The sequence below is a fragment of the Pistacia vera genome, unplaced genomic scaffold, assembly GCF_008641045.1.
Source record: "Pistacia vera cultivar Batoury unplaced genomic scaffold, PisVer_v2 Contig223, whole genome shotgun sequence".
Lineage (NCBI taxonomy): Eukaryota > Viridiplantae > Streptophyta > Magnoliopsida > Sapindales > Anacardiaceae > Pistacia > Pistacia vera.
Genome location: NW_022196028.1, coordinates 1071035 through 1143123, shown reverse-complemented (window position 1 = coordinate 1143123; position 72089 = coordinate 1071035). Strand labels below are relative to the sequence as shown.

General features: G+C 34.9%; 1 protein-coding gene, 2 long non-coding RNA genes and 1 pseudogene across 5 annotated transcripts; 3 read left to right on the top strand and 1 right to left on the bottom strand.

Moving 5' to 3' along the window:
• Positions 1 to 10857: 10857 nt before the first annotated feature.
• LOC116130550 lies at positions 10858 to 15904 on the bottom strand. Of its 2 annotated transcripts, none has more exons than XR_004128073.1 (5): positions 15740 to 15904; positions 14344 to 14675; positions 13858 to 13993; positions 11237 to 11418; positions 10858 to 11160 (listed from the first exon to the last, which is right to left on the bottom strand). It is a non-coding gene; the product is annotated as an uncharacterized LOC116130550 (long non-coding RNA). The 2 variants fall into 2 exon arrangements; XR_004128072.1 differs by having other exon boundaries at positions 10858 to 11151.
• Positions 15905 to 32702: 16798 nt separating this feature from the next.
• On the top strand, positions 32703 to 49176 carry LOC116130547 (annotated as a pseudogene).
• A 1992-nt stretch (positions 49177 to 51168) lies between these two features.
• On the top strand, positions 51169 to 69349 carry LOC116130537 (vacuolar protein sorting-associated protein 52 A-like). Of its 2 annotated transcripts, XM_031416267.1 has the most exons (15): positions 51169 to 51376; positions 51495 to 51537; positions 51639 to 51724; positions 52049 to 52120; positions 52672 to 52766; positions 53423 to 54119; positions 54221 to 54272; positions 54374 to 54468; positions 54985 to 55037; positions 55771 to 55866; positions 56190 to 56288; positions 57414 to 57497; positions 59075 to 59155; positions 66349 to 66440; positions 68958 to 69349. In XM_031416267.1, the coding sequence occupies exons 10-15, from the start codon at positions 55816 to 55818 to the stop codon at positions 68962 to 68964; spliced, it is 414 nt and encodes a 137-aa protein (XP_031272127.1). In that variant the 5' UTR covers positions 51169 to 51376; positions 51495 to 51537; positions 51639 to 51724; positions 52049 to 52120; positions 52672 to 52766; positions 53423 to 54119; positions 54221 to 54272; positions 54374 to 54468; positions 54985 to 55037; positions 55771 to 55815; the 3' UTR covers positions 68965 to 69349. The 2 variants fall into 2 exon arrangements, with proteins under 2 accessions (XP_031272127.1, XP_031272126.1); XM_031416266.1 differs by lacking the exons at positions 51169 to 51376; positions 51495 to 51537; positions 51639 to 51724; ... (2 more) ...; positions 66349 to 66440; positions 68958 to 69349 and adding an exon at positions 66024 to 66160.
• A 598-nt stretch (positions 69350 to 69947) lies between these two features.
• Positions 69948 to 71784, top strand: LOC116130538. The gene is made up of 4 exons (XR_004128067.1): positions 69948 to 70271; positions 71019 to 71119; positions 71455 to 71634; positions 71729 to 71784. It is a non-coding gene; the product is annotated as an uncharacterized LOC116130538 (long non-coding RNA).
• The last annotated feature ends 305 nt before the right edge of the window (positions 71785 to 72089 follow it).

Genomic DNA, 72089 nt, shown 5'->3' with positions numbered 1-72089 from the left:
GAAAGTTGGAGTTTCTTCTAGTAGGAAAAACATGTTTCATGGTTTATAATCTATTTGGATTAAACTTAACAGTTTGGATTGAATGATGTAGATATTATTATTTTCTGAATATATAATCTAAATGTCGTATCGTTGAACTTGGATGAATGAGATTAGATTTTTTTTTCCTATATTTTTTTTTTGTGTGTGTGTGAAGTCTTCCTCCATGGAATTGAGATTCAGCTTGATTGAAACCACCTAAATTAGAATGATTTAAAATTGTGCACATCATCTTGTGAAATGAATTTTGTTATTTTCGAAATATTTAGCTTCATGATTGCTGAAGATCATGTATGGGAAATGTGAAATGCCAACTACCTCTTAATGGTCAATATAAAGGCCTGATTGAGAAAACAACATAGTTGTAACCATGCAACCAATTTCAGCAATCACAATGACAAAATTAGAGCAAAAATAAATTAAATAAGGTTGAGAGTAGACTGGTTTTATCTAATAAATCATTTGGGTGGAATTTTGAATTTTCTAGACTTGAAAGATGATAAAGATAGTTAACATCCCTCCTGCCTCAAATAGAGAACATCATCTGGATGATATGAAAGAGGAACATAAAGCATGAAATCTAGAACCATCAGGGTATTTTACTTTGAACATACTTTATTTGGTTAATCAATGATGCTTCTTGGTATAATTTCCACTTTTAGAGCTTAGAAGGAAGGCAAAAGTTTCATCTAAAATTCAACTTCTGTCTTGGCTGTTAACTCATGAGGAAGCTCAATACAATAGATGTAATTCAATCAAGATGGCTTCTGATTTATCTTTGTCCAAACTGAAGTGTTTAAGTGTAGGAAGGAAGTAGGAAACTATAATCTTTTGTTTTTTCAATATTCTGTAGCTTTAAAGTTATGGTTTAGTTTGGGTCATTCCAAAGTCTTGTCTCTTAATCCTCATTAAATTTCAATGCATTTGGAGGACGCAAGAAAGCTATTTGGAGTATCTGGAATTAAAGAAAAGAAAGAATCTTTGAAAAAGCTATTTGGGTCTGATTCTATCAGGGTCATTCTGTCCTTCAAGTTATTGCTTCCCCCAAACAGTTGTTACAAGCAAAAATACAAAAGCCTAAACAGAATCCCAAAATTTGACTTTGCCTCATCAAAGTGAAACTCCTATCCTATGTGGTTATCAAAATCATTTCTTGGCATCTTTATGTGCATATGTACAAATTTATAAATATGTACAGATTTATACACTTGATGAGTAGTACAAATTTAAAACACTTTGAAATTGGGAAATGCATATGTACAGATTTATACATATGGCTTTGTTTTGCCTCTTGCAGAATTAAAACACAGATTTATAAATATGCCTCTTGCAGAATTATGATATTTAGAAAATGCAACAGCCCTTATCTTTCCAATTACTTAGCATGTTTATGCATGGATATGTGAATGTAAATCTGTTGCTTATATGTGTATAAGAAAAACTTTATGTCAGAATTTGCCTTTTAGTATTAGATTGATAATGTTTGAGATATTTACTTCTCTACTCCATCAAATTTATATTGTTTGGTGCTGTAGTATTCTTTTATGTTGTTATTTAGTTTGTTGGTTGACTTATTGATTATGCATTCAATTGATGGTAGGAAAAAATGATAGAGCTACAAGAGGAAACACAAGCAGAGGAAAGTGAAAAAACAGAAGCTGAGATATGTGAGGAAGTTCTAGGTAAAGCTTCCGGATTTAACCAGAATTTTGCATTTTCACAGATTAAGCATCAATCCACTGCAACAGAAGCAGAGTTAAGGTGCATTGTGCAACAACAAGAAAATAAGATTAAACAGTTGGAGGACCAACTCATCTTATTTGATCAATAAAAAGAGAAAATAAAAAGCCTTGAACACCAATAATTTGTCCTGTTGGAGATGATGAAGCAGCTAACTATAGCCCTTGAACTATAGCAATCTGATAAAGCTCCAACTCGATAGCGATTGCCATCTCCAACTGATGAAGACTCGTCCTCATCAGCTACAACTATTTCAAATACCGCAACTAGTGACACTTAACATGCTAACGGTATTGATGGTTATTTTTTTGTTGTATGGACAGTAGATATTTTGACATGGGGGTAGAACCATCTTTTTAGGATTGTTTGCATGTATGTGTTAGATGGTGTACATGGTGTGGGCATTTTTTTGTTAGTTATGCGCAAATAGATAGGTACAAAAAGGAAAATGTGGGTGCATACTGTTCTTTTGGGTTATGCACATGTGATAGTGCATTTTGGATTTTTATTGCTCATCATGCATAAAATTCCATGTATGCACTATATATATATATATATATATATATATGTATGTATGAAAATATAATATTTGATTTAGTGATCAGGTTTTTATATTGTGTCCATTTTTTTGTTCATGTTGAATGTATAATGTAGGTCAATACGAAATGCTCTAAACAAAAACACATTCTGCAACTAATTTTTTAGTAGCAAAAAGTCATTTAGCATAATTGCATTCCGCTGAAGGTCAATATGAAATGCTCTAAAAAAACACATTTTGCAACTAATGTTTTAGTAGCAAAAAGTAATTTAGTATAATTGCTTCCATATTCAGTGCCTAAAAAATAGTCGCGAAAACCTTTTGGATTTCACATTCAGCATCTAAAATGATTACAATTAACCACTAAATTTTAGTCGCCAAACGATACATTCGTCCACTAATAAAATAGTCGCAAAAACTTATTGGATTCCACATTCAGCGTCTAAAATGACTATAATTAATCACTAAATTTTGGTCTCCAAAAGATACATTTGGCCACTAATAAAATAGTTACAAAAACCTATTGAATTCCACATTCAGCGTCTAAAATGACTATAATTAATCACTAAATTTTGGTCTCCAAAAGATACATTTGGCCACTAATAAAATAGTTACAAAAACCTATTGAATTCCACATTCAGCGTCTAAAATGACTATAATTAACTACTAAATTTTGGCCACCAAAAGATACATTTGGCCACTAATAAAATAGTCGTGAAAACCTATTGGATTCCACATTCAGCGTCTAAAATAACTATAATTAACTACTAAATTTTGGTCACCAAAAGATACATTCGGCCACTAATAAAATAGTCGCGAAAACCGTTTGGATTCTACATTCAGCGTCTAAAAGTATTATAATTAACCACTAAATTTTGATCACCAAAAGATACATTCGTCGACTAATAAAATAGCTGCGAAAATCTTTTACAAAATTGCCCGTTACACCTTTGGCGTCTAATTTTTGTGGGATTCGCGACAAATTATTAGACACTAAAACTTACATTTTGCAACTAATTGATTAGTCGCTATACAATTTTATCAAATTACCCTTGAACTTTTAGCGTCTAAGTTGGGGGACCAATTTGACCAGCATTTAGTGACTATTTTGCTAGTCGCAAAAAAAAAAAACTATTCGCGTCTAAACCAAAATTTAGACGCGCTATGAATCTGCGACAACGCTACTGCAACTAAGGGGTGACTACCAAATTTAGACGCAAAAAATGGCTTAGCGTCTAAATGTGACTTTCTGCGTCTAATTTTGCTAGATGCAGAATGTCAGTTTTCTTGTAGTGATAGTAAGATTTTTTTTTTTTTTAATATATATATATATAACTTGAAAAAAACAATATTGTTGTGAGAAGCTTCAATTGACACCCCTAAGATTTATTGAAAGATGGAGGAGTCCCTGATGTTTTGAAATGAGAGTAACATAAAATAGTAATACTCTATGAGAGGTTTTAATTGACACCCCTGAGATTTATTGAAAGATCAAGGAGACTCGCATGTTTCAAAATGAAATGCTAACATGTTTGCAGTTTAATAATGTAATACTTCCATGCTTGTAATAGAATGACAACACAAGCAAAAAAAATATTTATTTCCCAAATGTCTTATAACTATCAAAGTTTAGTATCTTTTAAATCATTTAACATATTTAATTTTTTGATCTTGTAACAAATGTTAGATATTAAACTCTTCTTATTGCAAGTATATTAGTCATTGTATTGTTTGAATTAATTTTTCACAAAGAGTCTATCAATTTGAAGGGTGTAAGTATTTCATTTCGAAACATGTAGGGCTCTTTATTGTGAAAGCGTCTACTGCATGCGTGAGAAATGTGGGCTGATAGTCAAGCGATTAAAATGGAATGTGGTTTTGAATCAGGCTATCAATGACACTTCTTTAATTATTACATACAAAATGAAAATAAATGCAAGCTTTAATTAGTCGGCAAATACCGATACTACAAAGACAAGAATAATAGTTAAAAAAAATCTCATAATAACATAAATTAGTAATACTACATGAGAGGTTTTTATTGACACCCTTGAGATTTATTGAAAGATCAAGGAGACCCGTATATTTAAGAATGAAACGCTTACGCGTTTGCAGTTATAATTTGTAATACTTCCACACTTGTGATAGAATGGCAACACAAGAAAAAAAAATTATTTCCCAAATGTCCTATAACTATCAAAGTTTAGTATCTTTTAAATAATTTAACATATTTAATTTTTTGATCTTGTAACCAATGTTAGATATTAAACTCTTCTTATTGCGGGAGAAGAGACTAAATAAGAGTATCTTAGTCATTGTGGTGTTTGAATTAATTTTTCACAAAGTATCTCTCATTTTCAAGGGTGTAAGTGTTTTATTTCGAAGCATCTGGGGCCTTTTTTTTTTTTCCTTAAACCTCAAGGATGTCAAGGAAAAACCTCTACTGCGTGAGAAACGTGGGTTGATTGTCAAGCAAATAAAACAAAATGTGGTTTTGAGTCAGGCTATCAAGGACATTTTTTTTTCAATATTACATACAAAATGAAAATAAATGCAAGCTTTAATTATTTGGCAACTATTGATACTACAAAGACAAGAATGATAGTTAAAAAATCTCATAATAACATAAAATAGTAATATAGTTAGAGGTTTTAATTGACACCCCTGAGATTTATTGAAGGACTAAGGATACTTGCATGTTTAAGAATGAAACATTTACACGTTTGTAGTTTAATAATGTATTACTTCCACGCTTTTAATAGAATGAAAACACAAGAAAAAAAATTATTTCCCAAATGTCTTATAACTGTCAAAGTTTAGTACTTTTTAAATCATTTAATATATTTAATTTTTTCATCTTGTAACAAATGTTAGATATTAAATTCTTCTTACTGCAGGGGAAGAGACAAAATAAGGGTTATTAGTCATTTTAGTGTCTGAATTAATTTTTCACAAAGTGTCTACCAATTTTAAAGTGTTAGTGTCTCATTTCGAAACATGTGGGGCTCTTTCTTTTTTCTTAAACCTCAGGGTTGTCAAGGAAAAACCTCTATTGCATGAGAAATGTGGGTCAATAGTCAAACAAACAAAACAGAATGTGGTTTTTTAAGTCAGACTATCTATGATGTTTCTTTCAATATTACGGACAAAATGAAAATAAATACAAGCTTTAATTAGTCTAAAATACTAATACTACAAAGACAAGAATGATAGTTAACAAATCTCATAATAACATAAAATAGTAATATTGTGTGAGAGGTTTTAATTGACACCTTTGAGATTTATTGAAGGATCAAGGAGACTCACATGTTTCAAAATGAAAGGCTCACATGTTAGTAGTTTAATAATGAAATACTTCCATGCATGTAATAGAGTGACAATACAAGAGAAAAAAAAAATTATTTCCCAAATGCCTTATAACTGTCAAAGTTTAGTAGCTTTTAAATCATTTAATATACTTAATTTTTTGGTCTTGTAACAAATGTTAGATATTAAATTCTTCTTATAGCGGGAGAAGAGACAAAATAAGGGTATATTAGTCATTGTAGTGTCCGACTTAATTTTTTGAAAAGTGTTGGTCAATTTTAAGGGTGTAAGTGTTTCATTTTGAAACATATGGGGTTTTAGTTTTTCCTTAAACCTCAGGGGTATCAAGGAAAAACCTTTATTGCATGAGAAACGTGGGACTATAGTCAAGCAAATAAATCAAAATGTGGTTTTGAGTCAGGCTTTCAATGACATTTCTTTCAGTATTACGTACAAAATGAAAATAAGTGCAAGCTTTAGTTATTTGGCAACTACTAATTCTACAAAGACAAGAATGACAGTAAAAAATCCTCTTAATAACTTATAATAGTAATACTATGTGAGAAGTTTTAATTGACACTCCTAAGATTTAATGAAGGATCAAGGAGAACTGCATGTTTCAGAATGAAATGCTTACACTTTTGTAGTTTAATAATGAAACACTTACACACTTGTAATGGAATGACAACACAAAATAATAATAATAATAATAATAACATATTTTATTTCCCAAATGTCTTATAACTTTCAATGTTTAGTATCTTTTAAATCATTTAATATATTTAATATTACAAGGTGTTTGCTAAACATTATTCTAAAGTACATTAAACATTATTCTAATGTGTATTTCAATTTTAAAGGTGTAAGATTTTCATTTTGAAACATGTGGGGCTCTTTGTCTTTTCCTTAAACCTCAGGGGTGTCAAGTAAACACCTCTATTGCGTGAGAAACGTGGATCGATAGCTGAGCAAATTAAAAAAATGCAGTTTTAAGTCACGCTATCAATGACATTTCTTTAAATATTACATACAAAATGAAAATTAATACAAGCATTAATTATTCGATAAGTACTGATACTACAAAGACGAGAATGACAATAAAAAAAAATCTAAAAATCACTTAAAATAGTAATACTATGTGTGAGGTTTTAATTGACACCCCTGAGATTTATTGAAAGATCAACAAGACTCGCATGTTTCAGAATGAAATGCTTATACGTTTGTAATTTAATAATGAAACAATTACACCTTTGTAATAGAATGACAACACAAGAAAAAAAAACAAGTTTTTTATTTCCTAAAAGTCTCATAATTGTCAAAGTTTAGCATCTTCTAAATCATTTAATATATTTAATACTTTGGACTTGTAACAAATGTTAGATATTAAATTCATTTGATTTCAAGAGTAGAGACAAAATAAGGGTATATTGTCGTTGTAGTGTCCAAATTAATTTCTCACAAAGTGTTTGTCAATTTTAAGGGTGCAACTGTTTCATTTCGAAACATGTTGAGCTATTTTCTTTTCCTTAAACCTCAAGGATGCCTAGTAAAAACCTCTACCGCGTGAGAAACGTGGGTCGATAGTCAACTTAATAAAGCATAATGTGGTTTTGAGTCAGGCTATCAATGCCATTTCTTTCAATGTTACATACAAAATGAAAATAAATACAAGCTTTAATTATTCAGCAAGTATTGATATTGCAAAGACAAGAATGACAGTAAAAAAATCGCATAATAACCTAAAATATTAATACTATGTGAGAGGTTTTTTTGACACCCCTAAGATTTATCGAAAGATCAAGTAGACCCGCATGTTTCAGAATGAAACACTTACACATTCCTGGTTTAATAATGAAATACTTCTACACTTGTAATAGAGTGACAACACAAGAAAAAAAAAAAAAAAAAAAAAAAAAAAACAAAATTTTGTATTTCCCAAATGCCTTATAACTATCAAAGTTTAGTAGCTTTTAAATCATTTAATATATTTACTTTTTTGATCTTGTAACAAATGTTAGGTATTAAATTCTTCTTATTGCGGGGGAAGAGACAAAATAAGGGTATATTAGTCATTGTAGTGTCCGAATTAATTTTTCAAAAAGTGTCTGTTAATTTTAACGGTGTAAGTGTTCCATTTTGAAACATGTGGGGCTCTTTGGATTTTTTCTTAAACCTCAAGGGTGTCAAGAAAAAACCTCTACTGCGTGAGAAACATGGGTCGCTAGTCATGTAAATAAACAGAATATTGTTTTATGTTAGACTATCAATGACATATCTTTCAATATTACGTACAAAATGAAAATAAATACAAGCTTTAATTAGTCGGCAAACACTGATACTACACAGACAAGAATGATAGTTAAAAAATCTCATAATAACATAAAATAGTAATAGTGTGTGAGGTTTTAATTGACACCCTTGAGATTTATTGAAAGATCATGAAGACTTGCGTGTTTCATAATCAAACGCTTACATGTTTGTTGTTTAATAATGAAATACTTCCACGCTTCTAACAAAATGACAACACAAGAAAAAAAAATTATTTCCTAAATGTCTTTTAACTTTCAATGTTTATTATCTTTTAAATCATTTAATATATTTAATATTTCTGAGATGTTGACGGAGCCCTCCTTCTAGCGCCAAAATATTGATACAAAAATCTGCATCAACTAGAGTGATTCGATCAACCCTGGTGGGATTGGAACTGGTGTGTGCGTGATTATGAATAACTAGCAATTAATGAATATTGAATGCAGTAGAGTAAATGGCAAAGAGGTTTTTAAAGTGGTTCGACAAGATGAACCCTTGAGCCTACGTCCACTGTTTTTGTATTTGCTATGAGAGCTTACAATAATAATTCTAGAGATATTTTTCAACCCTTTCTTCATCGTTTGAGGGAGTTTATATACAGAGTTTGTACAAAAGAAAGAGCCAAAATAAAGAGATTACAATTAAATTGAAATGCAACTCCGATATTCTCATGATTGGACATTGTGATTGCGCAAAGATTGATGTCAACCTGATCCCTCCCAAGATATCTGGGATCTAAAGCTATCTAGGAATTGGTTGAACAACCGCAAGGATTGTTCGTGACTAGCTTGTGCTAGTCGAGCTTATGCTAGGTCGGACAATCAGTAGAGTTGAGCTAGTTTTGGATCAATTTATAACCTCATGATACTCTGAGCTTGATGGAAAAATCACACACAACAGGAGCGTTTGGATGAAATATCATCTACACCGAAATCATCCAGCCATGGAAAAAGTGAACCATCAACAAACAAACCAAGTTCCCCAACCAAAGACAAATTCAGTCATTAGCAATTGAATATGGCTTGTTATGCTAATGAAATAAATGTTATAACTACTATGAATACTATGTTGATGATTGGGAGTTGGGACCTTTCTATATTATAACTTCGTCAAATTTCAATAAAAAAGTGCATGATGTTTTAATTTGATGTGTGTGATTTACAAAATAAATCTTAGTGTCAAACACATAATCAGCTAGAATTAATACTGATGTTTTATTTGATTAAATTACTTAAAATCCCTATGGTTTTTTCCTTATTAGAAATGATATTGTTATATATACTTAAATAGATGATATGAATTGCATGATAAATGAGTCTACCTAAGTATCAATACAAGTATTATCTATTTTTTTCGGCTAATTAACCACTTGGGTTAAGTGATATAAGAAGATTGTCTTTTGACAAGTATTACTATAAATTTACTTCATTATTTTCATTAATTGTCTTTTAATAGTCTTGTATTAGTTATTAATTAATGGGCAACTTTTTTCCGAAACGAATCAAAAAAGGGCAAAAAACAGTTAGTTATTGTTAATATAGAACTATTTTCAAATGAAATTAAAAAAAAAAAAAAAAGAAGAAAATATAAACCAAAAAGATTTATTAAAATTATCATAAAAATGGGAAAGAAACAAAATTAAGGAAAATAAAATAGAAATAAAAGTTTAAGGAGCAAATAAAATAAAACTAAAAATGGAAAATCTAAATTAAAAAATAAAAAAAGTTATAAGAAACTAAGGAGCATCCCTACTTTACTGGGGAGGTTTATAACTGACCTTGTGAGACCTTTTTCGATGATAAAAAATGAATACTAAGTTTAATCTTGTTTGAGGTTGTAAACATCGTGTCATAATATTAAATGGAAACCTCAAACATTGGGCTACGAGGTTATCATTTGGAGTTAGACTTGGAGTTGTAGCTTATGCGCAACCCATTACCCAAGTATCTGGCGTCGTGTTCCATATTTGGGCTGGTCTAAACAACTTTAACTGATTTTTTTATTCCTTAAATTTTAAGAATAATTTTATATTTATAATTGAGTCATACAACTAAGCAAAAAATCTATGACATAATAGTTATTTTACAAAAATTTTATAAAATTTTTGTCTGATTGTATGACTTAGTTATAAGCATAATATTATTCAACTTTTAAATGTTCATCTGAAGTTCAAAAATCTTTCAATAAAGATTGGCTCAGAACTTAATTTTACAGACTTTTTCTTACAACTTCGATGTAGTTGCTCATAATTGGACAAGTAGGACCTATAGCGAGTAGGCAAGACCCATTTACGAGCTGTTATATCGGAATTGTGAGAGAAAGTTTATGAAATTAGATTATAAATGTAGTATTACCCAAAATCTTTTCTTAACCACTATTGTTTATACATCTCCATTGCATGCATGGACTGACCTACATTGAGCCGAGTTGGGACCAGGCATTTATTTGTGTTTATTTTTGTATTTTTACAATTAATGGTCTTATTTGTCTTCACATTTAAATATTTTAAAATTTATTATAGTTGTTTTTTTATACATAACCGATAAGTCTGTATTTTGATTCATTATTAATAAATATGTTTATGAACATTTTAAACTGTCTATGAAATTAAATGAGATTAATAGATAAATGATATATAACTTCGTTGAACAAACAAACAAACAAACATAATAATAATTAAGAACAATTATTTTATATTCAATTTAATTGTGATACTTAAAAACTTTATTTAGTTTATGAAATAATTATAAATTTATGTGACGAAATTACTGTGAATAGATCTTTTAATTTTGTATATATATTATTTTCGTAATTTTTTTTTTCTTAAATTTATCATGTTATGAGGTTAACCCCCTTGAAGAAAATTTATGGAGGTCCATCCCTCTGCTTGCACGTACCAAGAACATTATGGAACCATGTTACTCTGCATAAGGCCATAAGTATACAACAGTATCTTATAGTTATATGTCAACACCATTCATATATAAAGTTGCTCCTTGACAAGTTATAGCTATCCAAAAAGAGAAAAAATAATTCTTCATTTCGGATACTGCCTACACATCATGGTAATTGACTGCATCAATCCCTCCTCAATAATTACATGATCACAATCCATTACTTTATTTGCAAAGAATTACCTCCAATTTTGAGATTTTAGCCCCATGAAAATCGGCTTTGTCATCAATCAAGGACTTTCCAGCATCCCATTTCCTTTTTTCCTGCAAAAGCTAAACAACTATATCCATAGCAAAAAAACTGATGGTCTTTTTCATCATTCTAACGGAAAGCTGGCGAGCTGCTTACCTTCATTATGGATATGTCTGATAAACAAGAATGATATGCATTCAAGCACATGATTATATCCTGATACAGGAATTTTACAGATTTTGTGACCATTCCTTTGACGATTTGTATATTCGAAACGCAGCATAACACATTGTAGCATTACCTATCACTGTAAGCGCAGCTTGAAGAGCCACCAATGCCTAAAGATCATAGATTAACACACGTCATTCAAGATACTTTATCTCAGAATAATCACTCGAAACACAAATGCAATGTTCAACAAAACAGTGCATTGGTTAATGAAAATAACTGTGGTCTTCAGATATTCATATATAGAACTATGGAACTATCCATAGTATGTATAATCACTGTGACCTGAATGTAGTGGATAGAGAAATGCCTCGGCCAAAAGTAAAATATTATTTTGTGTTCCCGTTTTATAACATAGATGTAATGTGAGTACATATTGATTGTTGATTTCTAGTCCAGTAAGCAGATACACTGAACACTAAGTTTATGTATATAAACAGTTAGATGGTCAAAACAGAATTGCAAGGGGGTGATTAAATTACTGATCTGGTTTTTTCAGTTGAACAATACCCGAGATGGAAGCGGTTTGTTTAACACAAAACTAATCCAAACCCCCGATTTCACGTGAAAATGTGTAAAAGTCTGAAACCATATCAATTTAGAATTTATCCTACATAGAAGAGCTTCTGTATGTCCAAGCTTTATGAAACCATTGAACATACAATTTAATTTAAGGTGATGCACATTTTTATTTACCAACAAAAAACTACTTTTTCTGTGTCAAAAGAACAAAATGAGATATACCTTGAGTTAGTCAACCAAGCCTCAGAACCGTTTCGAAGCACCAGCTCAACACAAGACATCATTACTTAATAAACCAGAAACACTTCTAATGTAATCTAAAATGACATTAACTAAATCCTCAAATCAACACCTATCTGACACAGATACCAATATGCAAGTGAAACTCCCTACGTAACACCAACAAAGGTCATTAGAAAGTCAAGTACTTGTGAATACAATATACAATGGAACAAAACCACACACGACACTATACTCAAGAAGCACAACTGTAACTTTATAACAAAATTCAGAGAGCACATAATTTTTTACTCTACAGTTGTAACATCTGCTAAACTCCTTATTCAGGGATAAATACATAGTAATAATTGTGTTAAATCAGTAATTTCCTACAATTATACAATTTGCTTAATTAATTTCAATTGTTCTTTTTATACTCAGTCAAGCCTATCAGAGAGTAACCTAACGAATTCCTGACAGTGCCAGATTTCTTATAACTCCATGTTGCACATATACTTGTAGAATAATTGTCCTTCATTTTCTAATCACAACCTCCCTCAGGGGTTCTCTCCTAATCCTTACAAGTTTTCCATAATTGTGATTAAGCTTTTCATTTATCGGAAAATGGCACACATCTGATTATTGGGTTGTTAACATATAAAGATGGCAAAAAAGGTAATAGTGTTTCCACCTCTAAGTCTTTAGTTACTTCAATATAATAAACTTGGTAATGGGTGAAGAATGAAACATCACAGCAATGACAGGCATTGCACTTCCATAGGAACTAAAATATGAAGAAAATTACAAATACTTGACTAACAATGTACAAAACATGTCCAATTTAACTTAGTACCATAACTAAGAGTTGAATAGAGTGTAAAGCATCAAAGTAAAGTAAATGAACCGTTTGATTAAAACCAGTTAACAATAGCTTCTCCATTTCAATAAATTCATACTATTACTCAAAACAAATGTATAGTAAATAAAGCTTGCCTCAAGAGACTCAGAATTATAAAAGAAATGCCATGTGCATGCACAAAATGCTCCACCAAGCAGGGGTACCTAAACAATAATGGAGAGGAAGAGAGTTTATGAAGAAACAATGCCATTAGATGATTGCGAAACAACAAAGTATGCTCTATAGAAAGTTGTAAATTTAAGTGAGTCATCACTTACTGTATAAATATATTAGAACCTACAAGCCAATCTGAAAGGCTAATACCTAAAAGATATAAGACATTCAAAGACAAGTACGATGCCCATTAAAGTAAGAAGGAAACTAGAATTAGTATCATTCCAACTATTTCCAAGAAGACTGCAACATAAAGGGGCAACGGGATTTTATGCAGTCATACTCATCCTCTTACGGTTTGTGTATTAGTTGCTTTGATCCATTTATTTTCTCGTTTAAGTTGGAATGAGTTTTACAATCCTTATAACTAGGTCAAGTCTATTTAGACTTGTGTTCTGTGGAGTTTAGTATTTAGATTTTGTAAGTTTAGGCTATAAACCAAATTTTGAGGGGGGACTACATTTCACAATGTATTGACTTAATTATAAATAGTAAACCTATCCCTTAAAATCGTATTAAAGCAAAATAGAACAGTCCTAGTTTGATTACTAATGCTTATAATTTAGTGAAGTAATTGAAGAAAATATTTCATAGGTCTTTAGAATTTTGAATAAGCACAAAATTCATCTACGAAACATGTTTACAGCATACACCACTTAATAATGCATTCCAAAATTTTAGGTTAGTCATACAAGGAATGTAATGTAACTAGCAAAGATTGAGAAGAGGAACTCACCATTCCCCATGAAAGACCTTTCCATGCTTCACACTCAGATTTCTCTCCATATTGCCACACTAAAGCCATTGTGACCTTTCCATGCTTCATACTCAGATTTCTCTCCATATTGCCACACTAAAGCCATTGCAGTACCCTTTTGAACAGAAAATTTAGAGTCAATCATACTTCTTCATTTTCCAACTGAATGTTAATCATCGTTATAAAGAGATATTCAAACCCCACAATATACTGAATGTTAATCATCAGTATAAAGAGAAAATTCATACAACTGTACAACACAACAAAATTACAATAATGAATCTATATTGCTAAGTTGTGGTTAGCATTTCATTATCCAAGCAAAACCTAGAGAAAACACACACAAACATGCATAGGAGATACGTGCTTTCTATCAATTTTTCACTCATCAAACTTAGCATTAATGAGTATAAATAAAACACAATTATTATAATAGCCACAATTGTAAGAGAAGAAAACCCTCACCATTCAACAACACTAGAGACATGCACGGCCCACAGGCGGGCAAGGACAAGGCATTGGATGGTTCACTCAGTTGCAAAGATGAGGCCAACAATGGCAATTCAGCAGCTGAGGCATGTCCCACTCTCACCGTCGTGAGGGCCAAAGCAGCTCCAACTAGACCAACAACAACCTTTTCATTGTCAAGAATTACAACATTTTTTATGGGTCTTGGGGCTTGAGTTTTAGACAAGTCAGATATAGCCATTGGTCTCTTGAAGGATTCAAGAAGATCCTTTTCGCTGGAATAAACTCCAACTGCAAACATCAGAAATCCTAATTCCAGAGCATAGTACCTAGAAATAGATTAAATAATAGAATCATAAGCATAATATTTGTAGAACTTACTTCATCAGGTAGCAAATTACTATCATATAAAATTTGTCATCTAAACCATTTAATTTCAATGTCGATCATTCAGAAGTTGCAAAAAAGCTTCTCAAGTAGCAAATATTCTATATCATAATGGAAGCACCTAAACTAATCACAAGACTGCTTTGAATAAACAATGCTACTACATCAATTTGTTGCATTTTTGAAACCATTTTCTAACAACCCTCATTGCAACTCAGGACCAGCTTTCTCCTTATTTGGATATTAAAATAAAACAATAGGCAATATCTCATCAAGACAAAACAGGTCAGACACCAGCGGCTAAAAACTAGAACCCAATTAAAGTTAAGAACTGGAACAGTTTCACTCTCCCCATAAAATTTATTATCACTTAAAACAGATATAAAAGGCTTTTGTTTCAAATCGGTCCCAAGTTTCGCCACAATCTTCTTTAATCCCCTTGTCTGAAAATCAATTTTTTCAGCAGAACTACCATTGATGTCACCTCACACAGCTCCATTCCCATAATTTCTTTAAAATGGATGTTTAATGGGCCAGTAGAAAACAGGTCACACCTGTTTTTCCTTCTTGCCACCATTGATCTCTTACAATTGCACTGAAACCAAATTGCACCCTAAAAGTAGTAAAATTTTAACAAAAAACTGATGATGTAAGTTGATTAAAATTTATCTACATACTATTACACCAAATTATACAAACACGACACAAGAAATTTAACATCAGTATGCATACATAAATATTGTAAAATCATAAATCAAAAGTCTCTTATCAAAAGAACCCGAAAACTTCTCCGACACAGATTTGTTCACCAAATGTCTTGAGCTCCTAATTTTTACTTCCAATAATAAAAAAGAAAAAAAAATATACCCAAATCAATATCAAAGCTAATATAAATACAAATGATACTGAATTGAAGTTTAAAGCTTATACCCATAAATCATAAGAGCAATATCAGTAAAATTACAATTGAGATATGAATTAAAAAAAAAAAAAAAAAACAGAAGACCTGAAGAAGATGAGTGTGAGAGGTTTCGGGGGAAGAGTGGAATGTTATGGTTTGGAATTGTAAAGGAGAAAATTTTCGCATTCAAATGCAAGCGTTGAAGTTGAAACATGTTTAAGTTAGGTTCATCTTCACAAAACAATAGACAAGGTTTTGGTTTTGAATGGATTGAAGAAAAAATGGGGTAATTTTAGAATAAAATTATAAAATATTTTAATTTAAATTCTGTGGGGTTTCCATAAATTGGGCTCTTGCCTTTGGATTCCTTCGGCCTGGTCCTGTCCTGTGATGTCCTCTACAGAATTATTTTCAATGTTATCCGGTGTTTTTAACCTCTTTTAAGCTATGTTAATATTTAATTCATCCACTTCATTATATAAAAAACACTAGTCATATATCAAGCTTTAAACCAATTTTAAAATAGTAATGTTAAGTACATAACCTAATCTCACAGTCTTCTTTCACAATCTCTAACGTGACAACTCGTAATTAGACAAGCGAGACCCATAGCAAGCAGATATGATCCATTTATGAACAGACCAATTGCGAGTTACAACGTTGACAATTGTGAGATTAGGTTGTGAACCTAGCATTACTTATTTTAAAATTTAAAATCTATTTTACCCTTCACATTACTTACCAACTTAACAATTTTTTTAAATCATTCACTCAATAAATATCCAAATCTACAAATTCAATTTTGAACTTACAATTATATTATCTCAACCAAGGTTACACATTTAGTTGATTTTTAGATTTTAAAAAAAATATGATAATTGTATCTTTAAAGGGATAAAGTAGCTAAAAATTTAATGATAATTATAAAAAATGAGATTAGTATGAATGAAATAATTTAAACATGATTAAATAAATAATAAATGTTGAAATATTGTTTTATCAACCCTAAAAATAATTATATTTTAGTTAAGATATTAAAAATGTTATTAAAGCTAAAAGGATATAACTAGATAGTCTGCAATAATTATTTAAAACAAATTTTATTTTAATCAAACATTTTGAAATTTCTATCATAAGACAAACAAAGGCTAGATCTTTTATAAAACCTTTAAGTAATTTTAATTGAGACAAAATTAAAATACTCGTATTTTAGTTAAATTAAGTTTTTTCTTTTTTTTTTTGTTAATGATCAATAAAAATGAGAAATGTAAAAAAATATTGTTTAAGTTGGTAAGTCATGCGAAGGGGTAAAGTATTTAAAACAATTAAATCATCCACCCATGGATATTTCAATAATTTAAAAAGTGTCGGTTAAAAGCTAACGGTTTTGAAATGTTTTCTCATCATCTCTTCTTATTTTGTGTCATGTTTATGATAAAAGTGTTATCTAGTTGATACAAATCATCATTTGTGACTCTTAGATGTATTACTCAAAAGGTCATGAGTTTAAATCCACATGACTATTAATAAAGGATAACCATTGAAGACTTACTTAGCTGTTAACTTTAGGGTTCCATGGGACTAGTCGAAGTACATGCAAGCTCATCCGAACACTCACGAATACAAAAAAATAATAATAATAAATTAAACTTTCGTATAATTAACCATATCCAAACACATAAAAAACACAACTTCACATCATCAACCATCTTCACACACATTAAAAACAAAACTTCAAAATCAAATCTAGAAAGAATGAAATAACAAAAATAGCCATGACATACCATCAAGTCCACTAGCGACGACCATGGCCTTATCCAGCAGCCCCTGTTACAGCCATGGCCTTCAAATTTTTTTTTTTTTTTATATAAACTTCTGTTTTTGGATTATTTTTCTAATTTAAAAAAATAATGAGAGAGATTATAGTTTATTTAAGTTTATTTTTTTATTCAAGTTTATATATATTGCATAGAAAGACGAAAATACCCTTTGATGGTTAAGTATAAATTTGAAATTTAAAAAGTAGGTGGAATATGATGGTTTCAAAATGATTAGACCTAGAAAAACGGGTTTGGATTCGTGGGTCGACCTGCATCCAGGTAAATAATATAAGGCATGGGTATGTATAATTAGACATGTTTTTTTGGCCCCTGTCCTACCCTACCCATTTTGTAAACGGGTAAACCGAGTTCATCCACGGGTACCCGTTTTTAATTAAAAAAAACCCAAATTGTCGTTCTTTGTCTTTCTCTTCCACAGCGTGTGAGCTAAAGCCTAAAACACTTATTTTTTTCCTTCTCTCTCTCTCTCCAAACTTAACTTCTCTTGTTTACTTCACATTCCGCCTTTTTCCTGTCAAAATCATTCACAATCTCCATTCATTCCCCTTCTCTAACCCACTAATTTTTCTTCCCAAAGAGTTTTTCAACAACCCACTCTTCTTCTTTGCAACTAAGGGCCTACTGGGTATAATAGATCCAATTGATGGCCTAAAAAGAACTTGAATTCACCCAACCCTTCTCACTTTTGGTTCATCAAGATAGGCTATAGAGCGACACATTCCATTTCTTCAAATTGTTTTCTCTTCACGTTTCTCAAGATTTCGAAGCTTTTAAGAATTTTTCTGTTTTGGGTTTGTTTTGTGTTGTGGAGTTAGAATGAAAAACATTGTGTAATTTTGGAAAAAGATTTCTTTTCTTTTTGGTTTTTTTAAGGATTTGAGGATTTTGAGGTTGTTCTTTTTTGGGTATTTGCTTTTGGGTTTGGGTTTGGGTTTGGGTTTGGTCTGAAGAATGGAGGTAAAGATGATGAGGTGGCGACCATGGCCGCCTCTTGTGAGTTGTGATGAAGAAGTATGAGGTGAAATTGGTGGTACAGAGGATGGAGGGGTGGGATCTGGTGCATGAGGTTGCAAAGAAGAAGGAAGAAGAAAGATAAACGGTTGAGATTCGTTGGAAGGGTCCTAAAGTCACCTTGAGTACTTTTGAGTAGAAGGCAATGTTTTAAAACACGGCCCGGCCTGGTCGGTTGAGCCAGTTCAACCAGGACCCAGAAGCTTCAACGAGCTGGGTTTAAATTTTTCCTATTCACCCAAAACCCTAGGATTTTCGGTGATGATCGATGAACAATTGACTGCCGGAATGTTGGGGCTTTTGAAGAGCAATTGCTACTGAATGCAATGGTAGTGACGGAGTTGATTTCCGGTGAGTAAATCGACCGAAAATCGAACAAAACTGGCAGTGGCAACAATGGGATTTTTCCAGTGATTGACGAGGCTAACAGGGGTAGGGTGAGGTGGGTTTTGGTCGGGAGGAAAAGGGGAGTAATTCTGGGGCAATGGGGAGGGTTGTCGATGCTGAAATCGATGGGATCTGGCCTGGAATGCCGACGTCGACGTCAGTGAGATCTGGCCGAAATCGAACCTATTTCGGCCATATCTTGGGTATATTTTGGTAGAAATGGGCTCAAGAGATGATTAGGGTTGCATTTAGGGTGTCGCCGCTGCTAATCAGTTGTCGGTCGATTTGCATTTGGGGTGTGTTTGATAAATTTCAAACTTATAGGGACTTAACTGTAATTTTTAGGGGTATATTTGCTGAATTTTAAAAGTTTTTGTCAACCGGTTTCACCAGCTGTCAAACCGGTTAAACCAATCAACCCGGGACCCAGAAGCTTTGTCGGGTTTCACCCCGGGTTGGGTTTTAAAACATTGGTAGAAGGTCAAGAGGAATTTCACCAGAGTAGCAGGTACCCACGGGTCCACCCTACTCGTATAGGGTAGGGTACGGGTCCAACATTTTGGACCTATACCCGTGGAACCTGTTCCGGTTTAGACTCGGATTGTACCCGGCCTACCTGCCCATTTTGCTAGGTCAAATTAGGGGTGGGAAAATGTAATTTGATCTAACTTTAAAATGTAATTACTAAATAGTGTGACCGGACTTAGAAAAGAATAACTTAACCCGACCATTGAAATCCCGTCACTATGGAAGCCTATAAATAAAATATGTACCCGACAAGATCAGTATGAAGCTTATTTAAATGGCGAAATCTCATTTGCCTGCGTATGCTTCCTCTTCCGCAATAATCCACCCTCAAACGACCCCGAGATAGACCCCAATTCCTGCTTCCTTGAGAAGTTCAAGCTTTACGAGACCAGAGCGGCGAGGGTTTCTTGTTTTTTGTTTTAACTATAATTTTCAAATAATTGATAAACTAAGGGCTATTCAACTAAATTGAGTTTGGGTGTTTTTGAGCAGAGGTTCTATTTAATTGGGAGTGACAGGAACAAGAGGTTTTTTCGAGTGTTGAAAATTGATCGATCAGAGCCGTCTGATCTAAATATCAGCGAGAATCCGGTGGTATATTCCCCTCAGGAAATCAAAAACTTGCTTCAACAGATTGATGAAGGAAATCGTGCTACCAGCGGCCTCAACCCTTTGGCTAAGGTTTTCGGTATTGCAGGTCTGGTTAGACTTATTATTTCTTTTTTTGGTGGGAGGGGTGAGAGGATAAAGACCTTATTATTTCTATTATTATTTTTGTGCATTTTCAGTATATAATTGAGTTTTTTTAATTTTTTTTTTTTTTATATAAAGGCTGCATTAAGTTTTTGGAGTCATATTATTTGATTTTGGTTACCAAGCGAAGACAAATTGGATGTATATGCGGTCATGCAATATACAGTATAGAAGAGAGCCAATTGATTTCGATTCCTCATGTCTCTATTCAATCAGATGTGGCGCATTCCAAAACCAAACTCAGGTATTTTCCACTTGTTATATTTTTCATTTATTTGGCCATAATTCATTGGGTTAAAATGAATTTTAATTGAATTTTTATGGATCTAGTCAATTTAAAGTCGTGGATATATTCTTAAAAGATTTTTTTTAATACTTATTTCTCCTTTCTCGACTACTGTGATCTTTACTAGTTGAATTCATCATTTTAATTTAGAGCCAGAATTGGTTCTCATGCCTGGTTATCTATTTGTTGCATGAGAAAATGAATGCCTTAATTGTTTATTTTCCAGAATTTTTACCTTTTTCAGGATGTTTATGTGTGAAATGAAATAATTGCTTGAGTTTATTTATTTATTTATTTTTAAGTTTTTATTTTATAGTGATGCACTCCTCTTGCCATTTCCTTTTTTTTTTTTCTTTTTCAGATCATGGTGTGAAAAACAGTAAAGTTAAGAGAATGGCCATGTATGGTCAGGTTTTCCAATCCATTACCACCAATAAAATGGCCAAAACCTAAAGAAATCATCTGACAACAGTTTTCCAGTTCTGTTATTTATAAAGTAGAGGAACTTTTATTGCCTTCTGACTTGCTATTGTAGGTTACTTGTGTGCGAATTGCTTCTTTTCTGTTTTATAAACGAACTTTTATTATATGCTACGAAACAAAGCATAGTTGAACTATGTAAAGGAGATTTTACAAGAGAATGAACAAATTTTCCTAATATTAAGGACAAACTGTCCACATAACCCTCTAGTGTTACAATAGGGAACCTTATGAAGATCGTGAAAGAGAAAAAGAAAGGGAAGGCATAGAAGTCAGGAGAGAAAATTTGAGGAAGAAAATAAGAAACTTATGAAGATCATGGAATAGAAAAAGCAAGGGGAGTAGGGGAGGAATTAGAGAAGTGAGGAGAAAATTTGAATGGGGAAGTTTTCTTTATTCTCAATAATCAGTCAGAGCTAAGGCTAGATGACAAAACAACTAAGACCCTTATATATGGTAGCTAATATCATTGTTAATCAGCTTGTCTCTTTCCCTTTAAACCAGTTATCTTCAATGTCATAGATTGCTGGTATAAATCTAGATTCTCTTACTTAATTCTTGCTTTAAATAGAACAAAATGGTTCGTTTTGACTATTTGCCATAACCAATCCTCCACAATATTTGCCATTTTCTCAAATACCTCATTTTCGTATGGATGAACTAGAACTTGGAAGCCCCTAAATACCAACCCAACCTTCTCAGCTAGGAAGCTGATGTAGAACATATAGGATGCAAAGGGATATTTAGTTCTTATCATTCTATATTTTAGAATTGAGTGTCTTGGTTATTTCAGTCTTTATTTCATTGTTTCTTTGTTTAATTAGGATTAGAATATTCCATATTTCATTGTCGTATTAGGATTAGAATCATTAGAATTGGATTTGGTTTCTTTAGCCTATAAATAGGTCTTATTTTTGTTGGAATATAAGAGAGTTGATGATTAATAATAAGATTGTGATAGGAACCCACTCCAATAATTCAGCAATTTAGGCTAGTCCATGGGTCTTTCATGGGCTTAGGTAGAACTCCCTTTAGAAAATCGGCTTGTCAAGGAAGGGTGCCCAAACCTTTATAACCCATATGCCCACCATTTTCCCTTTCAATGTGGGATCCCAACATTCCCCCATGCTTCGAGACCCAACACCCTCATTGATCTTCTTGCCAGAGAGCGCCCGCCCTCATCGACCTTTACTGTCGTCCCTTTGGGTCTAACTTCGCCTAGAAGCATGTCAGCAACTCTCCTTCTTGACCCCTCGGAGCCCACTGGGCCCTGCTGCATGGGCTCCACGTTGGTTTCTTTACCCCTTAGGTGACTTCGCAGATCCCCTTTCCTTGAGGTAGCAACCCCGGCCCAAGGTCAACCTGCCACGTGTGCATATGATCATGCTCTGATACCAATTGATAGGAACCCACTCCAATAATTCAACAATTTGGGCTGAGCCATGGGTCTTTCATGGACTTGGGTAGAACTCTCTTTGGAAAACCGACTTGTCAAGGGAGGGTGCCCAAGCCTTTATAAACCACATGCCCACCCTTTTCCCTTTCAATGTGGGATCCTAATAGATTGATAATTGAGTATTGTTTCCTGGAATCTCTTGCTAGTTCTTCTTCTAAATATTTAATTCCTCTCTATCTCATTAATTATTATATATCTATCTTGTTATTTTTTTCTTCTTCTCTTATCAGAAGCTTAATTCCTTTTGCTGGGTTGCATGAATGATTCAATCTCTGTAGTAGTACTTCAATCTACCCTTGTGATAAGCTCCTGCCTATTTTCTTTATTCTTTTTTTGGAAGCATTGATTGATTTGCTTCAGGATTTACGTGCATCCCTTGTTCCCACCTGCATTTGTTGTTTTTAGTTAAACTTTCAAAGCACTTTAATGGGGTTATTAACTGTATATTTGCAAATTTGCAGGTACAAAAAGCTACTATCCAGTGTAGATTTGACCAAAGATTTTTTCTTTAGCTATACATATCCCATCATGCAAAGTTTGCAAAAGAATGTGTTGTCAATGGGTGAGGAAGGTATGCCTTATGATAACATATTTGTGTGGAATGCATATCTAACGCAAGCCATTAGATCGAGGTGCAATAACACTATTTGGACGATAGCATTATTTCATGGCCATTTTAAGCAGGTATGTGGTTCTTTCAAATGGTTAGATGTCTATTGATATAATTTTAATTTTCTACTTTAGATGATAAAGAAGAAAGTAGATTTATTAGAATTAAAATGAAATTACAAATATAGTGAACCAACAGTCCACTAGATATCTAGGTGTTTAGAAACTGAATAAAGGACTTCAAATTATTTTCACGACTGGGTCTCAATCTCTAAGAATAAATAAAAAAAATATATCCTTAAATTATTTAGACACCAAAGCCCATAAATATCTAAGAATATAATTTTCTCACAAGAAAGGGTTAATGACAATCACACCCATTGTAAATTGAAAAACTGACACTTTCCATGCCATACTCATAACTACGAAAACTACCAAGAACACCCGCTGTCGTTAGATCTTTCTGTTAAATATGAGAGTTGACTGATTTTGACCTACGCAATTTTTTTTTCCTTATTTGTCCATTTTATCCTTAATGAAATTTCTTTTAATTTCTATAAATTTAAAAATTAAAATAAATAATGCAAAAAATTCAGGAAAAATCCTATAAAATTTATGGATAATCTTTGAAAAAAATGATTAGTTTTACAAAGAATATATATTAACTAATATATTTAAAATTAGAAGAAGAATCCAAAAAAAATTTAAAATATTGCAAGAAATTTAAAAACCTTTCAAAAACTATTTATCTATTCCAAAAAATATTTAAGTACACTGAAGTTATACAGAAAAATTAATGGCATATGAACTGTTAGTGTATATTAGTGTATGCCCTAGAAATCATTCGTGTTGTCAGTTTCAGAGCATTTTGTCTTGTATCTATATATCATAAATAATAGAAGAAAAAGTTCTTCAATTCATATATATAATTTGCTTCCTTTATTCAGTCATGCATTTAAAATAAAGTATGTATATGAATTGTCCAGATGATTCATTTAATTGGTAAATGAATTATCGAAAAGGGTTCCCTATGGAAGCAATATAATTTGGGCAACTATATTGCACAGTAGGCATATCGGATGCTTCCGAAAGATATCATAAGTTGATATAAGTACGGATGACGATGATAGTCATGTCACTAGGGCATTGGTATGGATTAACAGTTGGTGAACTGTTTTTCGAACGTGACCGAATAACGACAAATCACTTGGAAAAACATGTAGTCAATGATTTATCGTTTGGTCATATCAGTGCATGATGTAGTCCTTTGACCTAAGACATTGTAGTCGGATTCGATACGGATGCATATGGTTCATATGGTGTATAAGTATGAGACTAATCATGTTTCGTATAATAAAGCCTATTTGGTCATGCGTTGTTCATATGCGGAAACGAACGATGGTCAAGAGGTGATCCATTGACTAGGAAATATAGGATTGGGAGTACCGCTGACTCCATCCGGATTCGAGTTCCTAGATGAACGTCGATAAATGTCAGAAATCAGAATCTCTGGCCAGAGTCTATTATTAGTCATACAAAAGCAAGTTTGTGATGACGAGTTCCGAACATACTGATCGACGATTCGATAGAAGATCGAGTTTAGGATTTTGACATTCCATGAATCCATGCTCGATCAGGATATCTCAATGGAGGAAGTTTACCTGCATGGTACGTATGATCTGAAATGGGTTCGATGAAGTATTTCTTCATTGTGGTTTAGGGACTATGACACATTGCTAGATGTTTACCATAGTCGTTGGGCCTCCGAACAGGTTTCCGGATTCATCCAGAACCGGCTCACAGCTAATCCACGGTGGACTTACATGGTCACTCCAATAGCCTTGAGAAGTTAGAGAAGGATGAGAGAGAGAAATGATTATCCGAAGAGGGCTAGCACCTTCCAAGGGTAATAACGGGATTTCTATGGTAATAGTTACATAGAAAACAATTTGTGACATTTTAAGGGTTAAAATGGTCAAGCAATAATTAATTATATTTAATTATTATATCTTAAAGTGTTAAGATTAATGAGATGAACAAAAATAACCTTTTAATAGTTAAAGGGTAAAAAGGGTAAATTTATGGGTTGTTAATGTAAACTAGTTTAGTTTACATGGGCCCTTGAATAATATTGATTATTCAAAGGGTAGCATATTAAATTCGTGGGGTCCCTTTATAAAATAAGATTTTATTGGGCTTGGAAGTGAAAAATAAATAATTGCAAAATTGCCCAAGTATATATAAGTGCAAAATGTTGCATTTTTGTTCAATCTTCACTTGTTCACCCAAACACAAACTAAAAGCTCTCTCTCCCTAGCCACGACCACTCTCTAATCCTCTCAAGGTGGTGTTAAAGTGTGGAGGTCTCATCTTTTTGGGGCTAATCTTCATCAATCCAAAGCAAAGGAGAAGATATAATCTCATTTCCAAGCTTTGCATGTAAACCGTTTTTTTAATCCATGCTTTCTTCTCCATTTCCACCACTCTTCATGCATGCATGCTGGTCTTTCATGAACTTAGCCTCTTCTTCATTGTTTTAGAGGCAAACATCATTAATCATCCTAGAAGTTTTGGAATGGTCAAGCCAATGGTAAATTTGCAGTTTTTAATCAATCTGTCTCCCAAAAGTTTCAAAAAATTATTCAGAAACACTCCTTACGAATAGATTAAGTTAATTTAGCATTTGTTGACCTTTAAAAAAACTTAAAATTTCTATTTTACCCTTACTCTTACCTTAGCAAAATAACCAAAAAATAGTAATGTATGACTAAAATACCATATCAACAAGTGATAAATTATAAGAAAGATATTTATGGCACTTAATCTAAAATCATATAATATAGTGGTAAACCAAGCATCGTTAAGAGGAAAACCAACCAACCTAGTCAAACTGGAAGGTATTAACTTGTGCTCTAGTTGTTAGATACTTTTGATAAATAGTTTGAACATATGTAGTCTTCTTTAAGAGTTTTGGTACATAAATCTTTCCCCATTACCTATTATTTGCGGCAAAACCTTTTGTCCTCAAGCAATTTTCCCAAAAAATCCTTTCCATGCATATAAGCGGAATATATGATTTCAATGGTAGAATAAATATAGTCCTGACTTCTTGGATAGTGAAGGCAACTGTTTTCTTTATTTGGCACCAAATGATAGAAAAAACCCACATTCATGGCACCTGTACAAATACCCAAATCAAAATCTGGCCCACAAAAATATTTCCCAAAAAAAAGAAAAAAATTGAAAGGAGGAGGTGGTAATTGTCTGAAATGTGGGCAATGGTGGTGGTTGGGGCGTGCATGAAGTATTGTGGTAGTTGTATAAGGTGGTTGTCTTGTTGGAAAGAAGCACCACCTTGTGTTGCTTCTTAAGGTCACGATGCAGCCCAAGTTTGTTGCAGCTTATAATAAGTACTAAGGATGAATCTTCTACTTGTCTTATTCATAGAAGTAGAAGCCAATTTTTGTATCACACACATCAACATGTATGCATCAAACACCACAATAAACTTCAACGCATTACATCAAAACAGAAAATCAAACTTTTAGAAAAGTAATTTTGGAATCATAAAACTACTGGGAAGGGACAAATGAAAGCTTGAACAAATTTCAAAAAATGGATCAAAAGATCAACTTGTCAATAGAAGTCGCCAAAAACCTCGTCGTTTGCCCAAAAAAGTCCCTGTCAACATCCCTTAACCCCTATCGTTAACACTGTACACAAACCCAAAACCCTAAACTCGCAAACCGCCACTCTACTGCCAGTCTACCTCACTGTTAACACTCACCAGTCATCGTAAATAGTCACCAGAAGGCAGTCGAAGATGTCAACCCAAAACCCAAGAGTCTCTACTTCAAGAACACATAAAAGTCGAATGAGTTGTGCGTTTCTTTTGCCATTTCTTTCAAATGTCAACTCTGATGGACACGTGTCAATGCCCAAGCCCTACACTTCAATTTCAAATTTTAATTTTAGATTTAAATTATTAATCGGCAATAATAACCTTACTTTTAAGTGTCTTTTGACTATTATGCCCTTATACATCACGAAAACTACTAACAGAGCTGACGATTGGGTGGAAAAATGATATTTTGAAACTTTTTGAGTGGGAAAGTGTCATTAAGGCAAATCTTGGGTGGGAAAAAGTCGTTCACTTTATGGCCCAACCATCCGCCCTCATCGCTTCCCCAAGCCCTACCATCGGCCCTTATCGCTTCCCCAAGCCTTTCACCCTTGTTCGTAGTCTGTTGAATTGCCTCTACCTTGTAGCATTCCCATCACATCGAGAACTAAACCTTCTACCATAGCAAACCCAATTTCTGATTAACTCTGAAATAGAAATCCTAACCTCCATTCCACACACACAAGCTGCCAAGAACAGTAGCAAAGCTATCTAGATCAACTAAAAAACAGTCACTCCACAAAAAACATGTAGAACAAGACAATTGAAAAATCCAACTCTTACCACATCACTGTCGAATCACAACCACACAAGCATCGCAAGTCTTCTATCGGATCTACTTACCTATATTTTCTTTTTTACTAGGCATAGTCTACTTACATTATATGTTTTCTTGTGAAACTTAAATTCATCGTTATTATATACGTGATTACAAGTTGAAATGCGAATGTGCCAAATAGATATGCAATGCGTAAAGCATTCATCACTTGTTTATGCTATTATTCAATTTATCAACACATGATGCATCCAGATGGCTTTATGTGTCAAATGGAAATTTGTTCCCTTGTTTTCGTAAATTGATATTCTTACGCATCAAACTATCATACACTATTATTTAAAAAGGTTTCTTACAGTTTTTATAGTCTTTCAAAATTTATTTGTCAAATATCCACAAAGAAATCCACTCTATATGTCTCAAGAGTTCTCATAAAAGGCTTTTGTAAAGTTTTCAAGATGCCAATTGGGACGGAACTCAATTTTGTGCAAGAAAGTTGTGTCTTGCACTCAACATGAAAGTGTAAGTGTCCTCGTGTTTGTGGGATTCACTATACATATGTCTCAAAAAGTGTTGCAAAAGGTTTGCATAGCTTTTTTAAATCGCTAGTTATAACACAACTAGATTTTAATCAAGCAAATTATACCATACACTCAATAAGAAAGTGCAAGCGTTTTCGTATTTGCAAAATTTATCGTATATATGTTACAAAACTTTTTGTTAAAAACGTTCATAGTGTGTTAAAGTTGTTGATTGTGACGCAACTTGATTTTGGGCAAGCAAACCGTGCCTTACACTTAGTGCAAAATTGCGAGGGTCACTGTATTAGCATTCACTACTTATATGTCATTAAAGTTATCATAAAAACTTTTGTAGTGTTTTCAAGTTGACAAAAGTGACACAACTCAATTTTATGAAAGTAATCAGTGACTTATACTCAATACGAAAGTGAAAGTGTCATCATATTTGCGAAATTCACTATATATACGTCACAAAAGTTCTTGTAATGAGTTTTGATAGTGTTTTCAAGTTGTCGATTGTGACACAACTTGATATTATGCAATTAAATTGTGTCTTACACTAAATACGAAAGTGTAAGGGTCATCTCATTTGCAATATTCACTATATATTTGTCGGGAAAGTTCTCATAAGAAGTTTACATAACGTTTTTGAACTGTCGATTGTGACAATTAGATTTAAGGCAAGTAAATAATGTCTTACACTCAATATGAAATCGCAAGTGTCATCATATTTGCAAAATTCAGCATGGATATTCGGAAAAGTTCTTGTAAAAGATTTTTGTAGCGTTTTTGAGTTGTCGATTGTGACACAACTCGATATTATGCAATTAAACCATGTCTTGCATTCAATACAAAAGTGCAAGTGTCATCGTATTTGCAAATTTCATTGTATATATGTTACAAAAATTCTCATAAAAAGTTTTTAGAGTTTCCAAGTTGTCGATTGTGACGCAACTCGATTTTATGCAAGCAAATAATGTCTTACACTCAATAGGAAAGTGCAAGCTATTATGTAGGTGCCCTAGAGCCAATCCACCTATTGTATTTTGACTCTTTGTATCATGTATAGATTAATAAAAATGCATTTTTCTTCTGTATCATGTAATTCATAATTGTATGTCTTGATTTATGTCCTTAAGATGATAGAATCGTGATGAGGCATTCTGGGTATGTACATGTGGTACTGGCTGCTCAACATCAATTCCCATTGCTGTACAATAGTCATCAAATGTCTTTAAGGTAAATTCATCAACATTGTCCAAACGTATTGCTTTAATTGGGTAATTTGGAAAGTGTGCCTATAATTTGATAATTTTGCCAGTAATCTAGCAAAGACAACATTATGGGTAGATAGTAGACAAACATGTGACCATCGTGCTGATGCGTCAATCAGTATCATAAAGTAGTGAAAATGTCCACTTGGTGGATGAATAGGTACACATATGTCCTCATGAATTATTTGTAAAAATGATGGGAGACCAACTTTAGTGATGGATGGCTTAACTGCCAATTTGCCTTATGAGCAAGCAATACAAGCACTCTCATTAGGTGATAGAATCTTCAGATTCTTTAATAGGTGCCCATGTGAGTTTTCTATGATCTTATGCATCATAGTATATCTTAGGTGACCGAGACGATCATCCCAAATTTTAAAAAGTTCAGAATCAGTGAACTTCTGGTTTATAACTCCATAGACTTCAATATTATTTAAGAATGTGTAATATAACCCCAATGAGAAAGTAGAGATTTTCTCCAGTATATGCTTCTGGCATGAAATATTACCATCGTTGCTATTTATGCTGTTAGTGCAACTGAAGAAGAAGAAGCACTTACTTTAGTTTTCAAGAAGCTAGGGAGTCTTTGGTACTTCCAACCAATGAGAGTCATTTCACCGATAACCCATGTGAGGAAGAAGACCCCAACAGCTCTCTCGATTGACTATCTTGCTAAGGAGGGGCCGCTTCTTCATGAACCAAAAGTTACAGTTTTCCTAAACCAACAGATCCTCTTTCTCGCAGCATTTTTGGAGTAGGCTCAATTCATCGGTTCCACTGAATGCTCCTATCTCTCGGCAAAGATCGTCTAAGTGTGCAGTTACGCTTTGCCATAGAATAGATCAACCTAGTTCCCGTTCTTTTCCAGTGCACGCGCTTTATATCTAAGTGTTTCAAATCTCGATAATGAGGATCCTATGATTACATATGGTGACTGGTCTAGAAACGTCTTAAGCCCCAATATTATTCTGATTAAGGGCACATATAATACGATAATACTATCATAGTGTTGAACGACATGTCAAAAGACAGTGATTGATCTTACTTGTTTAGGTTGTTTGATGACAACCTATTGCAACACATGGATGTTTGTTGAATGCAATTTGATTGGACCCCTCAATTATTAGAAACTACCATGAAGATCCCCTACCGTTTATGTTAGGTGTTAAATTGGATGTTAACCAGGTTTGACTAATAAAATGTCTCAATTGCCCCTAAAAAAATTCAATTTTATACCTTTTCATTACTGATTATGTTTGACTTGTGGAATATCTAAAGTGCCTCTTGAAGCATTTTAGTTTTACATAATATTTTTCTAAAATGTTCTAAATATTTTTAAACTTTCCATTAATTTTTTTTAGTTTATTTAAAATAAATAGAAAAAAGAACTTATAAAATGTGAAAAAAAATTATATTTAGAATTTCTTAAAATTGAATTTAATTTGAAAAAAATTAAGAAAATAAAAAATGAACCTCGAAAATTTAAAAAATGAAAAAATAAATTATAAGAAAAAAAAACTGAAATGAATCCAGCCACCAATCCATAACCGCAAGCCTTGGTGCCAATTGGTTTGGATTTGGCCAATGCAGCTAGATGTTGGCTGCTTCAGCCAATAGAAGTGGCTGGTTTCCTAGGAAAATAGTTGGTCAAGCCAGGCCAATGGCTAAGAATGGCCACGCCTTGCGTAGCCAATAACTGGCTAGGATCTAGCAGTGTAGGCCAGATCCGACGCTGCAAGGCCATAGGTGTTGGTCGATCTTGCTGGCCACTTTTTTTTTTTAATTTTTTAACACTTTCTATATATTTTTCAGATTTTTTTTTTCAATTTTCATATTCTTTAACTTTTATTTTTTTTAGATTTTAAAATATTTTAATATTTTCAGATCTGTTTTATTGATTTGTTTGTGTTTCAAAATATTTTAGTTTTTTTTTTAAAGTTTTTATGTTCTTCTTTTTCAGATTTTTTTTAAATTTTTTTTCATTTTTTTAGATTATTATATTATTAATCTTTCAGATAGTTAATTCTTTATAAAAAAAATTATTTACAAAATATAATATCTTTTCTTTTAACTTAAAAAGTCCGTTTTATCCTTCATTTGTTAGAACTAATGGTTAAAAATTAAAATAGACAGCATGTGGTGTTTTTGGTAGTTTCTAATAATTGAGGGGTGCCGGTAGTTTCTTTGAGTTTCAAAGGTGTGAAATAGTATTAACCCTGTGCTCAATATAAAAATAAAATGTACTGTATTTAGACAAATTTTTTTTGGTGCCTTAGGGCGTGTCCAACCAATTTATAAGTACCTCGACTAATCATGTGGGTTTAAATTAACCTCTAAAGTCCTGAAATTAACAACCGGATAAACCTTCTAATGACCATCCTTATTACAGTCAAGTAGACTCAAACTCAAGAGTAATACACTTAAAAGTTCTGTCGCCGCACCCAACCATCCAGGAGTGATTAATTGTATGTAAAAATTGAGAGAATAATAATGTAGTACAGTTTCCATACATTGGCTTAAATTTGGCCAATTTTTCAATGAGGGCAAAATTGTTTTTGTTGTTATTTTATTTATTTATTTTAAATCCTAGAAATAGTTATCCCTCTTTCCCTTTACAAGTAATGATGTTTTTGTCATTGAGTATTGGGAAAAGTACAATCTCTATCGTCAACGGCCTTTAAATCGCATAAACGATAAGGACATTTTTTAAATTTTCAAAGTTTTGTAACAAATTAAAATTTAGAAAACCCTGAATTTGTTTGTTTATTTTGAGTTCGTCAAATTTCCAACAATTGTGTTAGATTTAACCGGTGGTGGCTATATCACTGGTGGTGGTTGTGTTATGGTCTTTGTTTCTAATGGTGCTTAACCTGGTCTTTTGTGGGGGTGGCTGGTGAGTGTCTATATTCTTTATGTTGATTTTTCTAATAAATTTTATTTTATGTATAGCAATAGTGTCATTTTCAGATTTGATACTTAAGTGTTACTTTTCTCAATCTCAGTGACAAAAATGGCTAACAAAGCAACATTGCGAGCAAGGAATCACGAGCAGCTTTGAATTCCGACAATAGTGAAGAAGTAAGTTGTCGACGAAGTTGCCAAGAAACATCACCTCCGAGCGGCGAGGAAAGTTCTGGCGAGACTGACTAAGAAGAAGGTTAATTTTTTTTAATGAAAAATGATTTGTTTAAACTAAAATAAAATTTTCTCTGATGAAACAGCATATTATTCATATTTAATATCAGGATATTATAGTAATTTCGTAATGAAGTCAGTGATAACAGGTAAGGGTATTGTAGTAATTTGTGTTTCAGTGGATCAGTCTTTACTCATAGGATTTATTAAATTTGCATTCAAATTTATCTTTCCTTTTTATGCAATATTTGTGTTGTAACTATAAAGCTTGGTCTTTCACTGACAGTCTTCATCTGTCAATCCGTTTGTGTTCCAAACGCCAGGAATACTATGATCTCAGCCGAAGAGGCTCTTCAAACTGTTCTTAGAGTGGGTCAGCATCTGCCACCCATTTCTTTGCCGCTTCATGAAGCTCTAGGCAAGGTTTTGGCCCAGGATATTCGAGCTTCTGACCCTTTACCTCCTTTCCCAGCTTCAGTTAAGGTCGAATCAACTATTGCCCATTTTTATTTTTGTATAAGTCATTAGACATTGATATGCTTATATATTAATGTATTCTTTGTTCAATTCTGAAATTAATATACTTTTTCATCTTTACCTCGGATTTTAATTTTATGCTTTTTATGTTTATATTCTCTGAGTTTGAAAATGAACTTTTGATTTTTAGAGCATGAGGGCTATTGGGGAAAGTTTAGTTGAATGGTATTGATTGGATAAAAAATGGTTGTTGCAGGATGGTTTTGCAGTTGTTGCGTCAGATGGGCCGGGTGAATATCCTGTAATAACTGAATCTAGAGCTGGAAATGATGGAGTTGGTGTGATTGTCACTCCAGGAACTGTTGCATATGTCACAACTGGAGGTTAATATAGTACCTATATTTATGATTATAAAATTTTGATCTCTTTTGCTGATTTATAGATGCTACTTCTATCAATTACAGCTGTGTTGTTTGGGTAATGTCTAGCGTTTGAATAGGGCAATTGAATGTACATCAGTGGTGTTAGTAAGATTTTTAAGAAGATTCGGAGCTTAGCAGCTTGTGTAATGACTTCCAACTTTTCATTGCTATTTGTTAGATGCTTGCGATCATTTACAATTTGGCTCTTACTAAAGGGCAAGGACACATACTATAATCTGAACTGAGGAAACAAGAAAAATTTAACTGCACAGGGCGTTGAAACTCACCTTTGATGTCTGGATAAGAGGAAGTAATATAAACTGCCTAGAACTATTTTATTTTCATCTTTTTGTGTGTGAATCCAGTGTCAGTCCTAGGGCAATAGAAAACACGGAACTAGTTGTAGTAGCTTTATGTTTTCCCATCTTTTAATCATTTTTTCAAAGAAGAAAAGTTCTATTAAATGCTTATTTAACTGGCAATAGCTCTCTTTTGTTATTTTTGGTCACAATTTATTGGATTATTGATTATGTCTCAAATTAGTTATGCCTTTTCCTGTATGGTTCAGTCTTAAGGAGTAAGGTGTCGCAACATGTTATAAGAGCATATTTGACCTGTAGTCTTGTATTTGATTGGTAAGTTGTTCTATTTATTCAGTTACAGGTGTGTACACATGTGTTTGGATAGACATTTTGTGCTTGTGTGAATCTGTGTCACAAATCCGGTAATCAAGTTCAACCATGCAAGCGAGGGGTGTGTTAGAGTTTAGAGACTGTTGTTGGACCCTTCCCAATAATCTTAGGCTTTTTGAGGGAATTTTGTTTTAATATTTGAGAGTTTATATATTTTTCACCCTTCAATTATTTGTTCCTCAAGATGGTATTAGAGTCAAATAAACAAGAAGTTTTGTATTTGTATTTTTATTTTTACTTTTCCTGATAAGAAACAAAGAAGAGTCCTAATAATGAGAAAATAGCAAAGGAGCCATAAGACATGCAGTTTTCACCAATTTTGAGGTTAATTAAGGTTATCTCAATTAAGAAAGCTGGTGCCTCCTAACTATTGGAAACCTTGTATTCTCAAGGTTAATTTTATTATGCACGTTGATTTTTTTACCCATTTTTCATCTTTTTTTTCTTACCTTCAGGACCAATTCCTGATGGTGCTGATGCAGTTGTTCAAGTTGAGGACACCCAAGAAATCAAAGATGGTAATGTCAATTTTAGGTGAGTAAGTATATTGGCTAAAACTAGCAAAGGTGTTGATATTTGTCCAGTGGTATGATTCCACTGTTTGATTTTTGTTTTGACATTTATGTTCAAATATTTATGATTTTTTGCTATTCAATAATAAGCTCATGGCACAAGTAATTGAATTTATATTATTATCATCGATATGTAGAGCATTGTTTATCATTTCCCTTTACCCATGGTACTAGTAATTGCACTGTTTAAGGCTAAAAGTAGTTAATTTGATGCTGGTTATGTTGTCCCTTCTAAGCCATCATAGTCTTAAGTTTTTGATAACAAATAATTCTCAAGTATATGTTGGTAAGAAATATTGTTTTCTAGAATCTGCATATCAGATTTGCAATAATTAATTTGTACAGATATTGTACCACATCACAAACCATTATTCTTTGGAGTTGGGAAATTTTCTTTTCATGGTTTATCAAGGATTCGATTGCAATCATTAAATAAAATTTAGAGGGAATCCGATAGAACCTAACCTGCAAATTACCCAGACTACCAGCAAACAATCCACATTCACAAGCCAAAATCTCAACACAGTAAGAGGAACTTGTTGTATTAATCTCAGCAGACAATAGATCCACAGAAAATATATATATTCCAACAATCCTATCCTCAGTATTTAATAAGCAAAATAATTCAGAAAATGCAGTGTAAAGTACAACCCAGAAAGATAAGCAAAAGACTGACTTCGAGGGTCAGCCACCTCCACAAATACTGACTTCGAGGGTCAGCAGCCTCCTTTCCAATTTACTTTCCAAAAGTCCCCTTCTTTCTCTCCCCTCCTGTTTTTATTCTTTCCTGGCACCTTTTGTGCTCCTAACTGAATTCTCCTATATTCACTCCCATCAAGCCATCTGTCCTTTCTAACAAACTCAACCTTTTACACACAAGTGTCAGCAAATATTCTTCTGCTTTTTACCCCTGCTCTTCCTACGGTATACCAGTCCTCTTGGTTGTTCATCATTACCCTCCCCAAGGAGAACCACCTTGTCCTCAAGGTGGAAAGAAGGAAATTGGTGGTGAATAATGTCAAAATCCTCCCATGTGTTTTCATAGGACGGTAAGCCCTTCTATTGAATCAGCACCTCCCACTGTCCATTCAGAAGTTTCCTTTTTTTGAGAACTGCTTTAAGTTCCAGTTGTAACACTAAATCTTCGTTGAGGGTTGTCGGTAGAGGTTGACTATTGGGAATTGGGAACATTGCTTTCTTTAGTTGTGAAACATGAAAAACGTCGTGTATACGAGCTGAAGAAGGTAGAGCCAACCTGTATGCCACAGCCCCAATTCTGTCTATGATTTCAAAAGGACCGTAAAACCGTGGGCTCAATTTTTTATTATACCGAGGGGCTACAGAACGTAATCTATATGGTTGTAACTTCAAATAGACAGAGTCTCCGACCTCAAATGTCACCTCCCGACGATGGCGATCAGCATACACTTTCATACGGTTTTGAGCTTTGAGAAGATTGGCCTTTAACTCCTCAAGAACCCGGTTTCGTAGTTAAAGTTGCTGGTCAACTTCTTCAACGGAAGATGTATGGTCAGCATAGCGTAGCACTGTTGGAGGGTCCCAGCCATAGAGAGCCTTAAATGGACACATTCTCGTGGAGCTATGATAAGTGGTGTTGAACCAGAATTCTGCCCAGGGAACCCATTTTGGCCATTGTTGTGGGTGGCTATTAACAAAGCATTGAAGGTACGTCTCTAAGCAGCGGTTTACCACTTCTGTTTGACTATCCGTCTGCGGATGGTAAGCTGAACTCATGTGTAAATGTGTCCCAGACTGTTTGAATAATTCCGCCCAAAAATTGCTCATGAAAATTCTGTCTCGGTCTGAAACAATGCTTCGGGGAAAACCATGCAACCTTACCACTTCTTTTATAAACAGATCTGCCACCACTTTGGCTGTGTACGGGTGTTTAAGGGTGATAAAATGGTTGTATTTCGTCAAACGATCGACCACAACCAGAATGGTATCAACCCCATTTGCTTTGGGCAACCCTAGAATGAAATCCATAGAAACATCAGCCCACACCTGAGTAGGAATCGGCAATGGTTGAAGCAAACCTGCTGGACTTAGTGCATCATATTTATTTTGTTGACGACAAATTCCTTGATATTGTTCTTCATTCCCTCCCAAAACACCACGTTCGAGATCCACTTATATGTCCGAAAAAATCCAGAATGGCCCCTAATGGGTGAAGTATGAAATTCTTGGAGTATCTTTTGGATGTGAGGTCCAGATTTAGGTAATACTAACCTGTTATTGTACAACAGATGGTGTCCCACCAATTTGAAATGAGGATGGCTGTTCGGGTCAATCAGTAATTGTTGTATTATCCCACATAATTTGGCATCCCGCTGAACTGCATCTTCTAAACTGTCTAATCCAAAAAAACATCCCACAGACAGAGCATGATGTTCAACCGTATCAGGCATCCTGGAAAGAGCATCTGTTGCTTTGTTTTGCGGTCCAAGTTTATATTGGATACTGAAATCAAGTCCTAACAGTTTGATAACCCACTTCTGCTGACTTTCACTTAAAAGTTTCTGGTCTGTTAAGAAATGGAGACTCCGCTAATCTGTCCGGATAACAAAGCATCTGCCCAAGAGGTAATGGCGCCACTTTTGTACAGCCAGGACTATGGCCATCAATTCCCATTCATAGACAGATTTCAGTTTAGAATTGAGAGACAACCCCTTGCTGAGAAATGCGATAGGTCGCCCTTCTTGCATCAATACAGCCCCTAATCCGCTGCCTGAAGCATCTGTCTCTATAATAAATTCCTGAGTGAAATTGGGCATCCGGAGGACAGGGACACTGGTCATGATTCGCTTTAACTCTTCGAAAGCCCGTTGAGCTACTACATTCCACACAAAATAATCCTTTTTTAATAGTGCAATGAGTGGAAGAGCTATTTTACCGTAATCACGTACGAATCGGCGATAATATCCTGTCAGCCCAAGAAAGCCTCGGAGTGCCCTGATGTCCTTTGGTTCTGGCCATTTAGTTATGCTGTCTATCTTTGAAGGATCCACGGTCACACCCTTAGCTGACACTATATGTCCCAAGTATTCTAACTGAAACTGTCCGAATTGACACTTCTTCTGATTAACCACCAACTGATTCTCCAACAATACCTGCAAAATAATGCTTAAATGCTTTGCATGTTCGTTTATTTCCCGGTTGTAAATCAGTATATCGTCGAAGAACACCAATAAAAATTTTCTTAAGTAAGGCCTGAATACATCATTCATGACTGCTTGAAAGGTTGCCGGTGCATTGGTAAGGCCGAAAGGCATTACGAGGAATTCATAGTGCCCCTCGTGTGTTCGAAAGGCAGTCTTGGGTGTATCCTCTGGTTTCACTCGGATTTGATGATATCCGAATTTCAAATACAGTTTCGAAAATAATGTTGCCCCTTCTAGCTCATCAAACAATTCGTCGATCGCGGGAATCGGAAATTTATCCGGAATTGTTACTTTATTAACTGCCTGATAGTTTACACACAATCTCCACCCTCCATCCTTCTTTTTCACCAATAAAACAGGGCTGGAGAACGGACTGATGCTTGGCTTTATAATTCCTGAGGTCAACATTTCCTTGACAATACACTCTATTTCATTTTTCTGATAATAAGGATACCGATATGGCCTGAGGTTCGGCGGTTGTGCTCCCAGAACCAACTGAATGGCATGATCTTTTGACTGGACAGGTGGTAACCCCAAAAGAGGCTCAAAGACTCGGCTAAATTTACCCAAAACCTCCAGCAAACTATCATCGATACTCCTAATCTGTTCACACTAAGTCTGTATCTGCCCGAACTCTACCAAACAGCCCTGTCCTTCATTCTGTACTGCCTTAATAATCGCTTTGAGGGATACCATAGTTTTGCTAAGCGACGGATCCCCATACAGGCAAACTATCTGGTTGCCGAACATGAACCTCATAGTTTGTTGTCTCCAATCCGTCCTAGTTTCACCTAGAGTTTCAAGCCATGCAATACCCAGAACTACGTCAGCACTGCTCATATCAAATGGGAAAAAATTTTGCACAATCGTCACCTCCTGTAATTCTAAACCCACGTTCCGACATTCCCCTTCACACCTCACACTATACCTATCACCTACTTTGACCCCGAAAGATTGCGTACCAACCACTGGCATTCTCAACCTCTCTACAACCGTTGAACTAATAAAATTTTGGGAAGCCCCACTATCAATCAACACAATCACTTCCTTACCTTGGATTTTTCCCTTGAGTTTCATTGTCTTCGGACCCTGAATCCCCACCACTGAGCTTAAAGAAAGCTCCACATTTTCCTGCTGTAGCTCTGTTCCTGTTTCGAAAGTACCCCCACTCCCAATCAGATCTGAATCCTCTTCCTCTTCATCAATCAAAATGATCTGGAATTGTTTCTCCCCACATTTGTGCCCAATCGAGTATTTCCCATCACACCTAAAGCAAATCCCTTTTTCTCGTTTTCTCTGAATCTCTGCATCTGTCATTCGACGGAAGGGAAAGTCTCGCCGTTGGAAGTTCTGCCGATCGAATGGCTTGAAGTTCGTCGTCGATTGATCGCATGTGGAGGAATTCGCCGATGAACCTTGCGTGGAAGATTCCGGTGGTCGTCCACTGAGATGTGAGAAGGAATTTGGGTTTGGGTTAGATTTTAGGGATTCTATCGCATTGGGAAATTTGGGATTAATATTAATTCGGGTCGGGTTGTCAAAGCGGGTTAAACTCCTGGATCCATCTGAAAATCCCAGCCCTAATGTGCGTGAGGCCTTGTTTGCTCCCACTTGGGCTTCTTCCAAGGCTTGATTCTTTTCTTCAACTCTTTGGGCCAGTTCAATAGTCTGAACTAATGAATTTGGTTGGCCCATTCTAACCTCAGCCCTAACTTCTGTTTTTAATCCATTCACAAACGCGACCTGTAGGATCTATTCTTTCTCCCCTACCAAAAGAGCTGCTACTGATTCAAACTGACGGCGGAATTCCACCACTGAACCAGTTTGCTTCATTGCCATTAAGGATTCATACGGGTTGAGTTCTTGGGATCCACTGAATCTTTGAAGTAGCACTGATTTCAACATAGCCCACGAACTTGCCGGCGTTCTGGATTCGGTCCATTGGAACCAATTGATAGCTTCTCCCTCCATGCAGACAGCAGCTGCTGCCAACTTTCCTTCTTCCGATATACCATTGATACTGAAGTACCGCTCTACTCTAAAGATCCACCCATAAGGATCTTCACCAGAAAAGACTGGCATCTCCAATTTTCTTCCCCCCATTTCATTGCGGTTTTGGTTAATGCTTCTAGACCCACTGTCTCCATTTACATTTTCTTCGTTGTGAGACTGAACATTTTCTGTTGAACGGACCTCTGCTCTACCTGCCTCTTCTTCATTCTTTCCTCGTACCCATGACTGTAACTCCACCAAGCACCCCCGGATGGTCCCCATTTTAACTCCCAACTTTGTAACCTCTTTCTCCACATTATCAAGTTTAGAATCCATCCTCGTCAAGACCATTACCCAGACCACAATGCTCTGATACCACTTGATAGAACCTGACTTGCAAATTACCCAGACTACCAGCAAACAATCCACATTCACAAGCCAAAATCTCAACNCTGAAACTTATAATACCCATTACAAGTTTAATTGGATTACGAAGGTCAAGCCAATGCTTATTCATTGGCTGCTAGACAAAACATTGAGATTCAAGATTAATTTTGCTGATTTTCTTTTATTTAAACATCTTTTCTGCACTGACCTTTATTGTTCAACATACTTGCTGCCAAGATTAATCGCTTTACAGTTTACGTACTTGAAGATTAACCAAAATGTCTACCGAAAGTCTGATTTATTTTATTTTATTTTCAAGTTTTGGCAGATGTTAATTTGCATCTTTTGAAATATGTCCAATGGGTTAACTGAACAATTTTGAATCTTTTTGCCCTTCATGGATACAACTGTGTTTGTTTTTCCTTTTTCAAACTATATTTTGTTGAATAATTACAGTTTAACAGTGCCTCTTATAAAACTACTCTCATTCCTTTCTTCTTCCAATCACTCAATTTTCACAACATTGATCTTATCCATCTAATTATAGTAAAACTGTGTATTTTCAAAATATTAAGATTTTAGTAAGGTGTATATCAACTGATTTTAAAAGAAAATATTTAAAGTTTTGTCATGCTTGAAATTGTAATTCAATGAGCTTTTCTCTCAAATTTTGCTATAAATTGTTACTTTTCATACTAAAGAGATTAAATTTTCATTCTAAATATCAGTCTTCAACTTCACATAATAGTTACACAGTCCAAGGGTTTACAAATCTTAAATTAAATGGTGAGTGAGAGAATGTTCCTCTAAATTAAAATACTCACAAATTATTTTTAAATCTTGAAAATAAAGCATTAAAGGTCATATCCTCTCACACCATCCTTATAATTACAAGAAACCTATGTGTTCTTTCATACCATCCTTGTAATCACAAAAACCCCCAAAACTTCAATTTTATTGTATGGTACCATCACTATTTTAAAATCGGATCGGACCGGTCGGTCCAACCGGTTGGATCGGGAATCGGTCACGTGTACGGTTCGAGTCAACATTAAACCCGTCAGTATGCATTTAACCGTTTTAACCTGGTCAAAACTCGGATAAAGTCAATGAACCGTCGGTCCAACCAGACCGGTGGATAAACCGGTGTGATTTCAAAAACCCCTAACCCTACGCAATTGCACTATCGCAGTCCATTCCACTGATTTCCTTTCTCTGTTTCTCAGCTTCTTCTCTCTTAGTTTCTCTACTAAAATTTCTCAGATTTCTCTTCGAAAATTTCTCTCTGAAATCCCACTCAAATCGCAATCAACTCCACTCAAATGGCAATCAAATTGTAACTAAGATGGCTGCGGCTTTGGCCAGAGAAGATCTAGCGAGGATGATGAGCAGAACGATGAGCAGTCGCCCGACGATGCGGTCGGGGAGTCAACAGAACTGGATGGCGTCTGCAAGTCTGGCGTCAGCGAGCATCCGGGAGGCATGGAATTCACAAACAAATGTGTTTGCACAGAGCCAACGGCAGGATGATGAAGAGGAGCTGAGGTGGGCGGCAATCAAACGGCTGCCCATGTATGATCGGTTGAGAAAGCGGATGCTGAGGCAGGTTCTTGCGAATGGGAAAATTGTTCACGATGAGGTGGATGTGAGCCATGGAAAATGAGTGGTTTAGAGTTAGTAAAAAAATAAGATGTGGTCAACAAAGTTTGCTTTGGGAGTCAACATGGAATTTTAAGCCATTTTGTAAGAGATGGTACAATCATGACGTCAAGAATATCTATACTGGTTTGAATTTTGTGAAGCCCACGAGCATTAGATATGGTCAATTCAATTCATGCCAATTTTTAATCCATTTTCTCTGTTAATGACATCATACTCTTGTTTTCTTAAACCAAAACAAGTAAAATCAACCCGCTATCTTATTAAAACGCAGCAACATCTACCACTTTGAGAATCATACGACATTAAGTATTATTACATTTTTAAAAAGTATATTATAAACTTTTTACCTAGAATTTTATATTTTAAACTTAGTATCTATTTAAATTAAAATACAAGTTTTAACTTATGATTTCTATATTTTACTGAAATTTACGTAGATGATGGTGATGATTATGATGATGGTGATGAATTTTGATACTAGTGTGTGAAGCTCAATCAACATAGAAACAGATTAAAGAAAAAACACTTGCATCAAATGTTTTGTTATTAATTATTATGTATTTTGTCATTTAATATATAAATACAACATCATATTTAGATTTGAACTTTGAATTATTGTTAAATACTTAAATTATGTTGAGATTGTTGTTAAATTTGAACTTTGAATCATGTTAGACAGTAATTAAGTTGTTATTGTCTTATTAAAAAATAAAAATCTAAAAAAAAAGTTTTTTTAAAAATATGCTGATGTCGATCCAACCGATGGTTTAACCGGTTGGACCGGTTGAACCGTGACCCGACCAACAGAGCGGTTTACCCTCCAGTCCAGTTTTTAAAACAATGGGTACCACATGATATCATATCAGGTTTCTCTTTTCGTAATTATTAATACCATATCAGGCTTCTCTTTTCGTAATTATTAACTTCGTATCAATTTGCAACATCACCATGCATATCCCACTTGTCCCATGTGCATCTACCAACCCATTTTTATTATCACAAATTAATAATAACACTTTTTTCTTTAATTTTAAACATTCATTTTAAATAATATATATATATACACACACAAAAAAAAAAAAAAAAAAGTATTCAAAGTGATTTATTTAATTGAGAAAGAGAGACAAAATTTGGTAAGGGAAAGTTGTTTAGCGAAAGAAAGGGACAAGAAGGAGAATGATAAAAGGGAGTTGGTTTTGTTAAGTANTTGAAGATTCACTATTTTCTATTCCATAATACTTTTTAATTTAAAAGCTCATAGTTTTTTATTTTGAAGGGATGGGACATTGAGAAAGATGCGATAGTATTACAATCTGGACAAAGAATAGGTGCTTCTGAAATTGGGTTACTTGCTACGCTTGGCGTGACAAATGTGAAGGTATTAAAATATTTCTCTCTCTGTGTTTGATAGATTCGTAATAAACTGAGGGCTAATAATGTCATGCAGGTGTATAGAACACCTACTATTGCAGTGCTTTCTACAGGAGATGAACTTGTACATCCAACGGTTCAGTGTCTAAACCGTGGCTAGGTACCTTCTATCTCCAATGAACTTTAATGTGTACGTTTTCAGAAGCCTTCTTTTCCTTGGTAAATTCTCAAGTAAGTTCCTCTTCTAATTATTTATGCTTGACTATGCTTTTGTTCAGTTTTGGGAGTCTTGACTTTAGTCTACACTTGTGATTGTGGTATGTGGCAAATACACACTGGAAGACAAAGGGCTCCTATTTATTTATTTTATTTTTTTGGTGGGAGGGATATGTAAGATAATAAGTTGCTGGTTGTTTTTTTGGAAAAAGCTGAATATTTGTCAATGTTGAAACCATTTAACATCAAGTTGAAGGCATATGACGTTCCCTTGGCAGTCAATGTCCTCTCCTTTCTGCTTTTTTTTTTTCTCTCTCTCTCTCTCAAAGCTTGTGCATGGGATGGGGGGTTCAGATTTAAATTTTTTTCCCAAGAGTCCTTTTTAATGAAAACCATTGAAGAAAAATTTACAAGAAAATAGCCTTAAAATTTAGGATTCCAAATCCTGCGATCTTCAAAAATCGATGATAACATTCTCACACTAATGAAAGAAGAGAGAACACTCATTAGCTTCCTCATCCTTTGGATTTCTAACTGAGTGAAGAATCCATCCAAAAGAATGCTTATCATATTTAATGCCATCCAATTTATGGATTTTAGATTTGGATTTGGGTCAATGTTGGCTCATTTCTCCCCTTTGGTTTGTACAGTTTATAATATCTGCATACACACAAATATGACTCTACAATGGTTTATCATTTCTGCAGATGAGGGAGTCAAACTGTCCAATGATACTGGCAGCAGCAGTGCAAAGTTATTGATCTTGGTATTGCTAGAGACAATGAGGAAGAACTTGAAAAGATCCTGCATAATGCCTTTTCTGCTGGGATTGATATTCTAATAACTTCTGGTGGTGTTTCCATGGGAAAAAAGGATTTTGTCAAGCCATTGCTTGAAAAAAGAGGGACAGTACATTTCAGCAAGGTGAGATTTGTCCTGTTAATGTTTTCTTCAATCTTTAGAATTTTGACTGTATTCCTAGGCTTAGGACAGGAGAAGCAATTTGTAGTTGGAGGTAGGAGAAAGAAATGTATGATCATGTGCTGAGCTTTAGTAACTGATTCAACTTTACTAGTTTTAGTTAGTATAGACAAAATTTGTGATCATTTTGGTTTGGATTGCCTTTTCAGGTTTGTATGAAGCCAGGGAAGCCTTTGACATTTTTTGAGATAAGTTTAAAGCCAGTAGAGAATATGATGGTGAATAAAACACTTGCATTTGGTTTACCTGGAAACCCAGTGAGCTGTCTTGTATGTTTTCATCTCTTCATCGTCCCCACCATTTGCCATCTTTCTGGATGGGAAAACCCTCATCTTTTGAGGTTGTTGAAACTTCCATAATATTGTTCTCCTCTCTGTTTGACCATTTGTACGTTCTTAAAATATTATTTATCCATTAATAAATGAAAATCAAAGCAAAATTACAGTTTGAGTGAATACTGTCCTCTTTTTTCTGTACCATGTACAGGGTGCAGGCTCGTCTTCTCCAGTTTGTGAAGACAGATAGAGTACGACCAGAATTTCATCGTGCTATTATTAGATGGAAATCCAATGATGGATCAGGCAATCCTGGGTAAGTTGTTTAGCCATGTTTTCTAGAGGCTTGGGATCTGGGTTCCAGGATTGGGATTCAATTGCAACCACCAAGGACCTAAATTCTACTGTGTTATGTAGGGTGTGAGAGTTGGACCATTTTCACTTTCCTAGTGCATTAACATTATCCATAAAATGTTCTTTAATGTGTTTCAGATTTGTTGCTGAAAGCACTAGCCATCAGATGAGTGGCCGACTTTTAAGTATGAAATCAGCCAATGCCTTGTTGGAGTTGCCAGCAGGTTGCAGTTTAATTTCTGCTGGAACTTCTGTGTCAGCCATCACAATTTCAGATTTTAGTAGTACTGGTATTATTGAGACTGGCTTAGGATCAGTTTTGGCTTCTACAATGAACGGAAGCACAACCAAAGAGGCAAGTACAAATGCTTCTGTTGGATCCCCCGTGTTCACAACCCAAAAACAGCAACCAATTCTCACACCACAGTTAGCTTCTCTGCTTCGCCTACACGATTGACCGCGAAATATCTCTCAATCCTAAACAGCCACCCATATGGATCTTCGACGTAGAAGACTAGGAACTCCAACTTGCAGCCACCGAAATCCCCCCGAATGGTGTTGTTGGCGTTGCTTGATTCACCGTGATGCTTGTTCCGACTCCACCTCTAGGTTGACCATCCCGGTTTTCTCCTCTGTTCGGGCCACTTCCACCTCCTGGTTGACCATCTCGGTTTTCTCCTCCGTTCAAACCATCTCTACTCTGGTTGTTGCCTAAAGGTAACTCTGTCAACTTGCCCCTCTCTTCTCTCTTGAGTTCTTCTTCCTTTTTCCTTCGCATCCAACCTTGTAGTTCTATTAAACACTTTATGATATTACCCATGTCCACCCCGATCTTGGCTATTTCCCTTTCCACATTTTCTACTCTTGTCTCCATTCTCGTTGCAACCATAACCCAGGTGAACTACTCTGATACCACTTTTGTTGGATCCCCGCGTGTTCACAACCTAACAACAACAACCAGTTCTCAAGTGGAATAGCAAGCCAATTCTTTAAATAAAACAGAGGATGAATAAATGGAAATGGTTGTAATGAAATGGAACAGATAAGCAAGTGATAAACTGATTACTTAAAGGAAACGGATAATATGCAAATGGAAATGGTGATGATGAAATTCAAAACAAAATGATAAACTGAGTAACTATATTAGTCAAATAAAGCATAAAAGAAACCCATCCTAGTTGAACTTCGAGGGTCAGCTTTCCTCCCCAATATCCTTATGAATTTCTTTGTGATCATTCTCTCAATTGCCTCCCTTTTTTATTCACTCTTTCCCCTAACAAAATTATTCCTTTATCCCCTCCTTTACTGCCATCTGTTCATCTCATAACCAATTCCTATAGCTCATCTAACAGCTCACCCTTTGGAATCTTTCTTGTTATAGCCCAAATTCCCTTGCTTGCCTCCCTTGGCTTTCTTACTGTATACCACATATCGGGTTGTTTCATCAGTTTCTGAGGACACTTTCAAAGTAGCTATTCTCACAGTAAGTGATATAGTTGCATTGGCAACTGGGCTTGATCGAAGGTACTAAATATGTGTATATGCGTGCTCTCTGTCTCTCTCTTTTACATCCTTTTTTAATGCTTTGTGTGTCTATATATTTATTCATCCATCCAGTTTAGATATGTTAAAAAACAAAACAAAGAAAAGACATCTAGGTACACCTTTTTGGCTCAGTAGGTTTAAAAATCTTTATGGATGCTATAGTGATAGAGCAGAGTTAATGTTCTACCTTATATGAGTTAGATATGGAGCAATATATAGCAAACAGTGGATGATTATATCTTTGTCCTAGGATGACTCAATCTTTCGGATCATCTTCTCTAAGTTGTCCTTAATTGGGAATGTGAAGATTATTACCTAAACTTAATAGCTTTTGGATACACCTTTCTGAATCATTGTTTTAGAAGGGTCACTTACTCAATGCCATATTAAAAAGCCAAGTTGATATTACTCCTTGTTAAAGCGAAAAATGGAAAGTACTAAGTGCTATGCAACAGTATTCTGGAAATAGTATGGCAATCATCAAGTCATCTTGGTGGTGTTCTTTCTTATTTTTGCTTCTGTTGTGCTAGTATTACAACTTCTTTGTGAGCATTGGGCTATAAATAAACTGATAACACTCTAGAACTATCTTTTTTTGTAATGCTTGACTATTTGAAGAATTGACCACGCTTGAAATCTTTTTGAAAGCATTAATGACCATTTTACTAAAGGCCTTTGGTTGTGTAAGCCATGGCCGATTAACTGATTCATGAAAAATGTTGTACACTTCTTAAATTTAATATGCTAGACATGCATAGTAGAACGATGCAGAAACTTTGGTTTAGTTCTCAGTGAACAATGGATTTCCATTTAGTTCAAATTATTAGAAAAATAAGAAAAATGTCTCCTACTTTTATCTTTCTGTTTCTGCATTGCATTTTGATAGTAAATGATATTGAACACATTTAATTTTCAGTGGGCCTAGAGCTGTTTCTGTTGTAAATTCCTCATCATAAAGGTTAGGTGGAGTGAGGGTAGTTGCAATAGTTGTAGTCCCAGATGATGTAGTGAAAATCAAAGATGTTGTCCAGAGATGGTCTGATATTGACAGAATGGATCTCATTCTTCCCCTTGGTAAGTTTCAGATTGTATTCAGCTAGTTAAATTCTGTGGGTGAATTTGTTTTTTGGGTTATCCTAACCTTTTCCTTCTCTTTTTTGAATATATTTTGAACAAGGTGGCACTGGCTTCAACCCAAGAGACGTTACCCCTAAAGCTACAAAAGAGTTGGTTCAGAGGGAAACACCTGATCTTTTGTATGTAATGATGCCAGAGAGTTTAAAGGTACCAACAATATTTTTTTGGAAGTTATTAGTTAATACATCATAGCTTGTTGTGTAACAATTTGAACTTTTCTACATATGATTATGTCTTGATTGATAAAAGTGTTTTGTAAGTAACTGTGTAATTGTTGTGGAATTGTCACTTTAACATTGAAGTAATTTTTGGGGAGTCAGTAGAAGTTCAAGCAAAATTCATTTGATTCAAATTACTGACGGTTTAGTCCTTAGTTGTATGCCAACATGCACTCCTTTAATTTACCATGTACTACTGCAAGTTTGAAGTTCAAAATGACTATTTAGATGTATCTCTGTTGTCTTCTTGAATGTCATATCTCCTGTTTGTTTAAATTTCAAAGTCTTAGCCATTTTTCCAGTTAAGTTTATAAGTATTAATATTAAATCTGGTAAGAGATAGTAAAGTCATATATTTGAATTCTAGGTATGGTGCATCATCTGTTAGGTTTATCTTTCTAGCCCTTAATGTTTAAACTTTTCTTAATGCCATTTTTTTCCTCATTATCTCGAATTGGGATCATTCAATCAGTTTTCCATGAAAGTTTCTTGGCTTCTATGTGTGCAAATCAGTGGCTGTTACATGCTGACAGTATGCCTATTTTATTTATGTTGATCTAACCAGTTTCATGGAAGATTTTCTGCATACTAATAAATCTTTTTTCTATTGGTGTATTTTGATAGGGCCTTTAGCTAAACCCCTTCATTGTACATTCATTTTATGCACTGTGCTGCACACCCCTCATTAATTCATGGTCACTTTCCTGTTTGTTATCATTGTTGAATATATATTTTCTGCACTGTTTATTTGGGCTTCTACTGAATGCCGTTCTCATGAGTAAGAATTCTTTCTTCCTCTCTATTGTCTAAAACAGGTGACACCATTTGCTATGCTCTCGCGCTCTGCTGCAGGGATTATAGGGTCAACATTGGTAAGCTGTGATATTGTTATGCTATTGTTACCCATAGATATTGTAGTGTGAAGGATGCTCATCATGAGTTTTTTTTTTTTTTTTTTTTCCTCTTTTTTCTTAAAGGCTTTTATAATTGCATTATATCAGTGACCTGCCATCATCTTTTGCCATGTTGTGTATGGTTATTATATGTTGTACATATAATCAACATCAATTCTTTAATGTTACTAATCTGAACATTTTACAATGGCATTCTGCTTATTTTGTGTACTCAGATCATTAACATGCCTGGGAATCCGAATGCGGTTGCTGAATGCATGGAGGCTTTGTTGCCGGCCCTTGAACATGCATTGAAGCAGATAAAGGGTGACAAGAGAGAGAAACATCCTTGTCATGTCCCGCACGCACAAGCGGCGCCAGTGGATACATGGGAGCAAAGTTACAAGATGGCTTCTGGTGGTAACTGATAAGAACCCACTCCAATGACTCAACAATTTGGGTTGGGCCATGGGTCTTTCATGGGCTTAGGTAGAACTCTACTTGGAAAACCGACTTGCTAAGGGAGGGTGCCTAAGCCTTTATAACCCACATGCCCACCATTTTCCCTTTCAATGTGGGATCCTAACATTCCACCATGCTTCTGCAACCGACGTCCACGTCGGCCACTTTACCCCCATCGGCCTCTTTACCCCTTGGGTGACTACGTCGATCTCTTTGCCCTCGGGCCTCCATGCCCTTTTTTGGGGTAGCAGCTTGGGCCATGGGTCAGCCTGCCACGCGTGCGCTGCCACATAGGCGCAGGATCATGCTCTGATACCAATTGATAATAACCCACTCCAATAACTCAACAATTTGAGTTGAGACATGAGTCTTTCATGGGCTTGGGTAGAACTCTCCTTGGAAAACCGACTTGCTAAGGGAGGGTGCCTAAGCCTTTATAACCCACATGCCCACTATTTTCTCTTTCCATGTGGGATCCTAACAATAACACATAACATAGTTGTTCTGGTTCCCATTAGCATTTTCTTTGGGAGAAGAAATTCAAATTCTGTAACATTATGTGTAATTTTGTCTAGATCTGTGATAAATGAATTATTTCAGAGTACTATTAGGCATTAGCCTCCCATATTTTATCTCTTTTGGTCCCAATTATTGTTAAATTTTTAATTACAATTTTATCTTTTATTAAAATTACTTAGAAAGACGTAAACGAGTTATAGGTATTTAAAAGTTTTATTTCCTCTTTCAATCATAAACCTTAATTCAATTAACCCTAATTTTATTTTCAAACAATGAAAATTTAATTTATATCATTGAAAGTTTAATCAAGATCATATAAGTGAAATGGAGATGGAATTTATGATTTGTAATCATAAGTTGTTTTATTAATTTTTCTTTACTTTTTTATTCTTTCATACTTTTCCTAAAATTTGTAAGTTAGTTTGAAGTATTCAAATTCTTATGCTATTTATTTATTTTTATTTTTATTTTTTTTAATCTTGAAAGTAGTATTCATGTGAACGAATTTCATGTTTGAATATCTTTTAATCTGCCTGCTTGGTAATTAGATTAAATGATACATTCAAAACAAGAAGCATAAAAAATATTAAAAATATAAATAAAATAGTATATTTAGAAGTAAATGGAGTTTATCAAGACATTCTGTGTCAAAACATTTTTATAGGCTAAACTTTTGAAAGATAATATATGAGGGACTAAACATCTACACAAAAATGATGTAATTATAATATTAATGACCAAAATCATATGATTATTAAGTAAGTCCTACAAAAAATTCATGACATCTTCACATAAATATCATCACAATAAAAAAATATCATACACCAAAGTATTTAATTTTATATGCTTGTGGCATAAGAGATGAGCAAGGAAATAATAATAATATTTCTGCGTTTGGGCTAATATTGGGCTGTCCATATATTTTTGGACTGGGCCTAATTTGGGCTTCGAAAATCATCTTTAACCAAACCATTGCTAATATTCCACAGCGTACCATCACCCGTTCGTCATATCTGTACTTTAAAAAAAAAAATGCAAAAGTTTAATACTTATATGGAGAACGTTAAGAAGCAGATCGATATGTTCTATGAATGAAATTAAGCTTTTATCAATTATTTATTTATCTATTTATTATATGAATATTAAATTCTTTCCATTTATGTTTGAAGAAATGCGTGAGATAACTTCACATCCATAATCCTTCTCTAACTCTGTGTTCGTAGAAATGTCTGCAAATATTAATACAATATAAGAGAATAATTCTATTAATTAATAAAGATGTTGTTATTTTATTTATACAACTTGACTCTGCCCCTTCACATGACCATTTAATGCATTCACAATTTAACAGAATAATTCTATTAATTAATAAAAGTAAAAACAGAATAATTCTTCAACTAAATAAATTGATAGAAAGAATTCATTCTCTACTTTTTATCTATTGGTAAACCGTGTTTTTCCTCTGTTTTCTCTGCACTTTTTCAAACTTTCTCCTCAAACGGCTCTTTTGATCCCAAGATCGACAACGGCTCTTTCTGATCTTTGGAATTTTTGATCCCAAGATCTTTGGGTTTTTTACAATTCTGGTACTACACAGCTGCGCCTTCACTGCAATATCCACAACATTCCAAGCAATGAACATATTTTGTACGCCGATCCTGGATAAACAAGCAATTAAACAAATATCCAATCTTATTATACGGTTTTTTTTTTTTTTTTCACTTAATTTTGAAGTTCTCTTGAAATTTTTTTAAAATTTGTGCAGGTGAAGCTGTCGTGCGCGTCTGAAGATGGCGAATGTTGTGGTGGTAATTTTTATTTGTCAAGTGTTATTTGCTTTGCCTTTATTGAGAAATTGGATAGTTTGCTTTTGTTGGGATTTTAAATATGAAAATTTTATTGTATGTAGGACGGTTCTTTTGGTGATGCCCAGAAAAATGTGTTTGATTCAGGGGCATTTGTGGGGGACTTGACTTTTGAAGAAGATGCAAGTGGGTAAGTTAATGCACTCACAATATAACAGAATAATTCTATTAATTAATAAAAATAAAAAACGGAATAATTCTTCAACTAAATAAATTGATAGAAAAGAATTCGTTCTTTACTTTTATTTATTAGTAAACCATGTTTTTCCTCTGTTTTCTCAACACTCTTTCAAACTTTCTCCGCAGCCTCCGACGGCTCTTTCTGATCTTTGGGTTTTTTGATCCCAAGATCTGTGGGTTTTTTAGTTTTATTTTGGAAGGTTAAGAGTTGTTCAGTTTCGTATTTAGGGTTTTGGCCTTGTTATATAATTTTTTTACAATGAACTAAAATTAGGATGTTAATGAGATGATGAATCAAGGAGGCAATACTCAAACCATGGCTTCACTTGACCCTAATTTGGTTGAGGTAATTATTTTTTTTTTATTTTTATTTCATGGTTTTAATTTGAATGGATGAATTGTGTTGTATAAACCAGTAGAAATTTTGTTTATGTTATTGTTAAATTGATAGCTGCAATATGTTTAGTAGAATTTGTAGCTTTTATTACTGTTTATATGTTCAAAAATAAAATTTGTTGATCTAGCGGATAAATCAATTAGAATTAGATTATAATGCATTGTTTCTGCGATTATATGCTTTTCTTAGAATGTAGAATGTAGGGTTTGAATGGGGCACAGGTTTTGAATTGAAGTTTGTTGAGCATTTCTGGGTTATAATAAAGAAGAAGAAAAGAAGTGTGTGGTTATCTTAGCTAGAAGTAAATAGTAGTGGATGTTGATGTATTAATTTGGTTTTCAGTTTGTGGCGTTCTTTAGCAAATTTGTAGCAGTGTGTAGTAGGAAGGAAAAATTGTTGATTTAGTTGCTCTGATTGATTTATAATAGAATTGCAATTCACTCTATCAATGTACTGAAGTTCACAGCATTATTCTAATTGTTCATCCCTTGTATTTTCAGTTTTTGATTCTAGTGGAGGGGAGCAATAATTATTTGGTTCAGAACTTTAGCCGAATTCAGTTTCTTCTTGGATCCAAGTTGGATATATGAAAAAGGTTGCCTATTTTACATATCTTCAGGTTTCATTTTTCTTAGACTACTTATGTCAAGTTAAAGAGCTCTTGCTTCTGTCTCATGTCTAAGTGAACTCTGCTTATGTATGTAATACTGTATGAAAATGAGTATAGCTGTTTGTTTTCATCGTGAAGGGAATGAAGCATAATGGAATAAGATGAGTTGCATACTAAATTAATCCTTGAAAACTACCTGAAACCACTATAAATAATTACATCCACTCTTCCAACCTAGTAGATTACTTGTATGGATGTTACTGCCCCTTTACCTGATAATTAGCTCCAATAAGTAAACTTATTAAATCTGATTTGCAATTTTTACATTCTTACCAATTTACATAACGACCACACACTACCTGTTTCGTTTAAAAACATATAATATATGATTAGGCTATTATAACACACAACATTCTGGGTGTATTAATCTTTAAGTAAGAGCCTTTTCATTGAGCGCTGTAGGTGGTTTGTTAATAATTTGTACTTATTGCATCTTGTTATTAATTTAGTGTCTTTATCTTTATATTCACAGTACATACAAAGCCCTTATATATCTCCAGCTGAGTGACTTTCAGCTTTTGCTATATTTTGTTTGGCTATTATGCTTTCATGTTAATAATATTTTCTTTTATTTTTTTCAGAATTGTTATGTTGTTGATGCCAATGACAAACATCATATCTTCCCTCAACAACTGCATCTGGAGTTGTGTCATGGAATATGCATGGTGTGGATAATCGCTCCTTAGAGAATGGGATTCTTCCAAATTCCACTTATCACCATGAGCATCACACAGAACCACTTGTAAGGAATGTTCAAGATGGAGAAAATGCGACATCTGTAGCAAGTTCATCAAGTTTAGGAGCAACTGCTGTATCACAAGATTACATTGGCTGGCTATACACTGTACTCGAATTCTAGTAATCCATATAGTTATGGAAACACAGGATACCCAGGTTACTATAGCAGCTATCAGCAGCAACCTAACCATTCATACTCCCAACCCGTAGGAGCATATCAAAATACAGGTGCTCCTCATCAGCCTATTTCTTTGTTTCTGAATTCAGGGTCTTATCCTGGTCCTGCAAGTTATTCAGGCGCTTACTACCATCTTGGTGATTATCAAAAAGCTGGAAGTTATCCAAGTAGCGGTTACAATAATCAGACGAACTCATGGAATGAAGGCAGTTATGAAAATTATAATTCTCATCAATACTCAAACTATCCTACAGAGGCAATTGGCACTTACAATTCTGGTACCATAGCTGCGCCTTCACTGCAATATCCACAGCAGTACAAGCAATGGACAGATTTTGAACGTGAATTCGTTTCGATTCTAGGTAAACAAGCAATTAAACGAATATCCAATCTTATTATATGGTTTTTTTTTTTTTCGCTTAATTTTGAAGTTCTTTTGAATTTTTTTTTAAAATTTGTGCAGGTAAAGCTGTTGTGCGCATCTGAAGATGGCGAATGTTGTGGCAAACCAAGTGGTAATTTTTATTTGTGAAGTGTTAATTTCTTTGCCCTTATTGAGAAATTGGATAGTTTGCTTTTGTTGGGATTTTAAACATGAAAATTTTATTGTATGTAGGGTGGTTCTTTTGGTGATGCAAATGATGCCCAGAAAATTGTGTTTGATTTAGGTGCATTTGTGGGGGACTTGACTTTTGAGGAAGATGCAAGTGGGTAAGTTAAGAATTGTGGAAGCTTTTTGTATAATTTATGTAGAACTTTGTTCGTTGATTTGTTTAAGGTGTGGTATGTGTTTTAGAGAATTTGACTATTCTCAAGTTTTCTTGAATGTTTGTGTAAAATTAGTTGGTAAAGTAACTTAAAATAAAGAAACAAATGGTGGGTGATTGTAAGTTCTCTGGGTGAGTTGATTGAGGTGTTGAAATCTTGGAAATAGCTGGAAACTTGAGAGGGTCACCTTTGGAAGCCTTTGCCGGTGACCAAAAGTGTCACTCTCTTTCCATCATGTAGTGATGCTAACTGAATTTAATTTGTAAACCTGGAAAATAAATTTATTTTCTTTCCTTTTTAGAGATTATTGCTTAGAAGATTCTTAGGAAAAGTTTGTGGGATAGGTCATGGAGAGTGCATTTAACTGTAAGAGAAGGGTTGTAAACTGTCTTGTATTTTTGTTCAGACTACTAGGTATTTTATTGTGAAGATGTTGATTGCTGTTGCTGTTTTTGGCAGTGATGACATTGGAAGGACTTTAGAAGGAGCTTGAAGAATGTAAAAACTATGATGTGAGTAAATTTTGTGTTTTTTTTTTATGAAGCTATAGTCTTGTTTTTGTGGTTTTTGCATCTGTAGTTGTTATATGGGGAACTACGTAAGGTAGCATTGTATTTATAACTTACTGTTTGAGATAGGATTTGCTGTTTGAGGATAACAACAAGTGAAAGTAGGGTGGGTGTTCTAATTCTTTAATGTGTGTGACTCCTTGAGTCGACATGGTGTAAGTTTGTACATTAGGCTACATAGATTAGATCTATGAGTTCATACTGCTTCTTGGCTTCTGTCATGACGATTATTGTGTTGAAAACACTAGTGGAAAATTGTGATATCTTGATGTATGATAGAGATAATCTCTGATGTTTGTTAAATCAAGGTTGTCTTGTTCCTCAGAGGTGAAATTTTACCTCTAGTGTTTGAGTATTTGGAGAACAAAGTGATTCAGATGTTAGTATAAAATTAAATTGTTAAATGAGTATCACAGGAAGCGACAGATTGCACTATCTAGTTAATTCTTTTAAGCAATTTGAGAGTACTTATCAGTAAAAAGGAATAAAGTGTCTGGATTACATTTTTGATTATCTGGTACTTTGGTTTGGAGTCTGCATACTATATGATCTTCTTGTACTTGCCACATGAAGTATGTGCACTATCCTGTCCTTAATATTTTATATTTGTTTCCACAATTTTTCTGCTAAACTTCATATTTTATACCTTAATGTATGTGTCTAAGTGTTCATATGGGTAGTTGAAAACATATTGTCTAAAGGTACAACACTAAGGGAGTACATGAAGGGGGTTGAGAATGATCTACGGCAAGTTGAGGTTGATTCTATTCAGGTTTCGTGGTTATTTTTCTTTGCTGAGATGCTTTGTATGTAATGCTGTGGTGTCAATTAATAAGATCAAGTACTTCAATTGCTTTATTTTTATTTTTTTAAACAAAAGTACTTCAGTTGTTTTATCTTATGTTTGTATAAAAAATTGTATTGAATCAATTTTTGCCTTTGTGCCTTATCTTCGATTTTTGTGTTGTCCTCTCACGCAGTGAGGGTTATGTATAGCTGAGATGCTCTTTAATCATCTTCTTGTATCTTACTTTTTATTCTTTTTTCTTTTATGAATTATTATTGATTGATGCTAAAACTTTTTCAATGCTGCAGGATTATATTAAAGAAGTGATAACTTGGTGTCCCTTCATGATCAAATTCGTGATGGCGATGCCACTGTCACAGATGGAGACTCTTCTCAGTGGTTTTCAGGTATGTCTTTTCTTGCTGGGCAAGCCAGAAAAACTTGCATTCATTTGTCTTGAGATGACATCTTTTATTTGTTCTGTTGATAAAAGGTATCACAGTTACACTTTTAAGGAATGTTTAGTATTTACTAGTTGCTAGTTCAATGAATAGTAAAGTTCTAAAGTTTAAGAATTATATATGACTGATAACATTATGTATTGTTCCCAATGTTGTGATTTAAAGCTCCTGTTTGACCTTTATTTCGTAAGTGCTGTATGGAACACTCTCATGTAGTAGTTGATGCTTATTTATATAACTTTGCAACTGAAAAAGTGATAATAAAGTTGTGCAATACGGTCAACTGTTTTTAGTAGTAGAACTTGTCATGGATTGCACATTGTTATCAAGTTGAGGAGGAAAGGAGCAAGCTAAAATTTTCTTTGTTGAGTTCTTGACAGGAATCTGTGTAACAACGAATGCTGGATGCTAAAATACTTATTGCTGTCATAGCTGTTGACTTATTCCATACAATAAAATTAGGAGGTTAGGGACTTTGTAGGACACACAAAGACATATCAGCAATGACATGCTATTTCTAGAATTGCTTGGTATAAGCTGATAGCTCTACTAGCTTCATATTTGCTGCTGCTTGAAGAAAGAAGTTTTAAAAAATATGGTCTTACTTTCTGTTTATATCACAATACCCATGACTAGTGGTAAAAGCCTGTCGCAATAGCAAAGGTCACTGCTAAATGTCACATACATAGTTCAAGTTCTGAGAGCATCCACTTTACACAAAAATGCTGAAAAGGACCGTCTACTAATTTAGCCCTCCCAAGATATGAATTCAATGGTATCATACATGATACCAAAATAATGGTCCTTGATACAAGCATTATTATCATATGAGAATCGCACATAAGAGGGTTTATTCATTTATTTGGATAAGAACAGTCAGGAATATTTCAAATATTATCCTCTCTCATTCATTCTTCTTTGCTTACATCAATTTATTCAAATTGGTTTCTTGGTGTTTACAGTTTGTTGCTAAGCTTTTTAGTTGTCTTGGTAATGTTGTTTAGTTGTTCTTTGTTTTAATTGGATCTTGTATGATCAGGAGTACTAACATTTTTAGGCATTTTGTTCCAGTCTGAGATTGGTTCTATAAGTTTAGACATAAAAATACTCCAGGAGAAGTCAATGGATTTGGGTTTGAAGCTGAAGAATCGCAAGGTATGGTTTCTATTGGGGAAGTTTTGTATCCCAGAAAATTCTGCTGTTATCTTAATCTTAATGGAGGTTTTGATTGTTGTCAAGGAGCGACATCTAATTCTGTTATTATAATAAAATTAGTTTTGTCCTCAGACTTTTGTTAATCATATGTGCTCTCTAAGGAAGATGTTGCTCAAAGAATTGTTTTAGGTGGTCTAGCTAAACTTTTCAGTGGGTGGCCTGTCCAGTTCGAAGGAATTTTTCTGTATTGGGAATATTAACCTTTTCCGTTTATTATTAAAATATTTGGGCCTACCTTTTTTCCTTTTCTTGGTGTGTGTGGGGTGAACATGGACGTTTNACACACTAATATAATTACAAGTATACCCTTTACCCTTTACACTGTATATATAAACATGGTTTCTAACAAGAACTAACCAAACACACATTCAACAGTATTCCAGCATCAATCCAACACACAGCTCAAAATAATGGAAATGGTATATTGATAATAATAGAGAGTTAAGGGAACAATGGGTTTGTATGAATGAAACAGTATAACAATAACACCAGCTGGTCTTCGAGGGCCAGCATCTCCCACACTCAATTCATGCAACAAAAATCATGTCCCTCCTCTGTGGTACCACTACCCCTTTATTCTGACACTGAATCCTAACAACTAAGAGGACACCTGTCCTCGATGATTTACCCCTTTTGCCCTTGCCTTCCCTTGCCTGTCTTGCGTGAGTACCAGCTATGTATTTTGGGTCCATCAGTGGCCTGTCCAGTTGGAAGGATTTTTTCTGTATTGGGAATATTAACCTTTTCCTTCTATTATTAAAATATTTGTGCCTACCTTTTTTCCTTTTCTTGGTGTGTGTGGGGTGAACATGGACGATTCTATGCCTATGAGTATCATTTTTGAGAATATGCTGCTTGTCAGATAGTTAATTAAGTTACAGCATCAGTAGTTCTACAAAAAGAACCTAGGCTTTTGAAGTACTTTATTAAGAAAGATAATCAATGGGAAGGGGTTTTGGGTTAATTTGATATTTGAATTGTCCTGAGCTTTGTTTGAGCTTCTCATTCTGTTGTATAGTTTTTTTGTTTTATTTTTTGTGATCTTCTAAATGGACCCTAACTTTTGTGGACAATTTGTTCACTCTTCTGTCATTAATGTTTCGATCCATAGTTCTCTTTGTTTCTTTCTTCTAAAAAAAATTTAAAAAAAAAATTTGTATATGACATCCAAAAGGTGTTGTTTTTATATGGTGGGATTAATAGGGGGACCTCTTAAGTATTTTTTGACTCTTACAATAAATTATTTCATGTGAATTTGCAAAGAAAGTGTTGATATTTTATTTGGTTGTTTTGATTAGAAAGCAATTGCCATGTGGATTATCAACATGTGGACTGACTAGGATACAAAACTAATTTTTAATTGTTGTTCTCATATGCACCTTATGTTTCAATTTCTTAAATGTTTGTTGCTCATTAAGGGAAATGATTTTTATGCCACTAGGTCAATACTATTATTTTTTTCTCATGCATTTCCATCTTCTGAATATATGTGGTAATTGGTTATATTCTTTGAATAGGTGGCAGAGTCAAAACTAGCAAAATTTGTTGAAGACATTATAATCCCTCCAAGGATGGTAGATATAATTGTTGAAGGAGAGGTATTTTGTTGTTTATTTGGATTCTCATTTAAACATGATGGTTTTATTATTTTATTTTGCAACTGCTCATATGTTTTCTTCCTAAAGGTCTCTTGGGTTAGTGTTTGTTAGACCACCCATACACAAGGTTTATAAATCAAAGGGCAGGGTTAGGAATCGGCATTAAGGGTGCAATGAGGGTGAGTTTGTTAGGAGTGTGGTGAGTTTGTTATAAGAAAGTACACATGGCTGATAAGTGGTTACAGAATAGAATAATTATTATATAGAGAGAAGAGTGCGAGGTAGGTCTTTTTATCAAGGAATATCTTCTTAGGACTGGTTGGGAGGCCCCCAACTCCTTGAACTGCTGGGAAACTGTTCATGAGTGAATTGGTTCTGCTAAGGGATAATTCAATCCTGGTTAATACTATTTTTATTTCCTTCAAACTGTGCATATTATCTGTTATTGTGTTGTGTTGCGGTTGTGGTTGATCTGTTTTACAGGGGAGTTCCATCTGTTTAGTATCAGGGCTAGGTAACCAACAGGTCCCACGTTGGGGAATGGTCAAATCGAAGATGGAGAACAGGATGGAAAATATGGAAAAAGAGATGAAGTCAGTGAAGGAGGACATGAGTTCAGTGAAGACTGATGTGGGTAGCCTTAAAGAGTACCTGACCGAGATGAGAGAGTTAATGAGGATGAGGGATGAGAGGGTGAGAAACGTTATCACGAAAAAGAGAAGACACCGTTGACCTCCGAGAATCGGGATTCCGGTTTCGCTCGAGAACAGGGGCGAGAAAATAATGGAGATAGTGGGAAAGAGGAGCAGAAGGGCAGGAAACTTGAGCTTCCAATCTTCAATGGAGAGGATCCATTTGGGTGGACATTCCTAGCAGATTGCTACTTTGCCATTAACAGATATGGATCATCGGAGATGGTTGAAGCCGCCGTGGTGTGCATGGAGGGTAGGGCATTGAACTGGTACCAATGGGTTGATAGGCGAGAACCTTTCAAGTTGTGGGAAGAGTTCAAGGCAACTTTAATCACGAGATTTCGGCCGTTGTTCCAAGGTTCTGCACACGAAGCTCTGGTGGCNATGTTTGTTGCTCATTAAGGGAAATGATTTTTATGCCACTAGGTCAATACTATTATTTTTTTCTCATGCATTTCCATCTTCTGAATATATGTGGTAATTGGTTATATTCTTTGAATAGGTGGCAGAGTCAAAACTAGCAAAATTTGTTGAAGACATTATAATCCCTCCAAGGATGGTAGATATAATTGTTGAAGGAGAGGTATTTTGTTGTTTATTTGGATTCTCATTTAAACATGATGGTTTTATTATTTTATTTTGCAACTGCTCATATGTTTTCTTCCTAAAGGTCTCTTGGGTTAGTGTTTGTTAGACCACCCATACACAAGGTTTATAAATCAAAGGGCAGGGTTAGGAATCGGCATTAAGGGTGCAATGAGGGTGAGTTTGTTAGGAGTGTGGTGAGTTTGTTATAAGAAAGTACACATGGCTGATAAGTGGTTACAGAATAGAATAATTATTATATAGAGAGAAGAGTGCGAGGTAGGTCTTTTTATCAAGGAATATCTTCTTAGGACTGGTTGGGAGGCCCCCAACTCCTTGAACTGCTGGGAAACTGTTCATGAGTGAATTGGTTCTGCTAAGGGATAATTCAATCCTGGTTAATACTATTTTTATTTCCTTCAAACTGTGCATATTATCTGTTATTGTGTTGTGTTGCGGTTGTGGTTGATCTGTTTTACAGGGGAGTTCCATCTGTTTAGTATCAGGGCTAGGTAACCAACAGGTCCCACGTTGGGGAATGGTCAAATCGAAGATGGAGAACAGGATGGAAAATATGGAAAAAGAGATGAAGTCAGTGAAGGAGGACATGAGTTCAGTGAAGACTGATGTGGGTAGCCTTAAAGAGTACCTGACCGAGATGAGAGAGTTAATGAGGATGAGGGATGAGAGGGTGAGAAACGTTATCACGAAAAAGAGAAGACACCGTTGACCTCCGAGAATCGGGATTCCGGTTTCGCTCGAGAACAGGGGCGAGAAAATAATGGAGATAGTGGGAAAGAGGAGCAGAAGGGCAGGAAACTTGAGCTTCCAATCTTCAATGGAGAGGATCCATTTGGGTGGACATTCCTAGCAGATTGCTACTTTGCCATTAACAGATATGGATCATCGGAGATGGTTGAAGCCGCCGTGGTGTGCATGGAGGGTAGGGCATTGAACTGGTACCAATGGGTTGATAGGCGAGAACCTTTCAAGTTGTGGGAAGAGTTCAAGGCAACTTTAATCACGAGATTTCGGCCGTTGTTCCAAGGTTCTGCACACGAAGCTCTGGTGGCGCTGAAGCAAACTTCCATCGTGACAGAATACAAGGAAGAGTTTGAATCCCATACGACACTGTTGAAGGACTTGGATGAAGAATTGTTGATGGGAGTCTTTATCAATGGGCTCAAGGAGGAGATTAGAGCTGAGCTGAGACTGTTGAGGCCCAATTCCTTTCAAGATGTGATTGAACAGGCCCATCGGGTGGAGGAAAAGAACTGGGTCATGGAAAGATGTCGGCCCAAACTTTTTAAAGCCAAGGTGCAAGGGAAAATTATACAAGAGTGTCTTGCAGCCCAGACCTGACCCGACCCGTGTGGTGGTCCAATCCAATAAAATCAACCAGGAGACCAGACCCGACCCGCTTGGTGGCCCAATTCAACAAAACCACTAGATTCCACTCACGTCGCTTCATCTTGCGCGCCGGAAAGAAGAGAGAGAGCACCGGAAATAGGACATTCAAATTTTCGAGGGGAAACAAAGGGAAATTTTCGGCGATTGTTCGAGGCCGACATCCAGTACAAGAGGGAGAGGGGACTTTGCTTCCGTTGTGATGAAAAGTTCAGCCCTAATCATCGCTATAGGAGTAAATCACTACAGATTCTATTGGTTTGGGAAGACGATGACTCCGAGAAGGACGAATCTCCACTGGAAAGTGACAAAAATTCCAACCTTGACAGCAATGCTTTAGCTCTATCCATGAATTCCATTGTGGGTATAAAGTCAGACAAAACTTTGAAGGTTAAGGGACAAATTGGGAATATGGATGTGGTGGTGTTGGTTGACAGTGGGGCGTCCCACAATTTTATTTCACATGAGTTAGTGTGTAGGCTTGGTATTGCGGTGGAAAAGGGGAAGTTGTTTGGGGTATGGTGGGAAATGGAGTCACGGTTAAAGGGGAAGGAGTGTGTCGACAGGTTCCTCTGGAGGTACAAGAAGTTTGAATTAGATAGGATTTCTTTCCTTTTGAGTTAGGCGGTGCTGATGTTGTATTGGGTGTTACATGGCTGAGTTGTTTAAGAGATGTGTGTGCCAACTGGAAGAAATTGACCATGAAATTTGAGGTGGATGGGGTCAGAGTTAGTTTACAAGGGGACCCATCTCTAGTGAAGTCAGTGGTTTCCCTGAAATCAATGATTCGATCCATTAATAACACAGGGGGAGGGTTTCTGGTGGAGTGCTGTTCGATTGAGGGAAGTATAATGTCTAAGGGCGAGGATGTCGATCCTAGAGTTAAAGAAGTGTTGGATCAGTATATGAACCTTTTTGACCAGCCGTCCAAGCTTCCTCCACACCGTACTCATGACCACGCCATAACCCTTAAAGAAGGTGCCCCAGCCCCTAACATTAGACCTTATGGGTACCCGTATTTTCAAAAAAAATGAAATTTAAAGGTTGGTGGAGGAAATGTTGGTAGCCTGAATTATCCAGCCCAGTATCAGCTCGTACGCCAGCCAGGTGTTGTTAGTCAAGAAAAAAGACGAAAGTTGCAGGTTTTGTGTTGACTATAGGTCCCTCAACGAAATAACAATTCCCTACAAGTTTCCCATTCCTACCATTGAGGAGTTGTTGGATGAGTTGGCGGGGACAACCATCTTCTCTAAGTTGGACCTTCGGTCTGGGTACCACCAAATCAGGATCAAAGACGCAGATATTTCGAAAACAGCTTTTCGAACACATGAAGGGCACTACGAGTTCCTTGTCATGCCGTTCGGCTTGACCAATGCTCCCTCCACGTTTCAGTCACTAATGAATAGTATCTTTAAGCCAGTTTTGCGGAAGTTTGTGTTGGTTTTTTTTGACGATATTCTTATCTACATCCCTGACTTGGAGTCCCACATCATACACCTTCGGCAAGCTCTTCGGATATTGGACGATATTGAATTATTAGTGAATTTTAAGAAGTTTTTATTCGGGCAGCAGAAACTGGAATATTTGGGTCACCTAATTTCGGCTAACGGGGTTGGAAGCAGACCCCCATAAATTGCAGCTACGGTTTCATGGCCAACGCCAACTAATGTGAAAAGCCTTTGCGGATTTCTGGGACTAGCGGGGTACTACCGCAAATTTGTTAAGGGGTATGGAAGCATAGCCCAACCACTCACGAGATTGCTAAAGAAAAACTCTCTTAGTTGGGATCTGGAGGCCCAGCAGGCCTTTGAATCATTGAAGGAGGCTATGACTTCTGTTCCAGTTCTGGCAGCTCCTGATTTCTACATTCCTTTTGAGATACACACAGATGCCTCGGGCCACGGTATGGGGGCAGTATTAGTTCAACAAGCAAGACCCATGGCTTACTTAAGTAAGGCCTTCTCCCCTCAAGCTAAACAAAAACCGGTCTATGAAAGAGAGTTGATGGCCGTCGTCTTCGTCGTGCACAAATGGAGTCTGTCCTTACTGGGCAGGAAGTTTATCATTAGAACAGATCAGCGAAGCCTCCAATTTCTCAAGGATCAGCGGTTTAAAACTCCGGAACAGCAGAAATGGTTGTCCAAATTAATGGGGTTTTCGTTTGACATCCATTATTGGCCAAGAACCACTAATAAGGTAGCTGACGCATTTTCCAGACGAGATGAGGAACCAGAATTAACTTCTCTGTCAGTGATCCAGTTTGTGGAGTATGAGGACTTGGCAAATGAAGCCCAACAGGACCCCAAGCTTAGGCATTTGATTCAAGACTTGATTTTGGAGCCCGATAGCCAACCCAACCACAAACTCCACCATGGCTATTTGTTGTACAAAGACAGGTTTGTTTTGCCTAAGGGCTCACGGTTTGTTCATAAATTAATAACTAAATTTCATTCAAGTCCATCAAGGGGTCATTCTGGATTCTTTCGGACATACAAGAGGGTTGTAAATGTGGCTTCTTGGGTAGGCATGAAGAAAGATGTCTAAGAATATGTTAAAACTTGCTCCGTATGTCAAGTTAACAAACATTCAGCTCTGAAACTTGCGGGGCTACTTCAGCCACTTCCTATTCCTTCTTAGGCATTCGGTGAATTAACAATCGACTTCATTGGGGGTTTTCCGCGGGCTAAGGGGTTTGATAGCATTCTGGTGGTAGTTGATCGATTGACTAAATATGGCCACTTTCTGCTCTTATCACACCCTTATATACCGCCAAAGAGGTGGCCTTAGTATTCATGAAAGAGATTGTGAAACTTCATGATTTTCCCAAGTCCATCATTTCCGACAGGAACAGACTTTTCATGAGTGACCGGAATTCAGGGAATGGCCGATCGGCAGACGAGGCTTCTTCCTAGGCAGGCGGTGAGAAAAAAATGGCCACTCTCCAGGGTGACTCACAAATAATGCCCACTTGGGCAGAAAAGAAAAAAAATGAATTGAAAAAAAAAAAAACCAACCTAGAATTGCTCTGATGCCATGTTACAAACAGAGAATTGATTGTAATATTTTTCATATTGTATTGAAAAATTATACATCAATATATAGGAAAATAAAAAACTAATCTAGGAAATAAATAATCTAACTTCCTATTTTATAGATTTGTTCCTAATATGTATTGATTACAATCCTAATATCCTATTATAGATTTATACACTCCTATTTTACAGATTTGTTCCTATTACGTATTGATTACAATCCTAATATCCTATTATAGATTTATACACTTAATCATGCAATATCTATAAGATTTTGCATGATTATCTACAACACAACCCTTTGGGTAATATGGATGGAAAAGGATTCTGGGGGATGCAATTATAGGAGATATTTCCTTCTTGTGGGCAGAGCTTGTCTTTTGATATCCTTATAGGTTTTTTTTTTAACTAAAGAATTTCAGAGTTCTTTATTTTTCATCTTTGGAAAGTGGTGGGCTTTTGTCCAGTAATGTTGGTGCTGAATTGTGTATTGAGATTATCTAGTAGAGGCATTTTTTTTTAACCACTGTTGTTTTGTACGTCTTGTGATGGATCAATGGTTCACCTTACTATATAGCAAAAAATATTATACTGTATCTTAACCAAAAAAAAAAAAAAAGTTTTACTGGTTACCATATTTGTTCGGAAAAGCTTTACAATACTAATACTTGTTCTTAGGGGTTTCATGAAGTCTGTACAAGTCTTATCGATTTTAGATGGGATGCAGACCTGAAATTGAAATATAACCAATTGAAGATTGTAAAAGACTGTTTTAGCTCATCTCTATTTTGAACACTCCTTCCTTTGAACTCTATGTTCATCTCTTCTTTTTATAGATATAAAATATTTTATATACTCCTTTGGTCTGTTTAGTCTTCTTTCTTCTTTGAAGTGCCCTGGCCCATAGAGCTTACATCATATTTATTGAAAGATCTGGACTTCACTTGTTCCTTTTAGTTCATTTCTTAAATCGTAACTTATGATTGGTCAAATTCCATAATTTCACCTTATACATGGATACACACACATATATGTCCTCAAGTATTTCCTTGTTCACCATAAATGTTGCTTTGTTATCCTATTTAATGTGGAAGCTACTGGTTTTCCTTTCCTTCATCATACTAACATATTTTCAGTGGAATTTTCATTTAGGTCAACGACGAGTATATGAGAACACTTGAGATCTTAAGTAAGAAGCTGAAATTTGTTGAAGTGGATCTTATGGTTAAAACTTTAAAAGCCCTTAAAGATGTTTAGCCGGAGCTTGAAAAACTGAGGTAGAAAGCAGTTTCAAAAGTAGTTAAATGGTGTTCCCAGGTGTTCACCCGAGCTTGGTTTAGAATTATGACTTCTCTTATGAAAACAATGATGATAGTTTTGAATAGGGAAGTAAATGATGTCAAATGACCGTGCAGTGAACCTTTGTCTGCTAACAAGGGCACAAGAATTCATTGTGACTATCTTCATCGTTTTGCAGGTTTTTGACTTCATTGTCCAGAAGCTTTATGCATTGAGAAAACCCAAAACAAACATTCAGATCCTTCAGCAGAATGTTCTTCTTAAATTCAAGTGAGCTATCTACATGGCACATATTTCTTTTTGGTCTTGTGTTTGATCTTTTTTCAATATCTTGTTTCAACTTTGTAATTAGAAGCATTATTGGAGTTTATCATAACTGAACAGTTTTAGTTTGTATGACATCTGATTTATGTAATATCATTAGCTACTGATTTAAGTTGGATGCTATTAGTAGTTTGATTTTTTTTAAATCATTTAGGTTATTTTACGTATTGCATCACTGTTTCATGGTTCTTTGTCCCTGAGAAGTTGGTTCCTAGTGTTATTAAATTGTCAGTAAAAAAGTGTCACGATTCATTTTGAGCCTTTAATTTTTTCATCTACTCATAATTTCACTCTTTTCACCATAATTTGATGAAAAAAACTTGACAATGTAGGTAAGTTATTTCTTTTCTTAAGGAACATGGCAAGGAGGTTTTTAATGAGGTTCGTGCTGTATATATTGACACAATGAACAAGGTGATTGCTTTAGAACTTATCATGCATTTGAAATACAATTTTGTCATGATTGCAACCTTTAGATTTTTATTATTGTGTGGATTATTAGGGCCTTCTTCTCTTTCATATGTTAACTTTAAAATCGTTCCTTGTTTTATACTTTTTTTAAAATTTTCCCTTTACCTTCTATTCTTTTTTTTTTTTAATGAATCAGGTAATTTGTATTAATTTTTTTTTTTCTCCTCTCTCTGGGAAAGGATTGCACCCTACGGGGAGCATTTGTTTCAAAACGTTATGAAGATTTTAATAGTAACAATAGTATTCTGCTTAGTAATTCTCATCATACCTATCAATAATTTTCATGTCTGTATGGCCACTAAAAATTTTAATAAGTAGCGAATTGGTTGGGAGAACTCAACCTTTCTTGCTGTGGAAGTTTTAGCATTCAATTTTTCTCTTAAAATATGTGGAAGTGTATTTTGTACCAAGCTAGCAAACTTCGAAGACAATTTAATCGCAAAACTTGACTTGGGACCCTAAAATTTTAGTGACCTTGTCTTAACTAGGTACTTCTTTTAATCTTTTTGGCACTTACCAAAACTACCACATTTTTTAATTGGGTCAGCTGAATATACAATTTCGGAATATCTTTCTTGAATGAAGAGTTAGTTCATTATATATTGTTAGGATCCTATATTGAGAGGGAACAAGGGTGGGCATGTAGTTTATAAGGGGTTAGGCACCCTCCCTTGGCAAGCCGGTTTTCTAAGGAGAGTTCTATCCAAGCCCATGCAACACTCATGGCCCGACCCAATTGTTGAGTTATTAGAGTGGGTTCCTATCAAATGGTATCAGAGCATGATCCTGTACCCATGTGGATGTCGCATACGTGGCAAGTTGACCTTAGGCCTGGGCTACGACCCCTAGAAAGGGCATGGAGGCATGAGGGAAGGGGGATCCGCGTAGTCACCCAATGGGTAAAGAGGCCGACGGGGGTAAAGAGGTCGATGTGGACGTCGACTGCTGAAGCGTGGTGGTATGTTAGGTTCCCACATTGAGAGGAAAAAGGGGTGGGCATGTGATTTATAAGGGCTTGGGACTCTCCCTTAGCAAGCCAGTTTTCCAAGGAGAGTTCTACCTAAGCCCATGAAAGACCTATGGCCCAACCCAATTGTTGAGTTATTGGAGTGGGTTCTTATCATATATCTTCAAAATTATTGCTCAAAAACTTTAGACTTTTGGATGATGTTCTTTTAGATAATTGACACTGCTGACGACCTGTATGTTTTGTGCTTGTTCTTTTTGCTCTTGTTTAAAATATTAATACCTTTACTTAAGGCTTCTGGGCTCAACTTTTTGTTTGACCTTTTTGCCATGGTTGCTGGTTCTTAGTGGTTAACAAGCCTTCCTTGTTAGGATTTTTTTCTAGGCAAACTATCGACTATAAAAAGGTATTACTTGAAGCTCATTTTTAGAGTAAATTAGCTCAGACTGTGCTTTGATTTGTGGTGGACCTATTAAGGACGAGCTTAAGCAAAGTAAAGTTGGATTCATTTTAGTTTGTGGAATGTTTGGATGGCTATTTGGTAACTTCATCTTGTGTTGTTAACTTCAAAAGCTAAGATTTTTTTTAAGATTATGGATTAAGTAGGTAGCCATGTTGCAGCTGGATATAGAAATATATTTATTAGTGCAATTAATATGACTGTTGTTTTGATTCACTGTATCAAATAATGTGCCACATAAGTTTTGCTGAGTACCTATCTCTACTTTGGAAGTACAGGGTGGTGAGTCTATTATGAATTTCTGTGTTAAGGGTTGTGCTGCATATATTATAGTGCTAAGATTTTATGTACCAGATCACTTTTAATGTGACTGTTATTTAGTTTATCACTTCTTGAAAGATATGCATATGTTGTTCTACATTTATTACACCCATGCTTCTTTAATTGCTATGTGCATATGATAAGATTATTACATTTTAACAGGTGAAAAGATTAGGATGATTCTTATAAATTCTAGTGTAAGAATATTCTTGCATATATTGATACTTTGCTGTTCCAATTGCAGGTTTTAAGTGCACATTTCCGTGTTTATATACAAGTGTTGGAGAAACTCCAGTTAGATATGGCAACATATAGTGATTTTATTGGTGTAGAGACTAGAAGCACTAGTCTTTTTTCAAGATGAAGAGAACCACTGAGGAGTCGTTCTGCTGTTTTTGCTCTGGGGGATAGGATCAACATTTTAAAGGTTCAATTTTATTTAACTCACTGTGAAATATTCTTTGCCCTGATATTATGGATTATATGTTTAGTTTCTCACTTGATCGCATCGTAAATCAAATGTTAGTTGTGATCTTTGTTCACTGATTGTTTTGCCTTAGCTTTTTCTTGGGAATATTTCAGAAAATATACACTTATGATTCTTATTCCAATTTATTGGATGGGCTGTCTTTGTTAGGTTTTGTTTCGTTGCAGTCTTATTTAAATTTTTATGTTTTGATTATAGTGAATCTAAATCTCCTCAATCGGACCAATATAGAAACATAGAATGCTTGCTATAACATATTCTTTCTTGTATTTGTTGCTTTGGTAAAGTAAATACCAAAGACAATATCGTAAAGGAAATCTGGGCTTATTTTTCACATACGCAAAAAAATGTGGAGTCTGATAAGATAAAGAATTTGAATTATGTTGTAAACTTGTGTTAATTACTTTTTGCTATTTTTAGATTTTAGTTGGCATTAGGTTAGGTTAGAATCTTGCTGTGTGCATGAGAATTGGAATATTGTTGAAAATAGGCTCTCTTCAGATTTTTTTTCCCTACTATTTCATAGTCGTTTCTGTTTCCTACTTTTCTGGGTGTGCTTGCAGTCATAGAAGTCTGTTTTCAAACTCTTGCTTCTCCCCTTTCCCCACCTTATAATTAGATACATGTATTAAACTATTTGTTTTTTTCTTAAACTGTCGCTAAATTTATAATTTGTTATATCTATGAAAGATGATAGTTTTGTAAAGAGATGTGAAATGATGATATCTAGGCTATGTGCTTAAAAAAAAAAAAAAAAAAAAAGAAAGAAAGAAAGTAAGAAAAAAAGAATGAAGGAAGAAAAGTGATGTGTGGGATATGTCTCCTATGTATGAAAGAAATGTTTCACTATTTATGAAGTCTATCATTATTTGCTGGCAAACGAGGTTCCATGGTTTGAATTTTTTTTTGGTTTCAGGAAATTGATCAACTTTCATTGATTCCACATATATCTGAAGCCAGCTCCTTAAAGTATCCTTATGAGGTCCTTTTCCGGAGTTTACACAAGCTGCTTATGGATACTGCAACTTTTGAGTGCCTTTTTGCTCTTCTCCTTGATTTTGTTTTCTCGATGTAAGTGAATGTCAAGTCTGTTGTATAGTTTTTGACTCTTTTGTTCTCTAATTTGCAGGTATCTTTTCTGTGATGATTTCTTCGGGTAGAATCTATATTTTATGAAATTTTCGTTGGTAAAATTTTATAAATAATAAGGTCAAGATATGCACCAGAAGGGGCCCAACCTAAGAACATGTCTAGTATGCCAAAAAAAAAAAAAAAAAAAAAAAATAATAATTATAACAAATAAAAAGCAGAAGAGAGAGAACAGCATTTTTGACATGCAACTGATACTGACTTATTTGCCTTTGATAATCAATGGTAACAATAGGATTGTTATTTGCATTTATTAAAAAACCCAATGGTTGGGCATAGTGGTGAAATCCCTTAAGTGTAACCAAACAGGTCAAGGATTTAAATCCCTTTGGGGCCACCTACTTGGTATATTATATCCCACTTGTTTTCTGGCTAACAAGGTTTCAGCGTTGGGAAGTAGCCTTCAGTTTAGATTTCAGTGCCCATGCAGGGTAAAGTTGAGGGATTTCTGGGTATAAACAAAATGCATTTAATAAATGTACATTGTCACGCACATAAGAGTTTTTCCAATAATCTTGAAGTTGTAAATCATTTATTTGACTTGATGGACTGAGGAAATAATCTCTGCCTTATAGAGTGGAAATAGAGGACATACTGTTTTGGATAAATATCATATTTTTGAATATGAGACATTATAAGAACTTCTCATGTTATCTTTGATATTATCAGGTCCATTTGCAGTCATTTATGAGCACTTCAACTCAATACTACCAAATTGTTATGATGCTATTGGGTTAATGCTTATGATCCGCATAATCCACTAGCACCAGGTGATGTTACTAGCTCTTGTTATTGCAGTGTTCATATGTTAAGAGTCTTTTAAAAAGTCCTACTTTCAAACTGTTAAAGTCTCTCCGCATAATTTTTGCAGTGTCTTTTTTCAAATTTGCACTTTTAAGAGAGAGCTAGCAGAGTTGTCTTTGCAATTACAATTTGAACTTGCCTCTGATGTTCTTTATTCTTTTTCATTTTCTGTTTCAACTCATCATGTCTTGGCGTCGGATCCCATGCTTGGATTCATATTTAGACAAAGTCTGTTATCTTCTGTACTTTGCAGGCAAAAGTTATCCCAACATAGACTATCTTTTTTACTGAATCTGAGCAGGTCAATATTTCCCTGTGGCCTCGTTTTAAGATGGTTTTTGACTTGCATCTTGGTAGTTTGTGTAATGCAAATGTGAGGACATTGTGGGAAGATGATATTCATCCTAATTATGTAATGAGGCGTTATGCTGAACTTACAGCTTCTCTTATTCACCTCAATGTTGAATATGGAGATGGCCAGGTGATATGCTTTTGAAAAACTGAACTCATAAATTGTTATTTTGTTTGACTGTTTCAATAAGAGTACTTAAATATGCAGCCTTCTGTATCTGCAGCTTGAATTGAATATGGAACGGTTGAGAATGGCTGTAGATGAATTGCTTATGAAGCTCACAAAAATGTTCCCAAGACCAAAATTACAGAGTGTTTATGATAAATAACTACGACATGACAATTGCTGTACTAAAGGTGAGAACTATGATTCTTCATGCTGGCTATTACAAAATTTTCATATGCACAAAGGTGGAGATCTTGCAAGGTACTTTTTGGAGAATTTTACCCTCGCCTGCTCACTGGCGAGCAGGACCGCCATCCACTCACCTAGGAGTGGGACCCTCGAATGCATCTGCATAGGGGACTTCAAGCCCATGCAAAGTATAAAACATATCCAACAGTTATTACAATTATTATTATTTC

What these genes read in the sequence shown, in the direction of transcription:
- LOC116130537 (XM_031416266.1), top strand. Translation starts at nt 55,816, where the DNA reads ATGAAGGGGGTTGAGAATGATCTACGGCAAGTTGAGGTTGATTCTATT. An exon ending in CTCTTCTCAGTGGTTTTCAG is followed by an intron (nt 56,289 to 57,413) that starts GTATGTCTTTTC and finishes ATTTTGTTCCAG; the next exon opens with TCTGAGATTGGTTCTATAAG. An exon ending in ATATAATTGTTGAAGGAGAG is followed by an intron (nt 59,156 to 66,023) that starts GTATTTTGTTGT and finishes ATTTTCATTTAG; the next exon opens with GTCAACGACGAGTATATGAG.